Source organism: Pipistrellus kuhlii, unplaced genomic scaffold, assembly GCF_014108245.1.
Source record: "Pipistrellus kuhlii isolate mPipKuh1 unplaced genomic scaffold, mPipKuh1.p scaffold_m20_p_10, whole genome shotgun sequence".
Lineage (NCBI taxonomy): Eukaryota > Metazoa > Chordata > Mammalia > Chiroptera > Vespertilionidae > Pipistrellus > Pipistrellus kuhlii.
The window spans coordinates 35,405,435-35,477,523 of record NW_023425405.1 but is presented as its reverse complement, the minus strand read 5'-3'; the positions used below and the strand labels follow the sequence as shown (position 1 = coordinate 35,477,523).

The window sequence follows — 72,089 nt, the reverse complement described above, 5'->3', positions numbered from 1 at the left end:
AACAGTCCTTCAGGCAACACAGCAGATGGAGCGGAATGAAGCAGAACAGCAACAAGCCACAACTGAAAGAAACAGAGAGTTTCAGCGAATAAATACTAGCATACACCCCCATATCAATTCTACATGTAAGAAGGGGTATTAACAAAGGATAATGGCTTCTAGGAAGATGAAATGTGTGCCTTTTCACCCTCCTCCTTCATTATTCAGACCTGAAATTGAGAGCATGCCTCTTCTGTATCCCCATCCCTATTAAGTGATCCATCTAGGCATGATTCCTTAGAGTAATTCGATCTCAGCCATGACATTTTGGCCTCTTGAATCAGATTTCTCTTTTCCCTGTTGCCGTCAAGAGCTGGAGCCTCCCTAATATTCAGTCTGCTACATGACTGCTCGGTAAGCACCAGGAAGCAAAGGAGGCAATTCCAGTTACTATGGTGGTTGCTGCCATGGCTGTGTGAGCAATTGCAGCCGCTGCACAGACCAATTTTAAATGGATTATTGGCAGGATCTATAAAGATTATCCTGTCAAAAATCAACAGAAGTTACATCTATATTATTTGCTCAACAAGAAAGGTCATCTTTTTGTATCTCCTTAAGCTCATGTGCTTTCAACTTTATCGTAACCTCGGGGGGGGGGGGGGGGACCTAATGTGGTTCTTAATCAAGATGCATAGCAGGATATATTTATCCCTGAAATCTACTATTCTTTTAGGTGCACTCAGTGGCATTGCTATCACTCTTCTATTTCTACAGAGCAGCAGACATAAGCAGAATTATAAATTCTGACTTTCGTAACAGATTATCTTTCTAAAAAACAAAAATGAAACATCACTTCTTTTACTTTCTTGCAAAAAGGGGGATGGTATGGGGGCGTTTCTTCCCAGTTTATATGGTAATGATAGCTTAAACCAGGTTCTCACTTGGGCAGACCCTGAGCCAGAGATTTGAATACAGGTGACTTATTAAGGGCTGTGTGATCCAAAGGGAGCAGTGAGGATTAGAAGGAGCAGGACTGGGAAGGGGGCCAAAGCAGGCAAGGGTGCATTTCTGGGAGGAAGTTCTAAGCCCATCCTGAGCTTGAGAAAAGCTGGAGAGCAGGAATTACACCTCATAGTTTCCGAGCTGCAGTTCTCCCACTCATCACTCAATTGCTGGATGTAAGATGCCCCCGAGGAAGGACTCATTCATGTTCCTCCTTCTTTTAACTTTGGCTCCATGGACAATCCTCTGAGGGTCACAGGAATGCATTATGGGTAGTGACAAACCTGGAAGCTGGTGGATGGAGCCAAAGGCACCTGGGCCTCACTGTATCTGCTGTAAAGGATATTCATGTTGTCATTTTCACCTGGAAGGTTACCTTCTTCCCACATCACTGCCTGTGGCCCATATCCTACTTATAATCTCCTTTTGAGGACCCCCTGCTTTTGAGGTCTGCTACTTGACCGTCTCCAAGCTCCAAGTCTTTCTCCCACAGTGAACTATCTCTGATCCTGCAGCACATATAGCATAAAGCATTTTCTGTGATCAGCCTGTGTCAAAAGACACCAGCCCAAACATTCCCCAATCCAAGGGTGAAGTGCTAGTTGTGAAACCTGAAGATGAAAGCTCTTTGGTCATTTTATTGGAGGGAAGAAGATTGAGTTCTTGGGGCCTTGGACCAGATGTACCACACCTAAGGACTTCTGCATTTGGAGAGCATCCAGACAGCTTCATGACGCTCTCACAGGGAAGTCTCTGCATTGTTGCCCGAGCCTCAACTTACTGCCTGCATGGTTCAGGCTCAGAATAGTAGATGGGACAAAAGGTGGAGTGAGTCTTCTTTCCTCACTATCAAGAACCACAGTTCTATCAGGAATGGGAAAGTTCAAGGGCTGTTGGCTTCTGGGTCACAGTTTGACATTTCATGTCCATATCACATTCGTTGTTTTGTTAAATAGTGAGTCAACTTTTAAAAGCCAAATTCTACACATTTTACTTATACCAAGCAGGAAGATCATGCCAACCTCATCTGAAAAGGCTGAAAGGAAGGTAATGATTAATGTGCCATGATGTGTTTTCAAAACCCAGGAAAAACTCAAAGATGAAGATAACACTTAGGAATAATGAATTATTTATTAGATTTTTGCTTGAACTCTGAAATCCGATGAAAGAGAAACTCCTGATACTTATTCTATTAATTATGAATGGCAAACCTTCATGCTTTCTGCTTAGAGTATTAGAAAAATTAGTCCAATTCCCTTGATCCTTCCCTCTGCATAGTAGTGGGCAGGGAAGCTCTCCTCCTCGGAGCCTGGCTCACGGAGCAGACAAGACTACCTGCCCCAAAATTTCCCACCCTACGGGTTTTTCCCATTAAAATTAATATTTTTCTCCAACAAGTCTTCAGCATCTCCGTGATCTCACTTTTGTACTCCAATCTGCATAGTTGTTTTCCTAACTCTCAAAATAGATTTTAAATTCGTATTTATTGTGCATTGCACCTAGAGAATGGCTTTACACAGAGATCTCAGTAGGTGGTGTAGACTTGAATTTCTTATTTAGAACATGTTTTGAGTCCCTGCAGTGTGCTTGCATTGTAACAGATAATGCGAGAATGTACACAAAATGATGACTTCAAGTCAAAGTTTAAAGAAAACCACACTTAGAAAATTGAGATCTGCTACTTGACCGTCTCCAAGATCCAAGTCTTTCTCCCACAGTGAACCATCTCTGATCCTGCAGCACATACAGCATAAATCATTTTCTGTTATCAGCTCGAGAGAAAAGAGAAAGCCATCCCACACCACTAAATACTATACAAGAGAGGAACACAAAGTGCCAAGGGCATATATGCCACAACTGCCTGTCAGAAGGTCAGGGGTATCATCTCCATTAAAAAGATGAGGAAGCTGGGGTTGGTGGATGCCATTTGGTAGACAGGGTGAGTCAGGACATGAATGGTATTAGTCAGGCTCCCAGATCAGTGTTCCTTCTACTCTTTTTTTCTCCACCTTAAGCAAGGGTCAGAGGGTTTGCCCCTGGAAAAGAGGACACAACATATTATTTTCATGCAGTTTGTCCATTAGTGTTTAAGAAAATGAACCGAGTCTCTGGATATAGCCAAGTTTAACTCTGAATGTGGGCAGAACATTGAGTCTTGAAAAAGTATAGGAAATAAATTCAGAGGATAAAATACATAAAATGCTATGAATATTGATTGCCGTGAATTACTTTTAATATGGTTACTTTTAAAAAAGCAAATGCTCTTAATATTTTAACACATGATCCTTGCTCATGTTTTAAGGTGCTTTTCTTCCTATGGAGGAGCCATGGTCTCGGTGAAAGCACTCACAGAAGTTTTAGTGTTTCAGGACCTGTGTGAGCAATTAAAGGAGTGAAAAAATAATGAGCCCCACCGAGAATAACAAACACAGACCCTAAAGATATTAAGAAAAGCAAAAGCTGGAGTTTTCTGGAAAACAGACAGACATTTGATAACTTTCGGGACTCCACATCGAATAAAAGCAAATAAAATTCTATTGGAAAATGAAAAAAATAACACAAAAACTAAGATCCCTCCCTCCCCCACCTCTTATATGAGTATGGCGAGAAGAGAATAGTGAAAGAAAAACAAAAATAACTGGAAAGGACAGATTTTTTTCACTACCACTGAGTAGTTTTCTGTTATTGTATTTCACCTTCAGTAAATGAAGTCCTGTTCTTTCTCTTTGGAATTGCTACAAAGCTCACAGCGCCAAAGCACCTGTGTTTTTCTCTCAAAATCCCTTCCATGACATTTCATTCTACAAATCCTAAGATGGCTTTTCCTCGTGTTTAAATGGCGGGTTGTGATTCTGAACCCCTCCAGGGGCAGCTCGAGAGAAAAGAGAAAGCCATCCCACTCCACAGCCTCACACCAGCAGACATATTTCAAGCTCCTGGTGAGCCTGAAGAATTAGTCACTGTGGACTCTTCATTACAACACAGCTAATGAGTAAATAAAATCAAGAGGGGAAAAGATAACTCAGTTAAATATGCACTAGGGATGGAAAAACAGACAGGGACATTAATTCTACTTAACAGCAGAGTTGGGTTTCAAATCAAGTCACAGCATGACTAGGTACAAGCAGCTGTTAAACATAACCAGCAAAGGTTTCACAATAAAATTCTCTGCCTGAGAAGGTGCTGAGAGAATCAATCCTCAAGGGCATTTATTTAACATCGGCACCAATTTTTCATAAAATTTTCATTATAGGGAAATCCTTCATAGTTTCTCTATAGGTCTCTACATGGGATACAATAATTATAGTCAGCAAAGATAGGTTGACTCACACTGCCCATTTCAAAGCCTTCAATGGGCCTTCTGCAGGCATGCCCTCCTCCTTGGTCTAAGCTCAAAGGCCCCTTTCTCAGGGCAAGAACATTCAGGGAGCAAAGAGCTGTATTACCCACACAGAATGGACTTCTCAGCAGCATAAAATCCAGTGCGTTAGGACCCTGAAGTGTCATTGAAGGCATTCTAGTCAGTGAAGGAACAGCATATTTGGAATTTCTTTAAAAAATATGAGACTTATAAACATTTGAGAATACTAGACCAAATCAACATGTACCTTTCAAATCCATCTCTAACAGGGTTGCTATAGACACAGCTGTCTTGGTACTGGGCTGGCCTGAGGAGGAGCAGACAGCCACCTGGGAAAAGGCAAAATGGGAGTGCTGGCACGTGTCCACAAAAGGCACTGCATCTCAGTCCTCTCTCCTCTCCTCAAACCTCTTATTTCATTTCCATATTCCTTAATCTCAGCAGACCATCTTGCCTCTGACTTCATAGAGGAAACAACAGACATTAAATAGCCCTAACTTCCTAAGCAAAAAGAAGAAGCCCTCTAAAATCCACCTGCATCTGCACTAACTTTCCCTCCTTTCCTCTTTCATATTGGCAAAATGGCCTTCTCTCAAAGGCCAGCCCCTCTCCATGTTCTCTAGATCCCCATTCTCAGCAAAGGTTCCCCATCTCTGCTTACTTCTAAGGTGAGTCCATCTAATCCCACAACTTCAGCAAATCTGTGTCTCCATGCATGACTCTTCTGGAGTCCTTGATTACTTAGCTCCCCGTGGATGATCCCTTCTCAACAGGAGCTAAAAGTATGAGCTCCCTACCTGAACACTACCTTTCCTTAGTAAAATACATAGCTCTTCATTCAGTTGCTCGAGCCAGTCATCCAGAGAATGTCACATTTCCCTGGCTCTTGCCTCCATGTCCAATAAATTACCAAGTTCCAAATTATGTCTTAGATACACTCTCTTTGATTCCATTATCATCCCATAGAGCCATTCACAATCGTTGCTCATCTGGACTATTGCAATGGCTTCCTAACATCTCCTGCATTCATTTTTTTTAAAATCTTCTCCTACCAATCTATTATCCATATAGCAGCTTATCTGTTTATTGGTCCTTCTTGAAAGAAAACATTTTCCATTATTCTTCACCTTGACCTGCACAGTGGTGTTTCACTGGGCACAAGTGTTGGCATAATGCATGTGGTTCTGGGGCTGAAACCATATACCACTCCTGCACCAATTCCTTCAGTGGCCTTCACTCTGGTCTTTGAACAGGCCTGATTTCTTCTCACATCAAGCACCCAAGGGAATATTTCATCCTCATTGTTAGCTTAATTCCCTATTCATCTTCAGGATCAAAGCTTAAGTGTCTTTACATCAGAGTATCCTTAAAAAAAAAAAAAAAAAAAAAAAAAATTTCTCCCCAGTGTTCATTTTTTCACTCTACCTCCACCTTCTAAGTTAGATCCTACTCTTGGAATAATTTCTATTTTTTTATCCCTTGTAGCTTTTAAAATTACTTTGTCATTTTTGTTCATGGTGTTTTTCTAGCACATTGTTTGGCTCAATAAATATTTGAATGATGAATGAATAGCATTATGTTCCCAAGTATCATTTTTGTAATCAAGTTGCAATACATCAAAAAACAACAACAAACAAAAAATACCACCAACCAAAAACTCAAATAGTAATTTGATATTAGGGCAAAAGTTAAAAAATATGTATCAATTTTCTTAAGAATCTTTCCTTTTATTAAGCAGCAAGCCAGGTTCCATAGGAATTGGTGATGTGAACAACAAAGTAAAATCTTTGTTTCTTACTAAGGACAATAAGATTGGGGCATCCTACCAGGAGACAAACCATTGGGAGTTTCCCTTAGTCAGGAACCAAATATCTCACACCAGTCCATGTGAGATACCAAACAATGCCTAGGAAGCTGGTTTTTTCTTCCCTTGATCTGTTTTTTGATCAATCAATAATGGAGACAAGTCTCAATCACATAGTATTCTGCCTTAAACACTAGAAAGAGCAATGGTGGATTTCTCTAACTCGTCATAGTAATTTATTTCAATATGTGACCCCCAGAACACCTGCATTAAAATATCAAGGAAACCTAGCACAGGCGCACCTCACAGATACTGCAGGTTCAATTCCAGGCCATCACAATATAGCAAGTCCCCCCAGTAAAGCAAGTGGTAATCTTTTTTCTAGTGGAGGACCATGATGTCAACTTGTAAATACCTGACATCTGTGAAGCTCCGTAAAGCAAAGCACAATAAAAGGAGGTATGCCTTTATAAAAGGAAGACCCACCCATATCCTACCCACACCTTGAAGCCAGATAACAAACTCTCAGGTGATCCTTGTGTCCTCAAAAATCTGAGAGCAAGTAAACAAAGATTATCAGTCTCTGAGGAAGGAGAAATAAAAGTTGTTGCATTATTTGGGCAGCTTCTCAATTCAATTTCTTTTGTCCCATCAAAAGAAAATCAATCCAGAGGCACAGAGCTACAAAAATAAACTAAATTTAGTTTTTATTTTGGGTTTTATTGAAAGAGAAATATACCAATTTTCTCCTGTCACGAGCAGACCTAATCCCATTGATTATAGTATTGAGATGAAAGACTGGGAGAGGCTGGGACATGGGGTTGGACACATACCTGGAGGAGGAAATATAATGACAGGGCATCAAGGAAGAGGATATAGAACCTATAAGGAAGGGTAATTAATAGGACACTAAGCAATAGGAAGTGATACAGAAGAGCTTTAGGTCTCAATAGATAGTAAAGCCCAGTGACAGGAAATGGCAAGTAAGAACTATCTGGAGAAGGAGATCCAAAAATGGGCAGGGGATCACGTGGAAGGTCATGGTATCACATATTTATTAGAGAATCTACCACAGCCTTTGATCTCCAGCAGTCCTCAAGAAGGCCTAACAAAAGTAATTAAAAGCTCTCTCTAACAAGCTAATCTACATGATCTTTATAGAGTAGCAGCTAGAGTACTTACATAAAATAGGTGGGTTCTTCAATGGAGTTTTGGACTCATTACTACAAGGTGGCATATTTATGACTTACGTAAAAAATATATTTCTCTATAATACAACCTATGGATTGTTCAAGGGTACATAATTAATTATAACAAAAATGTCTATAAGACTAGTATTTATGGCAACCATATGGTTATAGGTTACATTCCTGTGGGATTAAACATCAATGAGTCAACATGAAAGAGAAGAAATAATTAATAATAACAGGAAACAGGCCATGAACAGACTTAAACCTGAAGATCCTGCCCACCCCTCTGCTAAGATGCTCTTTGTTGATTTGCTTTCTTGGCCACTGCTTTAGTGTCTCACCTGCCTGGTCCTTACTTCACTAAGAATGGCTTTCCTAAGGACATCACTACCACAAGGAGAGGAAAATCACCAAGGAAGCAGAAGTGGTGTCTGAACCATTCAGTCTAAGCCAACTCCCTGCTCCATTGGATTGAATGCCAGCTATTGTCTGAGGTCATTTCTGTAGTTGCCAAAACATGTATATGCTGTAGTCTCCTCTTCCTCGTTTTAACAATTCCCCCGCCATTTTTTCCAGTGTGTCCCTTGAAGTAAATGAATATAGCCTATATCCCCCCCTTCCTGATATGATAGATAACTGTCTAGTCTCTACTTCTCAATAGGTAGCACGTGTGAAAGGCCCAAGGTAAAACGGCGTTGGTAAGGTCAGCATGTCCAGTGGGTGATGAGACTAAAGAGACTGGCAGGTGCACATACCGACCTGGCTTAAAGACCACGACCTGGCTTAGAGACCACATGCAGAATTCTGCATATTGCTCTGGCCAGGTGCCTCAATTGGTTGGAGAGTCATCCCGTACACCAAAAGGTTGCAGGTTTGATCCCTGGTCAGGGTGCTTACTGGAGGCAACTGATCAATGTTTCTCTCACATTAAGTTTTCTCTTTCTCTCCCTCCTCCCTCTTTCTCTTTAAAGTCAATAAAAACCATGTCCCTGGGTGAGGATTAAAAATATATTTTCAATTTAAAAAAAAAATTCTGCATACTATCCAATGCCAATAGGAAGCCATTAAATTAAAGGTTGTCAAACAGGGAATGAGACAAACAAACTTGCCTTTAAAAAGAAATCACTGATACAGCTCTTTTGCTAAATGAAAAACCAACCAGGGTGTGTTTCCTGTGAGCTCCTCTGAGAGATGATACATAGCTTACACAAACCAAAGTGAGGAACACAGGCACAGAAATGGGAAGATGTTCCTTGCCCTTTTAAAAAGTTGAAAAGTGGAGAGTGTACTTTATTTTTCAAGGGGAAAAAACCCAAACAGTTCTGATTGGGTCTTTTGTGGCAATGGTCCTCACAAAGCAATCAAAGTTCCTCTGCAGTTTTACAAGCAGTTCAGGCACCAATCTTTCCATTCCTGGTCCTTGTCATGTGACAAGTAACAGTAAGTAGAGAATAAGATCGAGTGGACAAATCAGAACTTGCCGCACACATCTCAAAGCAAAGGTCAGGCATATGTCACTTTCCATGGGTAGGGTAGTCCTAGACTTTAGGAAGTTCAATTTAATCCAAGCATTATTTTTCTGAATGTCACTTTTCATTGTCTAGTCCATTTTATTGCTGCAAGCACAAATCATTTTTAATAATGAGTAATATGCAGGGTAAAGGACAATTAGAGTCCAGAGGTCTTACAAATCAAAGGAATTACACAGATAAAATCCCCGAAGCAAGCCTACAAATCCATAAGATATGAAATTCAATTTGCTTAAAATGTCACCAATTCATCATCTCCATTGTCTGAGCTAAGTCGGAGCAGCCCCAGAGAGCGTGATTCTGACCCAGGCATGTGATGCTGAGACCTTTTCCCTCCAAGTTAGAATTCACTGTCCTACAAAGTTCAAAGTCCCAGCTAAATAAGTTAGTAACAAGCCAATAATTCCCCCTAAACAAAGCCTTGTTTGAAGTGCAACAGACTTGTTACTTCAAAGTCTTAAACCAATTTTACTTAATTTCTGGGCCATAACATAGAAGGTAGCAAACTCTGATTGAGGCACTTTTCTACTGACTTAGCAGCCCTATTCAGGGAGCCCAATGTTTCCAACCACAGCCCTTTAGATTCATGTAGATCTATTACTGTACTTCAGAATAACAGAGACCATCCACAGAATCATCATTAAAACGCCTCCTTTTGAAGAAGATTACTGAAATCCATTACCATAATATGTTTTCTACTACTACTTTCCTGGTAGGGCTTGCTGTTCCGTGGGCCAGAATTAAAGATTATTGCATGAAAAATTCTGACTTAATGAGTTAATCTCCTTTTTTAAAGGAAAATTAATGCCATGGTTTTTAAAAAAATGAATTTTATGCCTTACAAGAATATAATCAGTTATATACCATAGGTTTTAGGGATAAATGTTTTCCTATTTCCTAAAACAAGGACATCCACAAATCCATCGAGGACTAGAGTCAACTGTTGCTGATATTTTCCACTGGTCTGTAGCCATATAGGATGTCAATATGCCAGATGTGCAAACAAGAGGCACATCTGTTAAGGAAAAACACATCTCTATTTTGTGTGCGGGTAGTTATTTCCCCATTCTGGAGACAGGGACCTCATTACTTTACTTGATGTCAATCTACAGAACACAGGAGTACACTGGAGATAATGTGTGTTTGGTTACAACCACATGAATATAGCGAGCATCCTAACAAAGTGAGCTGTAATCTTGCTGCTGCTGGAGGGAGGGTCTTGCCTTCAGTTTGTACAATACATAACATCTGTGAAGCTCAATAAAGTGAGGTGTGCCTGTGCTTCTTACACATGTTACTAATGTTTCTTTTATCCCAAGCACATTCTGCCTCGTGCATAAGATAAGAGATTTCTTCTGGAGACACCAAGGTCTCTTCCAGTCACCAGGTTTTGAGATGAATCCTAAAACATCCTATAATATTAGGATTTCTACCTGTTTCTCTCAAAATACCCAATAATCATAAACTTAATCATACATTGTAATCATAAATTACTTTGACTACTTTCTAAGGTTGGCCAAAATGTTCATAAGTGTCAGAGTATTTGGATTTCATTTTAATTTTAGCTTTTTAATTAAATGGCAATGTGATTCAGGATAGTGTAGAAGAAAGCAGGGGATAGGATGGTGCTGAGACACACAGGGGGTTTCAAACATGCTAAGAAAGCACTGTTTCTTAAACTGGGCATTAGGTACATGGATGTTTATTACATCATTAATCTTTATTTATAAAAATTACTTTGTACCTACTCAATATTTTATAAAATCAGTTTTAAACACAAAGTACATGAAAACAGTCCCTGTTTTCAATGTCCACACTTAAATTATTACTACCTAATTGAAGCAAATCAAAGACATGTGACATTTGACAAGTTCATTGATACATTCAGGAAAGCCCTATAGGAATAAACTTGACTGTGAAAAGACTTTTACCCAAAATTGCAATAAGATACAATTTGAACAGTAGCATAATACCATCAACATTAGAAGGAAAAAAATATTATGCTTCATAGAAAACATAACTTTAAAAGCAACCTGGCACCATCTATCCCACACAGCAAGCATCTGTCTATTGCACACCAAGGGTAGTGGACTTGTATTTATACTACTTCAAAGACAGAGACAAATACAGTCTCTATTTTCAGGGAGTTTACAGTCTAACTGGGAAGGAAGACAGACATATAAGCTATTGATCTCATGCAAGATAAGATTACATAAGTGATAAACAGGAGTGGAAACAGCATGCTGTGGAATTAAAGAAGTGGCCCCAGGCCTCCCTTGACAAACAGCCTCTACTGTAACTAATTCACACTGGTCTAGGTCAGCCCCTCACCTGCACCAGCTCCAGAATTGTATTTTACCAATCCCCAGAGTTGATCAGATTCAGAGATGATGATTCACACCCACCAACTCCCAAAAGCCTAAAGAATATAAACCAAAATGCCAATTTATAAATTTACAATGAGAATTATAACTGCTGGGAAGAGCAGATGTCCATGTTGCCGAACCAGCACACATCTCTCCCCATAGACAAGCTGTGTGTTCACAGGTGAGCCCCTATAGTGAGAGAGGTGATTGGGATGGATATAAGAAGCCAGGAAAAGAGCAGTGAGTGATATGGTTAGAATGTTTTTAGAAAGTGTTCCTTTTGCTAACTTGAAGTGTCCAGCATGAGCTTTTTGTGGCATCAGAATTGTATGACACCTATTCTGGCCTATAAGGATTTTTGCTTTGTTTTTTTATTTTTTCCAGGTAGCGAAAATGACTACATAGCAGATCTCCAATAAATAAGATATTCCCATTATTACTCAGCAAAACAATCTTTATCATTTTTTATTACCCTATTTTAAGATGCTAAGTCTGTTACTCATTGTAAACTGCCAGAAATACCCTGGGAATGTACGTAGGGTATGTATATTAATGAGAGTTAGTCATTCACATTTCATAGTGATATATCCTAATAAGCGAAAAAGGAAGTTGTTAAACACGATTCCCAAGAAGTGATTTGTTCTAGTTAATTTACTTTACATAATACGCTCGGCATTTTCTTGCCATAATAAACAGAGCAGGCTGGGGAGAACAGCTCTGATGCTCAAAGATGTTTTATTGGGAACATCTGCTTCATGACTCAGGTCAGTTGCCATAGATAAAAGAGGATTAGGAGGTGGGGCTAGGGGTGTATCAGCATCATATCTCCTGGAGCCCATAAAGAATGTTAAAATAAGTCCCTTCTAACAGATGGTTTATTAATAATCTTTTTCATAAGAGGAATTTGCTCTTTTCTGGTTTTTGTTTCAGTTATTTTAGTTCAGGCAAATCAAGGTTTTACTGTAACAGAAAACAAGCCAGTATATTCTCTAGGTCCCATGAAAGGCAGAGTGAATCCTGTTGCTAGACAAACTAAAGTTAGACAAAGTCTGCATTTATGCACTAATTTTAGAGAGAATAGAAATTTATGGAGGAAGGGAAGTTATTCACACAACCAATAAGTTCTCTGTTATCTACAGTGAGTTGACAGAATATATCAGCGTCCCCATATTTTTTTCAGCCAGAGAATCAAAGTTAATAATTTTCTGCTTTAACTGTTAACATGAGAAACTGTATGTACATATATTTTAATACTAGAGGCCCGGTGCATGAATTTGTGCATGCGTGGGGTCCATCGGGCGGGCTGGCAGGGGGAGAGGGGCCATGGGCCCCTGCTCCCGATCAGGGTAGGGGGGTGATCAGGGGAGGGGCAGGCCAGGGGTAGGTGCTGCAGGCAGTTGGGTGGGGTTGATGGGGGTCCCCCCCCCCCAAAGGGCTGGTTGGCTGCCGCAGTGTGCATCAAAGTGACTGGTCATTCTGGTCACTTGGCTATCATATAAATAGATTAATCACCTTTGATTTCCTTGGTCATAATGCATCCTATAAAATAAAAAGGTAATATGCTAATAGACTAAATGGGAGAACAATTGAACAACCAATCAAAGCGTAATATGCTCATTATCCTACGGCTGCTCAACCAATTGCTATTATGCACACTGACCACCAGGGGAAAGATTCTCCAACCAGTAGGTTAGCTTGCTGCTAGGGTCTGGCCGATTGATCAGGACTGAGTGAGATGGGCCAGATACCCCCACAGAATTCCCACAGTCCCTCCCTGGCCCCGATCATGCACTGGTGGGGTCCCTCAGCCTAGCCTGCACCCTCTCTCAATCCGGGATCTCTCAGGGGATGTTGGAGAGCCAGTTTCAGTCCAATCCTGCAGGCCACTCCCCTTAGGAGGGAACCAAATACAGGGCTTATGGATGGTGAGCACTGCTACAGCAGCGCAAGCCTATCCTCATTGGGACTGATTGGGACTGATTGGGCGCAAGCCCACAGCAGGCACAGTGGGGCCAGGATGAGTGAGAGTGGCAGGTAGGAGCTACAGGTGGAATTGGACTGAGGGTTTCAGCCTGATCCCTGCAGACCACCCACAGGGACCCCACCTGTGCACGAATTCGTGCACCGAGCCTCTAGTTTTTTAATATTTGGCTAGTTTCTATGTGCTATAATGTAATTAAGACTTTTGGAATTATGTTCATAAGTGATATTGACCTGCAATATTATTTTCTTGTACTTTTTTTTGTTTCAACATATAAGATTCTAGTCTTATAAAATTAATTGGAGAATCACCCCATTTTTGTTATTCTTTGTAATAGTTGCAGAAGATAGAAATTCTCTGTTCCTTGAATATTTATATAAATCACCTATAAAACTATTTAGATTGGTGATATATTTTTAACTCATAATTTAATTTCTTTAATGGCTATAGGTCTAATATATTTTCTTTCTTGGTTTAGTTTTTGTGAATTTTGCTCAGAAAAAGTCCATTTTGTCTAAATTTTCAAATTTATGTGCATAAAACTTTTCATAACATTCTTTTATTGTTTTTAAGTCTTGGTTGTATTTGTGATTATCTTTTTTCATTCCTAATAATGTTCACTTAAATCCTCTTTATTTTGTTTTAGTAATTTTGCCTGTTTTAATTATTCTTTATTCTTTCAATTAACCAACTATTGGCTATATTATCTCATGACCTTTATGTTGTTCTCAGTTTCCTTTTGACTGTCATTATCTTAATTAAATCTTTATTTTTGCTCTTTTTCCCCCAGACATTAATATAACTACATCGACCTTTTCTGGTTATTGTGTGCCTGGTTTATCCTTTCTCGTTTAAAATAAATAAATAAATAAAATTTTGTCCTTCTATTTTGGGATTTTTCTACAGTTTTTTGTTTGATTTCTGTTTATATTTATTTTCTTTTACTTTTTTTTTTTTTTACCTTTTCAAAATTCTTCTAGCTTAATTAAGTCTTTATCTCTCTCAATCCTCTCTACTGGTTAATACAAATCATATTTTTATTTTTTAGTGATTACTTTTAAACTTCTTATGTATAATTACAATCTATGTTTTACCAATATCTTTACTCTCATTAAAAACCATATTTAAAAAACATATAAGGACCTAAGACTTTAACTTAGATTATCTCTTTGTGTATTATGTATAATTGTTTCATTTTTAGTTCTTCCCTGTTTGATATTCCTATAATTATCGATTATTACTACTGCTATTTTATTCAACTAGAGCTTGTTTACTCACAGACACAATAATTTATTTTCTTAACATTCCTTCTTGCATTTTAATCCTTGTTTTAGTCCTTCTTCTTCTCCAGTTTTGCCTTTAGTAAAGTATGCAGTTGCCAAACTCTGTTTTCATCTAAAAATATATTTGTTATGCCTATTTCCTATAATAATATTTTAACTGTGTATAGAATTTTACCATGACACTTATTTTTCTGACTGCTATTTTTGTGATCAAACTACATACAGTGGTAAAAATAAATAAATAAATAAATAAATAAATAAATAAAAGGAATACAGGGATAGGCAAAAGTAGCTTCATAGTTGTAATAAAAATAAATAGTACAATAATTAATAAGTAATAATACATGAATAAACTTTGTGTTTCATGTACTTACAACTGTAAGTCAGCTTTCGCCCACCTGTATATTTCCCTTAAAATCAGGCAGAGGATGAATACTTGCTGCACAACTTTTATTCAACATTTTTTCTGATTTAGTATCATAAAAAAAATAAAAAGAAAGATTTCAGAATTGAAAAAAAGAGCCCAAACTTTATTTCTTAGAAATGATATGATTATTTATATAGACTATATAAGATAACTTATAAGGGGAAATGCCTTTTTTAAGTTAAAAGTTCTGAGTAAATCATGGGCCTAAATCTAAAAATTAAACTTTAATACTTTTAAAAGATATCACTGGGTGCATTAATAACCTCAGGACAGAGATAGTTTTCTAGAACAAAACATAACAAGCATAAATCATAAAAGAAAAGTATTTAGACTGTAGTACAATTTTACACTTTTAACAAGAAAAATATCATAAACAACGAAAAGATAAGACATAGTGAAAAAATATTTTTTAATCTTATATTAGATTAAAAATAAGAATTTGCATTATATAAAGACTATCTACAGTTCTGGCCTGGTAGCTCAGTTGGTCCTGATATGCCAAGATTGTGTGTTTGTTTCCTCAGTCAGGGCACATACAAGAATGAATCAACATAATGCATAAATGTGTAAAGCAGTGAATAGTGCGCGCTCGCTCTCGCGCTCGCTCTCTTTCTCTCTCTCTCTCTCTTTCTCTTCATCCGTCTCTAAAATCAATCAGTAATAAAAAGAAGAATATCTACAACGCAATGGGCAAAAGGAAAGCAATCCAAGACAAAATGAGCAAAAACTATGAAATAGCAATTCACAGAAGATGAAACCAAACCACCAATCAATATGTTATGGTTGATTAAATAAGTGGTGATAATTCTTCCCTCCTCTGTAGCAGTTCTATGCTTTCATGTCTATAACATAGTCTCAGAGGGGTGGAGTCTTTTCCTACTTTATGGATGTCCTACTCAGTGAAGTGCCTTGGGACGTAAGCAGAAGCAGGGAGTTGAAATGCCCTATACTACTGGGCTTGTACACTGCCCTGCCTTTGCTGCAAGAGGAGAATCACTAGCTGGCCCACTGACCCAAGGAAGGCAAGAGACACAAGGAACAGACATAGATGCACAGACTTGAATCCTGAAGCAGAACAATACCAGTCGGCTTGCAAAGCCATAAAAATAAATGATTGCCTTTAAGTGTTCCGGTGGTTGATTACCCAATATTATTGTAGCAATAACTAATGTATACATATGGAAAGATAATCAACTTTATTATTAATAAAGAAATACTGATGAAGCCACAGTGATGAACCACCCTTTATCTTTCAGATTGGCATTACATAACTGCTGTACAACACCTTGGGGAGTAATTTGACAATAATGTGTGATGTTCCAACTTCTAAGTATGTAGCCAAGAAGTTCTTGCACAAGGAGACACATATAAAGAATGTTTATTACAGCACTGTTTGTAATAAAAAATTTTTAATCTAAATATTTATAGGAAATTTAAATGTTCATATGAAATTTAATAAATACATTGTAAAATGTTCGCCGTATGGAAAGCAGTAAAAATGAATAAATCATAACTATGCACTTCATCATTAAGAAAATCTCAAAAACTGCCGAGGCCGGTTTGGCTCAGCGGTAGAGCATGGGTCTGTGGACTGAAGGGTCCCAGGTTCGATTTCAGTCAAGGGCATGTACATTGGTTGCGGGCACATCCCCGGTAGGGGGTGTGCAAGAGGCAGCTGGTCGATGTTTCTCTCTCATCGATGTTCTAGCTCTCTATCTCTCTCCCTTCCTCTCTGTAAAAAATCAATAAAATACAATATATTAATTAAAAAAAGAAAGAAAATCTCAAAAATTTTAGTGAGCAATAAAAAGCAAATTTCCAAAGGATTCATAAGATATGACTCTACTGATATACTGCTCTGAGCCATGTAAAACAATGCCATCTATTGTACAGGTAGAGACTATTTATGCATCTTCACTTAATAGTAACAAATATGGAAGGCAGCATAAGAAGTATTATCAGAAACTTTATACAAGAAGCTTTATTGAATCTATTTTGTTTCTTTAAAAAAATAAAGAACACATACATAAGAAAATGATAAGCTAGGTGATGGATACAATAGCTGTTGGTCATTTTATTTTCTGGACTTCTCACTATGATTTAACATTTCAATGTTTAAAAAATAAAGAGACTTGAAATATGAAATGAGAGACCTTTTTCTGATACCAGCTCTGCCATTAACTGTCTATGTGACCCTTGGCTAAACCTAAGGGCTTTCTGAACCTTTGTTTTCTCATCTGCAAAATAAAAATGTTGAACTAAGGGACCTTTAAATTTCCTTGCACCATTAAAATTGCAGATTACATAAATTTTTTAAACCTTGAATTAATTGCCTATCTTGATCCATTACGCTGGATAGAATTCAGAATACCCACTGAGCCCTGTGACCTCAGACAATCAGCTCAGCTCCAGAAATACAAAATATATCAGTACTTCATTCCAGGATCATGAATGCTCGTAAAGTAAGAACATTCTGAAATATTTTTGCGACCAGCAAACTGTTTATAATGTTCTAAAAGTTAAAGATCCACAAATTTTAAGAGTATATATAATCATCATCCTATAGAAAAGAATGGGAGCAATATCCTTATGAAAGTTTTATAGAAATCTGCCTATATCCTTAACAGAATCCAACCAACAGTTCAATTTTCCATTCTACCTTTACACAATGATGGACAACTGTGATAATTAGAAAAATGTGACAAGCCAGGCCTGGCAAACTAGAGAACTATATTGTTGTCATTTTTCTAGGGTACACACAAAGAAAAGTCTCACTTGGTTAAAAAAAAAAAAAAAAAAAAAAAACAAAAGGATATTAAATCTAAAGATTAAATGAGTTTTCCCAACAGACTCGTAAATTCAGTAGCAATAAAGTATCCCTTTTCTCTCAGGTGAATTTTGTGTTCTTAATTCTTTTTATGGGGAGAAAACAGAGTTTCTTGTCTACAGAATGTATTATGTCTAAATGTTCCCAAAGACAGCATATAAATCACAAATCTAATTTTACTAATCTCTTGGCTTTTCAGACCTTCTGACATGCAGGACTCCTGCTCTACAATGTGTTTTATGCTCCTAATTTCCTGCAAATTAGTCTCTAAAGCGAAGGTGTTGGGGTTCTTTGGAATTAACTTTTAGTGATTTCCTGCAGACAACTATCTACAAATATCTACACATGGGCACTTTATAAAATAGCATAGTTGTGTGGTAAAATATTTTCATGGTTAATAAATATGTTTTTAAGAGGTGAGAGATTTAAAACAATCTTTAACGAAGGCATAATTTAGTCTTATCTTGGTCACAGGATCTTAAAATCTTGAAAGTTAGTTATTTCATGAGTGGCCCTCCCCCTATACATTTAGTTTAAGACCCTTCTGCTCTAAGAGTAGATCTTATCCGTGCATCTCAGCTTGGGACTTCACTTATGAGAGGAATACCCTATGGTGAGGACTACTATGCTTTGCCCTCCTGGCCAGGGCCATCCTATTCCATTAAACATTGACTCAGTGGGAAATGCAAATATCCAGTATCACACAGCACCTGACAAGAATGTTAGGGGAAAAGAAGAATGAACAGCTGACATACCCAATTTCCTCCAGTTGGGAGGTCATTTGCAATTGTCTGCCCAACATCCTGTGTGTTCAAAGTGAAGCAGTTCTAGTGCAACAGCTAAATTAAGCACGATTGCATAGTTAGCTACCTGGATTTATAGCCTACCTTCACTACTTACTAACTCTGTAGTTGATCTTAGGTAACTCACCTAACATTTTTAAGCCTCGGTTTTCTCAACTGTTACCTCAACAGTTCTCAACCTTAACGTCTCACTGCACAATATTATTATCAACTGTTTCTATAGCTGATGACATACTTAAAATATATTCATAGCTATTCTTTTCATTTCTAAAATTATACTCTAACATTGAACATACCCATTGTTTCCATCAGTATGCTATAGTTAACCTATACCCACTCCATCCTCAAGATTCTGACTCCTGTCACAGGCCAAACTTCTCACTCTTCTTCTCTGGGAAGTTTCCACCACCCAACACGTCACTACTGTGAGTTTTAGGGAAGAGAAATGCCTAAGGTGAATTCATTTTTTCTCTGAAGGTGTGATATAAACACTCTGCTTTGTTTTTTCTATAGAATCGGGCAAATACTTTTTTAATTAATGAATGTCCATCGTGGTAAAAAACACATATATTAAATTTGCTAGAGTGACCATATGTAAGGGTGCAGTTCAGTAGTGTTAAGCATATCTACATTGTTATGAAACAGAGCTCCAGACGTTTTCATCTTGTAGAACTGAAAATATATACCCATTAAACAGCAGATTCCCCAATCCTAGGAACCACTTTTCTACTTTTCATTTCTGTGAACTTGACTACTTTAGATACGGCATAAAGTGGGATCATTCAACATTTGTCATTTTGTGACTAAATTTTCTGCTTTTTTAAACTGTCAAGAGAGTTAATAGTTACATTTCTTTTTTGTATCCTCACCCAAGGATATTTTTTAATCTATTTTTAATTTTTAAAGAGAGAGAAGGAGGGCAGAGAGAGAGAGAGAACAAAGAAACATGGATCAATTGCCTCCCATACACAGCTTAACCAGGGATCAAACCTACAACCTTGGTATGTGCCCTGACTGGGAATCAACCCACAATCTTTTCAGTGTTTGGGAGAATGTTTCAAACAACTTAGCCATCCAGCCAGAGTACCAGTTTCTTTCTTTCTTTCTTTTTTTTTTTAAGTGGTATATGAGGTTATTCAGAGTTAAAATAAAGCAAATTGAAATATCAATAGTATCATTAATGCATGATCATCATTAATGTAAGATCAATTAAAATACATAATTTGAAGTTTATCCACACTGAAAAACATATCCATACAATTTAATCTCTGTTTGGGGTTGGATGGCACAGAAATAACTCCTAGGACACATCTAATATTAAACTGTTTCTCTGTACCTTCACTTGTTTTTCTCTCAGAAGCAGCAGTTCCACACATAACTCCTCACCACTCTCAGTCACAGGCTGGTGTAGAAATGATGACCTCGGCAAACCAGGTTGCCTCAACACTTCTTTCCACAACCTGCTTCTCACCACTCCCTTCCGTCTCATACCTTCCTTCTCCTTCCTAACTTCATCCCACAGAGTACCCCATATTCTTCCCCCACAGTGCCCCTGAGTGAACTCTCTTCAGCTGTTGTCTCTGGTATGTCTTTTGCATATGACATTTTCTATAATTGACTAGCATGTTAAGCTCCACTCTTAGATTGTAAGGTACAAGAGGACAGACACAATAGATCAGATATCCCCAAAACATCCAGCATTGACTCTGTTGAACTGAATCAACCCTATGAATAAAGCCTCCTTAAGAAAGAAGGTTTTTCCAAGCACCTCAGGTCAAACCACACAGCATGCCTCCCATTCTAGCTTTGCATAAACCCACTGTGGATTTAGGCAGTTTGTGGAGCTGACAGTCGGCCTCCCTAGCCTTTCTCTTTCTTCCACCAGCCGTGTTCACATCTATTGGTGATCTTCATCCAGTAGGCATGCTATTCAGTGCTGGGTAACATGAAGCAAAACAGCGAGGGAGGGAAGATGTGCAGGAGGTAGTATGGTCAAGAGAAGATTTCAGGAAAATGCCATAAAGTCAAGTGGAAAAACGAGAGCTATCAAAAGTACCAAATCAGCCCTATCCAGTTTGGCTCAGTGGATAGAGCATCAGCGTGCAGACTGAAGGGTCCCAGGTTCAATTCCAGTCAAGGGCACATACATGCCTGAGTTTCAGGCTTGATCCCCAGAGGGGGGTGTGCAGGAAGCAGCTGATCAATGATTCTCTCTTATCATTGATGTTTCTATATCTCCCTCTTCCTTTCTCTATGAAATCAATATATATATATTGTGTGTGTGTGTATATATATATATATATATATATATATATTTTTTTTTTTTTAAAGTACCAAATCACTCCTCAACATTCCTATATTGTTTAGCAAGATCATGTCCAAGAGGCTACTGAGTCATGGTTTTCCTAGTTGTGAAAAATAACATGGTCAGAAATTACTCCCACAGAGCTGGTCAGTCACGTTACTTGGGAAAATAAAGGATTCTAATAGCATGGCAAATTGTATCATGCTAATTGTATATGCAGAAGGAACTGCAGAAACAAGATGGTATGCTGATTAAATTTCAGAAAATCCCATTATTGAGAGATATGTTTCTTTCCATTTAGACAAGTATCTTCGGAGGACATATTCCCATTCTAAATTTAAAGTTATCAGATCCAGTGGTAAGATACAAGTAGTTAATTGGACAAAGAAAAAAGAAGAGTGGAAGGAAAGAGAAGAAAAGAGGAGAGAATGGAGGAAAGACACTAGAGAATCTTCAAGCATTTACAAATATTTCTAGGAGCAAGAATTCTTATGTTTTAGACTCCTGTCTCACAATAATTATTTTGAATAGACAATTCTTTCTAGAAAATGCTATGAACTTTTAAAATATAATCTGCACCTGCAATGAAGGCAGTCCTTTTGCTGTGAACATGCTGAAAAGGTGGTCAGCTTTCCTACTTGGCTCCTAAGTGCATTAAGGAAACACTGAAAAGGTACTGCTCACCCCACAGAATGTTAGCATTCCAGAAAACTTGCAAGTAGTACATGTAAAGAGAGATGTCAACATAGCTCTATGGTCCAAAGGTAATTAAGTACAACTTGACATTCTAAATAAACAATCGATCTAGAGATTGGGGGAGAACCAACTATCAGGGAATTTACTCATTCACCCATTCATCCATGTCAACAAGTATTTGTTAAAAGCCCTCTAGAAATACTGCATAAAGTAAACAGTCTCATAGGACACATTTTTCAATGGATACTAGAGTTTTGCTTTAGCTCAAAGAAATATTATGCACAAATACTATATTTTGGTCTTGTCATTAAATGAAAAAGTATAGCAGACATTTGATGAACCCCTCAGGGATGCTAATTGGATTTGGTGTCACTAGGAGTAAATAAATTGGTGTTGTAATAGAGTGTACTGCCATAAATTATAACTGGCCTCCCTCATAAATATTTCAGAAAACATTCTTTAACTGAAAAGAGAAAATAAGAAACATAATTTTAAAAACAAAATGTCTTCAACTGATATATAAAGGAAATTTGTCTCCTAGCCATTCTCAAGCAGATCATTCACTCGAATGTCAGTGAGTGCAAAGAATTACCAAACATTGTTCTCTGTCTCTACGCATTTGACATTTTAAATGTTGAGTTTCAAAATAAGTGGAAACCTGAGAAACTTTTAAAAATCTTAAGTAAGCAAAAACAAGAATATGTTCTACAAACATTTAGGTTATCATGACCCTCTTACATAGTGCATTCTAGCTTCACTGCCTTTTAAACTGATTTTTTTAATTTTATTTTTTATTGTTTAAGGTATTATAAATAGTAGTATATATGTCTCCTTTTTCCCCCCCATTGACCTCCCCCAGGCCTCCCCTCCCCCCCCCCGGCACTTGCCCTCCCCCCAGTATCTTGTGGCCATTGGTTGTGCTTATATACATGCATACAAGTCCTTCGGTTGACCTCCTTACTCCCCCCTTTCCCCCCTCCCCCCACAACCCTCACCTGCCTTCCCACTGTAGTTTGACAGTGTGTTCGATGCTTTGCCACTTTCTATTTTTGCTCAACAGTTTATAATGATCTTTATATTCCACAAGTGAGTGAGATCATGTGGTATTTATCTTTCATTGACTGGCTTATTTCACTTAGCATAATGCTCTCCAGTTCCATCCATGCTGTTGCAAATGGTAATAATTCCTTCTTATTTTTACAGCAGCATAGTATTCCATTGTGTAGCTGTACCACGGGTTTCTAATCCACTCATTTACTGAAGGGCATTTAGGCTGTTTCCAAATTGGGCTGCTATGAACATAGGGGTGCATATATCCTTTCTGATTGGTGTTTCTGTTTTTGTTTTTCTTGAGATATATTACTAGAAGTGGTATTATTGGGTCAAATGGCAGTTCCATTTTTAGTTTTTTTGAGAAAATGCCATACTCTTTTCCACAGTGGCTGCACCAGTCTGCATTCCCACCAGCAGTGAAAGAGGGTTCCTTTTTCTCTGCATCCTCACCAGCACTTGTCATTTAAACTGATTTTAAACCTCACTTCACTTATAATTTCATTGAGAATTTATTGTCATAAAATTCATTGTACTTAACCCTCACTCAGATCAATTCTGTCTACTATGTGAAGCTTAAAAATCAAAGACCAAAAAGTGCATCTTTGATGCATCTTTAATCAGAAATTCGATCAGTGAAAACAAACATAATGTCTCTGCAAACACCCTTCCTCCTAGCTTTAGTTGGTTTCCAGTCACCTATACTGCCACTCTTCTCATAGTCCTAACATGGTGTCTTGCCATCCTTGCATATGCTTCCCTTTTTCCTTCCTACCTCTCCATCTTGTCCTGCATTTCTCCCCCATTTGGAAGGACCTTTTCCTCCCTCTCCACACATCCAATTTCGACCTTCAAGGTCTAATTCAACTAGTAGTGCCCATGGGCTCACAGTCTGGGGCCTGACCATGTTAACAATGATTCCTCTATTATCTTTGAATTCCTTCAACATTTGTATTTGTACTCTACACTTGGGTACTTGGCCAACTACCAACAGCCTCTGTACTTGTTTATTTTGTTTTTTATAATCCTCACCTGAGGATATTTTTTCCCATTGATTTTTGGAAAGTGGAAAAGAGGAAAGAGGGGATGGGAGGAGGGAAAAAGAGAGAGAGAAACATCAATGTGAGAGAAACACATTGATCGATTCCTCTGGCATGGACCCCAACGGGGCAGGAACTGAACCTGCAGCCCCTGTAAATGCCCTTGACATTCCCAAATCAGTCCATGACCTTTGGTTCGAGGGCAAATACTCTGATCACTGAGCACACCAGCCAGGGCACAGCCTCTGTTCTTTGAAGAGGAAAAACTGTTTCAATCAATTAACAAAATATTATATCAAGCAGAGAAATACTTGACCCAATACTTATGCTTAGGTTTTAAGAAGGAAAATAAGAAAGTCCTCATATTTACAATACCCTGTTTCCCCAAAAATAAGACTTTGTCTTATATTATTGTAATTTTTTCTCCCAAAATTGAGCTAGGTCTTATTTTCAGGGGATGTCTTATCTTTCCATGCGCTAGGTCTTATTTTCAGAGGATGTCTTATTTTCGGGGAAACACAGTAAATGTCTGGCTTTTCTCTGCCATTCACCTTTTCAAAAATCCGACTCTAGAACACAACAGGAAATACTGAACCTGAAGGGGAAAAGGCTCTTTGTCCTTCCTTGTTCCAAGTAATTTGTCCTTGTTCCAAGTATGATCTAACTTAGTTATTGAATCATTCAAACTAAACTTGCCCTAGGAAATTATGAAATAAGTAAAGTTTGCCCACAGTGCATCTCACCTTTCCTTTTTAGCCTAGTCTCCAAGTCACTTTCTTCCCAGCAATCTCAAAGTGGAACCAATATCTGCCATCAAGATCAGGTAAACTAATCCACTTTACCAAATGTAGTCTTGAGCCAAGGACCAGGGAGAATCCCTTCTCTTTGCCAGACCTAAGTTAATTAGTAAACAATGAGTAAATATTTAGATCTCTACTAGAGTGATATGAGGCAGAAAGAGTTTTCAATAAAGTCACTACTGGCTATTAAAAATAGCATTACCAAACAATAGTAAATAAGACTATTTGAAAACTTGCATATTTTAGCTCATTTAATCCTCTCAACTCTTTAATGTAGGTCCTATTTTTAATGCATATCCTACAAACTTTTAAGATATAATCTGCACCTGTATTAAAGGCAATCCTCCTGCTTTGAACATGCTGAAAAGGTGGTCATAACCCCAACCTATTCACAATGCTCCAGTCAGTGACTTTTTAATACTCTAAGTTGAATTATGACACTGCTCTGTTAAAAAACTCTCCGTGGTACCTAGTCTCTGAGTAAAAGACAAAGATCTTTCAGGATCTTCATTCTCTCTCTGACTTGATTTTCCATTACTCTTTCCTCCCCTGCTCCCTTCTAGCCATCCTGGTCTTCTTTCTGTCCTTCAATCACAGCAGGTACCCCTGCTTCACCCCCAGGTCCTTACACTAGCTATTTTATATGTTTGAAAGACATCTTCTCAAAGAAATCATCATCATTTGAAAATTGTCAACACCCATCTCTGCCCCCACAATATTCCCTGTTCCCTTTATTCTGCTCTGTCTTCTCTAACAGTTGTCATTCTCTTAGATACTATAGTATTTTTGTTGTTTGTGGGCTTGTTTCTTTATAAGGTTTTATTTATTGTTTTTCCCCCACTGCAGACTGTAAGCCCCACCAGGATCTGGATTTTTGTGTTTTGTTCACTTGAATTTCTAGTATTAGAACAACGCCTGGCTCATAGCAGGCATTCAGTAAATATTCACTGAATGATGATTGTATGGAAGAAACTGAGTCACAGAGAGGTTAAGAAATTTGTCCAAGAACACATAGCTGATAAGAGGCTGAAGTGGGATTTAAACCCTCCCTGTACAACGCAACTCTTAAGTAACAACTGTGATTAAGGCTGAATATCTCAGATGCAGAGCTTGATGTACAGGTGGTTTATTACGATAATATTTACAGGAGGAACTTATAAGAGATTAGGGGAAATAAGCAGAGAAGGGGAAGGAGTCAACAATAGTGAGATCTGAGGTGAAGTCATAAAGACTGTAGCTTCTGCCTGATCCTACAGGCAGGGTGTCTCTGGAGTATAAATCACACTTCAACTCAGAGGCATTCTAGACTGACCTAAAGTAAGGGAGCTGGGGTTCCCTCACTTGGTAGTCACTGGCCAAGTGCTGGAGATGGACAAGGCTAGTCCTCCCAGTTCTCAGTGCTTATGGACAACGTTTTTTCATTAGCCTGACAGCAGTTAAGGGTTAGAAGCTGGGTGTAGGAAGACAAAGTAACCACAGGGAAGAGATGGAAACTGCGGGGTGAGGGTAGTAGCCATGAAGGGGACACGGCACTAACATGTCTGCTACAGTGGTCCTTCCATATCTTTCAGAAGGTCTAAAATCATGTCCTGGACAAAACCCCACATGATCCAATGAGTCTCAATCATTCAAGCCATATCTTATGCCACTTTTCTGTGGCATACTGACCACAGAATCTGTGCACCTTCTGAACTCTCCTTCTAGAAAATTTCTCATGTCACTTTAGCACATGACAGTCTGCTTTTGATTTTGCATAGGCCAGCCACAATATATATATATAAAAAGAAGCAACCTTTCTTAAGCACTGAACCACCACACTTTTTATTTCCTAAGAAGTATTTATCTCAATCTGTAATCATTTTTTTGTGAGTGTACCTATTGATTTTTATTTTTTGGTCTTCTGTTTCTCCTCTAAAATATTAATCCAATCAAGGTAAGGGCAATGTCTGTTTGTCCAGTTCCAATATCCCTAGTGCCTAGCACATTACAGGGGATCAAAATATCTCTTGAATGAAAGGAAATCACTAACCATGCAAAATCACAGCTGCATCTGTTTGTGAGCCTCAGAAAGTTAAATTTATCCAAATAGAGAATGAGGTTGGAAAGATGAAGGACATGCTCACTTGGTTAGTTGCTACTTTTTACCTGGTAATTTCAGTATCAGATAAACGCAGTCTCTCTTCACCCTCAGAGAAAACAACACTCTTAGATACACGAATCCAGGCTACAGGCCAAGACGGACACTAACAACAGAAAGGCTTCACTGGCCTGTAATTTTGCTAGATTGGTCAAAATTGCCCAGGGACTTCAAGCAGAGGCAGCCCCGAAGGAAGCATGGAGAACCTTGTACTCTCTAGCAACCATTAACTTCCCTATTTCTCGCTTTTGTACATCGGAAGATAGTACAGCAAATGGAATGAGGAGTAGTACGCTTATCTTTGTTTCAACAGTAGAATAAAAGCAACTCTTCTTCCCAAAGCTAAGGGTAATTTCTCCTCTCTTTAGAAAACACACTGCTTCAACAAACACGAATTTTACAACAGACACAAACTAAAACATGGATTTCATTTTAAGAATTCTTTGAAGTCAGAAGAAACTTCCAGTTTGTTGTTTTGACTGTAGAAGCTTTAAAGATGTATTACTGTGTCATCTGATCTGCCACCAATGACAAAGGCTCCCAATGTATGTAAAAATTTTTCACTTTTCCAGTTTTAAGTATTTCTGGTAAGGCACACCTCATTTGATTGCAGTTCACTTTCTTGTGATTCACAGGTGCTGCATATTTTTACAAACTGAAGGCAAGATCCTCCGCCAGCAAACAGATTACTACTCATTTTACTAGTATTGCCATACTCACTTTATTTTGGTGGGCTGGAGCCGCTGCTCCCAATATTCCTGAGGTAGGCCTGTAATTTCTTGGGAAGAAACGTATCATCTAATAACTAAGAATTCTTACTTGTACTTCAATCTAAAGTTCACTCTATCCCAATAATGGGATACATAAGCACACACCAATGGGACTTCCGTCCTTGTATTACATATAAAATAAACCTAGGGTGGGTTTAAATCCTACCTTTTCTTCAGGGCCAAGCTCAATTAGTATCTCTTCTAAACAAATCTGCCCAGCCCCACGGTTCTAAGTAATCCACAATACCTCCTTAAAATTCCCAAAGTACTTCTCCATCTGTTTTCTCGTAGTTACCTCTGTCTGCCATCCATGTTATAGCGAGTCCGCCTCTGCCCTCCAGGGCAGTGGAGTGCTGTTTGGTGATGAGCAGTGCTGGAAACACACTGCCTAGCTCCAGCTCCTGCCTCTGCCACTGACCTGCCTCAAGTGAATGTATAAGAAATGCAGTTGTCTAACTCACCCACCTCTCTATTTCAATTCCTCATTCCACGTGCCACAAAAGCAGATAGTTAATTGATTCCAGGTTTTCTCAATCAACTCAGGGTTCTCTGTTACCCCACATCAGGAAAGAACTGCTTCCTGGTGTTGCATGTAGGCAAAAGGTGCCTGCAGTGCCACCAGCGGCACTGGCGCTGCCTGAGGAAGGACTCCCTCACTGGCATGCTGTTCCTGGCACCATTGGCCTGGCCTTGCTGAGCTCTCAGCTGCTGCTATTTATCGTCACCACATCTCTCGTTACACTGGCCCTCAGGGTTGTTGTTTGTCCCTTCTGCATATCTATAGTCAGAGTGGTATTTTCCTGGTTATTTTAGTATTATAATTTAAAAAATGACAAGCTTCTCTTCTCTACTTATTCTCACTTAAACATACTCCTTCTTTCTGAGCCCATATAAACATGTAAAAAGCTGAATAACCCAATGCACCCTTACTTACACACACACACACACACACACACACACACACACACACAGTGCCAGAGGGATTTAAAGGAATATAATGAGACAGTATTTTCTGTAACAGTTTTTTCAATACTAACTTTCATAAATGTCGTCATGCTAGTTGCAGCTAGCAGTCTCGGCCCCATTTCTTCTGCCAGCACACTCAGCCCTGGGCTCCTGGTGTCTCTATAAACCAGGGATTTATACTTGGCCATAAAAGAAAGGAAAGCTTACCAGCATTGATGGACCTGGAGAGTATTATGCTAAGTGAAATAAGCCAGTCAGAGAAAGACAAGTACGGTAACACATGATCTCACTTATATGTGGAATCTAATGAACAAAATAAGCTGATGAACCAAATAGAAACAGAAGCATGGATATGTAGAACAGACTGACAGCTCTCAGAGGGCAGGGGGTTGAGAAACTGGATAAAGGAAGGTGAAGGGATTAAGCAAAACAAAACACCACATAGACACAAACAACAAGTGTGGTGATAGCCAGAGGGAAAAGCGGGCAAGGGGAGACGGAAGAGAGCGAAGTGGGTTGGGGGTGGAGTACGTGAGGCTGGGAAAGACTTTGCTTTGGGCGATGGGGGCATGATGCAGTGTGCAGATGATGTTTGGTGGCATTGTACACTTGAAACCTCTGATTTTGTGAACCAATGTCACTCCCAAGAAATTCAATAAGAATAAAAATATTTAAATTAAAAAAAATTTGTATGAGATTTTTGAATGACATGGAGAATTTTTTTTTTCTTTCATAGGAAAGACTATTCACAGGCTAATTGGGTTATAAAAGTTACTAACTTTGTAAAGCTTTGGCAAAGAGTGTTGTGCTTTTTTGGCTATCTTTTCTTTCGGCTGCATTGAGATACAGTGGGTATATAGCACTGTATAAGTCTAAGATGTATAGCATAATGACTTTCATTTTATGATATTGCTTTTTAGAGTGTATATTTTTAATCATCACCAAGTCCCAAGGTTAGAATTCAATACCATTACTGTAACCTTTCCTCTGTTTCTTGGGTCTGTCCAACTAGGAACACATCAAATGGACGGCTGGGGTTTGGCCATGAGAAAGACCTGTTGACTGTGTTTCCATTAGTCATACTCCATAATGAGAACAAGAAAACATGCTCTTGACTTTGAAGCTGAAATGTGTCAGTTGGGCTAAAATCCCAACTAGAAATTTGAAGATGGAGAGATGTGAATTTGTTTTTTAAAAAATGAGGTAAGTGTATAACTATACATCCATGGTTTACCCTGTACAGAGTTACTATTGGGTCTAGTAATAATTAACGTCGTTTTTTAACATTCGTTTAAAATCTTGCTTGGCGTTGACTTGTGTTGACATAGCCTTCAAACACGTGGTATCTACAGAACGTGTGAAGTGCAATTAACAAGTTTTGCTTGAAAAAGTTTGTGTTTGGTTTGGTTTTTGTTGCAAAACTAGGGCTAAGAAGATGGTGGATGAAGAGCATATTTGGCACTGCATGCTTTACGAGTTCCAATTAGGAAGAAAAGCAAGTGAGGCTGCAAAAAACATCTGTAGTGCTCTTGGTCAAGATGCAGTTAGTGCCAGAAAATGACAGCGTTGGTTTGAGAAATTTCACGAGGGAAATTTTTCACTAGATGACAAGAGTGGTCGAGGCCGTGTGTCCAATTTTGATCAAGAAGCTCTTCAAGCTCTTTTGGTGCAAAATCCTCAAATTACCCAACAAGAGCTTGCGACAACTTTAAATTGTTCACAACAAACAATTTCCAATCAATTGCGTGCACTTGGCAAAGTCCAAAAGTTTGGAAAATGGGTTCCTCATGAGTTGACCGACAACAACCGTAATCAAAGAGTCACAATTTGCAGTTCGCTCCTCTCTCGTCAAAACCATTTGCCGTTTTTAGAGCAAATTGTTACTGGAGATGAAGAATGGGTGCTGTATGTTAATTTGAAAAGGCGGCCTCAATGGTTGGACAAAAATGAGGCTCCGCAGCCCATGCCAAAACGTGACTTGCATGCGAAAAAAGTGATGTTGTGTGTTTGGTGGAATTTTAAAGGAATTCTTCATTATGAACTTTTACCATCTAACCAAACCATTACAAGTGCAGTGTATAGTGCCCAATTGGAAAGGTTAGCCCAAGCTTTAAGAGAAAAAGAACCCGCGCTGATTAATCAGAAGGGCGTAATTCTTCACCACGATAACGCACAACCGCATACTGCAAGAATCACTGCTGAAAAACTGCGCCAGTTGGAATGGGAAGTTCTCCCTAAACCTGCATATTCTCCTGATATTGCCCCTTCCGATTACCATTTGTTTCGTTCTTTGCAAAACTTCCTTCTTGGAAAAAAATTTAATAATGAAGAATGCCTCAAAAATGCATTGACCGAATTTTTTGCATCAAAATCACAAGAATTTTACAACAGAGGGATTAAAATGCTTCCTGAGCGTTGGGCACAAGTAGTAGAAAACAACGGCAACTATATTGTTGATTAAATTTTGTTGTATTGTTTAAATAAATTCGATTTTAAAAAGTATTAGAAAACGACATTAATTATTACTAGACCTAAGATTATACTTACTAGTAAGGAACAGCAATAAACACAGCACAGGGTAATGGGGGAGAAGGACATATATGTAATACCTTAATCAAAAAGAAATTTAAAAAATATATGGTAATAAAGTTGTACTTAATGTTGACTACTGTGATTCCTACATGGAGCAGTTATATGAATAGTTATAACCAAGAATTAACATTTCAGTTAAGCAATAAAGGTGTGTTGTTGTTTTTTTTATATTCTGTATTTTCTCATGGTGATAGTCAGCCCTCTGTTTTATTAAAATGTGTAAATAAAAAATAAAAATTAAAAATAATAAACACAGCACAATGATTGGTTTAAACTGCCAGCAATTGTTTATTTCTATTCTCTCCATTTTCCAGCTCTCTGGCAAGTGTGTAAAAATTAAAGGAGACTTGCAACCTGGATTATGCTTGCTCATCTTTCTTGCTCTGCTTTCTCTGCAACCTAGTTTGATGAACCTGATCAGACAGGTTTTAATCTGGCTGAGATGGAGAAATCCGATAAACTGAAATTGAACAAGGCTGAAATGAAAGAGGAAAATTCACAGCCTCCCAAAGAAACAATTAAAATGGAGAAGCCAACAGGTGAATCCTAATGAGATGTGGGGCCAATATGCACTGTGTATATTCCACAAGCATTGCTTTCTTATTTCAACTTTTGGCTGTTTAACTTTGTTAAGATGCAAAGAGGTTGGGTCAGATTTAAATGACTGTTGCTCTGTTTCACATCAAAGAATCACGAACTACTGACAAGAAAGACCCAGGCATGGCTGAATAGCAGGGAAGGAAAGGTACCTGGATGATTGGGTGTTGGGAACAAAGTGAATTTCAAGTAGAAACCAAGCTGGTCCGAGGTGTTCTGCAGGCTGTAACATGCAGTCTAACCAGAGTCCCATTTTTTGTTGTTGTTCAAACGGTTTTAATATGAGAATGCACACTTTTAAAAAGTATGCAAATAAAAAGTTTTAACATGTTGAAAAAAATGCCAAAGGACGCAGCTTCACACCCATGCATCACTTCTTCGTGCTTTCACATTCTTTGGAGATAAGAACTGATGTGGATTCAAAGATAAATCATGACTGACAATATAACAGTACAGTTTTGCTGTAGTTCCAGAGACTTGGGATGTGGTGAGTTATAGAGCATCAAATGTCCCTAACCAGATCCTGTCTCCTTCATCTAGTCTCTTTGTGAGCTCAGATCAAATTAATTTCTCAAAGTTTCAGTAGCCTTGGCAATAGAAATAGATAATAATATTCACACCCTTGGGTACTGCAATAATTACTTAGGTGTACCGGTTAATTATGGAGGATTTTGTAATCAAAGAAAACACAATAATTTCTAGAGAAACATCAAAAGTGCTTTATTCAAAGTAATGTCCATCGCTAGCCACACATTTCCCCCATCTTTCAGGTAATTTGTGGATACCACCTCAATAGAACTTTTCTTTTTCTTGAGGCAAACCATTCAGAGACCCAATTCTCCAATTATTTGTGCATTTCAAAGTGCTGCTCAGAAATTGTGTGCGCCATTGATCAGAACAAGTAGGAATCTTAAGGAGTAAGGTCTGGTGAATACGGCGGGTGAGTTAATACCTTCCAGATAAGATCTTTTAACGTGCCTTTAACTGGTTTTGAAGTGTGTGATGGTGTGTCATCATGAAGCAAAATTACTTTGCCATGTCTTCTGACACATTCTGTGTGAACAAAGTGTGGTTCAATTGATTATTTGTTGTCTGTAGTGATCAGTATTAACTGTTTTACCTGGTTTTAGAAGCTCATAATCCACCCCATCTTCCTGATACCACCAAACACAAAGTATTGTCTTCTTTCCAAAGCAATTTGGCCCTGCAGTCCATGTTGGTTGTTGACCTGGATCAACCTATGATTTTGTGCATTTGGGACTCTCAAAATAAATCCACTTTTCATCGCCAGTCACAATTCAATGCATAAAAGAGTTTCTTTCATGCCATTGAACAACATTTTACTGGTGACTTTTCAGTTTTCCATTTGTCTTTCATTCAGTTGATGTGGCACCCATTTCCTTCCTTTAAAAATCTTTCCCATTGCTTGTAAGTGATCAAAAATTGTTTGCTGAGCAATATTTAATCTTTCTGTAAGTTATTTTTTAGTTTGACACATATCTTCATCCAATAATGCTTGTAATTGTTGGTCTTCAAACTTTTTCAGTTGACCTGATTTCTTTCACATTGAAATTATCATTTTTAAAGCATTTAAACCAGCGTTCACAAGTATCTTGAGATGGAGCATGTTCACCATAAGCTTCCCAAAGTATACAATAACTTTTTCTTCAAAATAAAGTAATGAATTAAAACTTCCTGCAAATGCTCCTTTTTTTGGCATGAAATTCAACATTTTTAAGTGTAAAAATATCTATGATGTTAACACCTTCAGCAAATTTGACACATGAAGTTTTGAAGCTTGCTGTCAATATAACAAAATATCAAATCACATATATATCAACTTATGTGTAACTCCATCTATTGAAAAAAATCTGCATTATTAACTGGTATATCTAGTAAATTAAATAAGACAGCATAAACCTGGTGATTGGTAAGCACTCAATGAAAATAACTATTATTATTGTCACTATTCTTGATTTTATATGGCCCAGCCTCTTTGGGCAGTTGATACTGTTTCTTTCTGCATCCCAGTTTGTTTAAAGTGAGCTATGCCTTAATTATGTTATCTAAACTTAGCCTATATTCACAAAATATAGGCCAGTATTGCAATCTTATATATCTAATAAGAAAAGTAAAGGTACATTGAATATGCTGTACATAAATTTAGTTTTGAGTAAGTGAATTTCATTTACATGTAAAGAGCTAACTGCTCCCTAGAAATATCCTCCTTACCAATGTCTGTCTCTCAGTGAAGTATTACATTTCCCTTGAAACACTTGAATACTGCATTTAGAGTGAATAACAATGTTATAATCCTGATTGCAATTTACTGTCTATCATTTTCCAGGCTATTTACTATGCGTTTTATATGATTTTACATTATCATCATAAAAACCTTACAATGTAGGTATATTAAGTACACACACACACACACACACACACACACACACAGAATCTGATGTTAAGTTATACTCCCAAGATCAAACAGTATATGACTTTAAAAGTCTATAAACCAAGTCCCTATTACTTAAACATCTGTGTTTCATTCCACTATCTATATTCTTACAACCTCTAATTGATGGTAAGTATATATGCATTAGTCACCTATGAATCTCAAAGTTTTAAAACGCCTATGCAATGTATGGCTAAAAATAGCAATAGCCCATTAAACTAGAATTGATAGAGTAATTGAAGTGATTTTTCTTCTGTATGCTTAGTACATACTTAAGAGATGTTTGAGGAACAAAATTGAATGGGACAAATTTTAAAGACTAGACATAACTGGACTTTCTGCTCCCAGAAATCTTCTTCTAATTGATACCCTAGAACAGTGGTGGCAAACTGCGGCTCAAGAACCACAGCTGTTTGCCACTCTGTTGACCAATGAGTTTGCAGACCACCGGGATAGAGGCTTAATCCCAAGGAACAATAACAGCCTGCAATTATTGGAACTGAGAGTCTAGGTCAGTGGTCAGCAAACTCATTTGTCAACAGAGCGGCTCGCGAGCCACAGTTTGCCTACCACTTCATTTGGAAGAATCCAAATTGAAGTAAATGGAAGAGACTGGCAATAAACTTGTAAATGTTTCTCTGAATTCCTAGTTACTGGTAATGCCATTTGCCTATTTTGGAAGAAGCAATGCCAGGTCTCTTGAATTCAGTTGAATCTTTATTTAAATTACTTCCTTATGATTAAAAATCCTTTTACCCATAATTCTATTGGTTTTTCTTATTCCTAACAGAGATGTAGAATAATAAGTTATTATTTTATATAAATTATTACTCCAACTAATTGCATCCAGGATAAGGCTATGATTGGGGTAGCTTTATGACTAATTTTTATACATTACTAACAGCAATTCATGACCTATATACATCAAGCAGAGTGGAAGGCTGCATGCTTTGCTACTTCCTGTTTATAGAATAAGCATCAAGACTGAAATACCAGACTTCTCCATGGTTTATGCATTAGTGGCTTCAGCTTTCCTTTAAACTTTGAAGATGATCACAAACATGTAGTACTATATATTCTCCAAGACATGAACTTACAATTTCTTTAAAATTCTGTTACAGTCTATGAAAATCATTATCAAAGTTTAGGGACGTCTCCCAGGCTTTCTCCCATCTTATAAATCAGATCTCCTCATATCCAAGTGGACAAAACTTCCCACTAACAACTTTTAAGCTCTCTCTTCATTCCCATTTTTACTGAAATTTAAACCAGTTATTTTACCAGAGTATCTTGACATACTTTCCTTCATGTATTTATTGTTCCTTTCAGAGATTGATGGGCTCTTAAGATTTCATAACTCATAAATCAATTAATTCACTTTATACATGGCTTTCAACACATTAAAATTGTCAGTATAAAAATAGACATCTGATTATAAAGCAAACATTTCTGAAACCTTCCCATGAAATTGTTCTGATCAGCTCTGCAATCCTTAATGGTAAAGTTTTATCTAAATGGGAAGATCAGGGTAAAAGCTCAGAAGCATTGATAATGGCATATCATTACTAAAAACATATTGTATTAGGGAATTTATATGTATGCCAAACATTTATCTATACATGTATTTCTTATTGTTTTTAAATTTGAATGTTTCCCTACTTTTTAATAAAAAATTATCTCTAAGAAATATGGTTTGATTTTATTGTGTGGCTTTGACTAACGAGTCTTCATAGCTTTCCTTTTTCTATCAGTTATTTTATAAAGGAACCATTCCTCTGGACTCCCACTTTATTCTCCTTGGGTAAATGCATTGTCACAGCAACTCAAGACAAAAAAGGAGATGCAAGGACTACTGTGTGACTCCAACTCATGAAACTAGATTAAATGACAAAGACGGTTCCACAGGGCAGGATATTGGAAGGGTATTATCATCTCAGCATGATGAGAAAAGACATCACTTCAGCTCATGTTTCTGGCCAGAGCATCTAGTTTAACCATAGGTCAAGTTAGACTAAGTTACACTTTTCAAAGACGAAGATCAGAGGGAGGAAAGTTTAAAAAGGTAGGTTGGGTCCATACTAGGGAATTAATAGAATTAGTCTGGCTTATTGTTTTAAGACTGCAGAGTGATGTTGAATGAAGAGATTACCTTCAGTCTTTTGGCAAAGATATACAATGTGAATTCCTTAGTGGCATGCAGAAGCAATGCAAGGAAGTTACATTTAATAAGTAATGAGCTAAGAAGATTATATTTGTTTTAGTGAAAAATAGAAATTCACTGAAGTTTTGAAGAGCAGAATATTGTAAATCAGAGTTGTGCTTTAAACTGCATTGCATTAGGTAACTTAGAGAGAGATATGTTAGGAGTCAGGAAAAATTGTTAATAAATTATTAAAATAATATAGAAACAGATAATAAAGACTTGGTCCAGGGTTATTAGTATTAGAAATGGTAAGAAATGTAAACACAATAAGCCTTTCCATTGAAGAGAGATATACACACATATAATTTGAGACTGTTTACAATAAATAAACAATATAAATGATACAAAATAATTTTAAATATTTCAACATTAGAAAAGTCCAAATCGAGTAGCTCAGTTGGTTGGAATGTTGTCCCATACATCAAAAGGTTGCAGGTTTGATTCCTGGTTAGGGTGCATACCTAGGTTGAGTGTTCAATCCCCAGTCAGGGTGCACATATGGGAGGCAACCTATCAATGTTTCCCTCTCACATTGATATTTCCCTCCCCCATTCTTTCTTTCTCTCTAAAATCAATTCAAAAAACATATCCTCTGATGAGGATTTTTAAAAAATTAAAAAGCAGGAGAAAAGCCAATATTAGAGGAAAATGTTGAATAATTGGACTAGACTAGAAAGTTAGCACAACTGAATCTAAAAATTAGCTGTGAGTTCTATGACAGTCCAGATAAATAAAATAAAAATTAGGGAAAGAGGTGAAAATGTTGGATTATATAGCTCCCAGCTAATATAAGGAGATATATCAGTGTTCCAGAAGAGATACACTGAATTATAAAAGAAATCAATCTCATAGTATTATATTTTACTTTTAATATATTTTTATTTCAGAGAGGAAGGGAGAGGGAGAAAGAGATAGAATATCAATGATTAGAGAGAATCATTAATTGGCTGCCTCCTGCATGCCCCACAATGGAGATTGAGCTGGAAATGTGGGCATTTGCCCTGACCAGGAATCGAACCATGATCTCCTGGTTCATAGGTTGACCCTCAACCACTGAGCCATGCCAGCCAGCCAGGCAAATCTCATAGTATTTTATATAAGAAACACTAAGATCACAATAAACTACATACCATACTAGCTATTTGCTAAAAATATATATAATCTTCATAAGCAATGTCTTATATTAAGAATCTATTTCATATCCAAACTCCTAATTAAAGTTGAAGACATTGTACCATATACCTGTGATGATATTTTTACAGAAAATGGGAGCAATAAAACCCAAATAATGAATTTTATAATAACTTAATTTGATTCTGAAATAAGGCTTAGAAAATAGGAATAGGTGGTTAGTTCCCTAGATACCTCCTACCCAAACACTCAGCACATTCATGCTATCAACTCTACAGCCATACAGATAACATGGTGGGTAAGAGCTAGGGGCATGGACTCTGGAATCAGATAGTCTAAGTTCAAAACCCATTTATTAGAGATATTAATGAAAGCATTGTCAGCCGAGGGGCTGTTGATGCCAAATGCAAAGTGTTCACAGGCCTGAGGTAATCAGGAAGGAAAGGGTCCAGGATAGACTACACTTTGAGCTGGCAAGAAGTTCAAAGTCAATTGCCTGATACATTAACTATTTAAACTACTGCCTGGAGGGAGATATGAATAAGGTATGGCTCCACAACTGGCTTTCTCAGTTTGACTTTGAAATATATACTTCCCTATTTTTAAGGTACCAGATGAATCTAACTGTGAACATTCCCATCATTAATCTAGTCTAAATGATTTATTACCTGATTTTTTAACTAGTGTTCTTATGACGTGTTACAAACTTGGCATTTTGTTAAGACAATTGGACTGACTGTACCTAATTTTAATTGGATTTTTGACCTTTCAGGATCCAGTTTAGCAGAACTGATATCTGATTATGAGTATTTTCAGTAGACTTATTAGTCTGACTTATTGTTTTAGGACTGCAGAGTCATGTGGAATAAGGAGATTAACTTCAGTCTTTTGGCAAATGTATACAATGTGAATTCCTTAATTGCTACTCAGAAGCAATGGAAGGAAAACATTTAATGAAATATTTTTTAAAGGCTGTTATCTTGACTATACGTATGTAGTTCAAAAAACCACTAAACTAATTCTTTGATTCAAGAACACTAGGGACTAAATGAAAAACAATAGCTGTGAGCTTTGCTTTTCTTCCAGATCAAGTTATTTTTGCTTGCTAATACGATTTCCTGATGTTGAGTATATGTGCTGCCTAAACAAGCATAGAATTTGCTGATGTTTAGACTGAAAAAACAGTTGATGTCAGTTGACTTCATCTTATTTTACACCTCCAAGTCCCTGTCCCCTCCAACATTTACCACCTTGGTTCCAGCTTCTCCAATGGAGAGCCAGTGCATATCTATACCTCTCTGGCTTTGCTTAAGCGGTTCCATCTCCCTGGAATGCATTCTATGCCACCACTTCCCATATAGGGACATTTCATTCCATGCTCCCATAATACAATGCTCATTCCTCTGTGATAGCATGTATTATATGTCATTCACCTCTGTATTTCCAGCCATATATTTGCTCGGCAAATAGCAAACATTAGATTAGAAACAGCAAGATACAAAATAGACAAAAATGAATTACCGACACAAAGAAGAAAGAGTTAAAAGGGCAAAGAATTAAAGCAACTTGGAAGAATATTATGGACATAAGATATACATATTACAATATTTATGTACATATGGGAAAATATGTTATAATTCAAAGAAAAAGATCATAATATTCTTGAAGTGGGATTTCTACTCCAAAGAAATGTTTAAAGACATAATACAATAAAACTTCCCTAATGAAGAAACAAATGAAGAAACAAAACAAAAACAGTTCATGGCACACCAAGAAAATTAGTTAAAGAATGGTCAGCAAGACATATCCTAATTAAACTACTGAATGTCAAGAATAAAGGAAGAATTTCCCAGCAAATACAGAAAAAAAATTGTCCCACCTCAGAATTCTCCATAACACTCAATTCCACAGACAATGGAGCAACGTCCACAATGGAGCAATGTCCTGAGAAAAATGAAATTTAATTTTAAAATATAACTAACCTAGATGTCACTTGAGCTTAAAAGTCATTGACATATATTCACAAGCATGAAAGAACTCAGGAAACACAATATGTATAATTTCTTCTAAAAGGAAAAATTATGTGCTTGACAATGCCATCTAACCAAATAAAAGATAACTAAAAATAAACTCAAGAATGGAAAAGCTAAGTTAAAGAACTGGTAGTGAGCAATACATCTGTTTAAATAAATAGTAAACAACTAATGAAAGCATGGGAGCAAAACTAAATGTGAACCCTAGCTGATTTGGCTCAATGGATAGGGCGTCAGCCTGTGGCCTAAAGGGTCTGGGGTTCAATTCCGGTTAAGGGCATATGCTCAGGTTGTGGGCTTGACCCCCAGTCGGTGGCATGCAGGGGGCAGCTGATCAATGATTCTCTTTCATCATTGATGTTTCTATCTCTCTATCTTGCTTCCTATCTGAAATCAATAAAAATATATTATAACCCAAATAATGTTAAAACAATCACATAACTACAAGGAAGTGGTGGGGGAAGGAGAGCTGTAAGAAAGTTTGAGTGCTCATTTTCCTAAACTTTGAGTGCATTAAGTTTTGAGTATTTGAGCTTGGAAGCAGTATTTTACATAATTCTAAACTTAAATTAAAATTAAAAAGCATTCCCTAAAACTTGAGACCAAAATAAGCAAATAAACCTGTGCAACTAAGACTTGGTAGCATAACCATGAAGAAAAGAACTTATAAAGAGACTTTAAAACATAGTAAATTGACTAAACATACCAAGTATGACATATCTTAAAAATAAATAAAAAAAACTTGCAAATAAAAGTTCTTACTCTGTTTCTAATAATAATATTGTTGGTCAAATTGGCATTGTGTATTGTGATAAAACAAATGAATAATCACGTTAATGTCACCAGGAACCAGAATTTTTTGACATGTTAGAAAATGATACAAAACAGAAGATGTCAAAGAAAGCCCCTACATTGTCCAGATTTGAATATAAAGTGTCAGTATTCTATATAACAAAGAAGTATTATGCAAATTGACCATCACACCCTCATAAGATGGCTGCCTATGACCAGGCTGGCAGGAGGGTTAGTGAGGGAGGACCAAACGACTGAACAAGCAGGCTGTGTGGGGCAACCAGGCCAGCAGGGGGTTAGTGAGGGACAATCAAATGACTGAATAAGCAGGCTGCGTGAAGCGACCAGACCAGCAAGGGGTGAGGGGCAGTTAGAGGTGACCAGGTTGGCAGGGAGGGAGCAGTTTGGGGTGATCAGTCTGGCACGCAGAGAGAGTGAAGGGCAATCAAGCCAACATGCAGAGGCAGTGAAGGGTCATCAGGTTGGCAGGGGGGGAAGTTAGAGGCAATCAGGTCAGCATGCAAAGGCAGTGAGGGGTGATCATTCCAGTGGGGGGGAGGAGGAAGAGTTAGGGATGACCGGGCAGGCAGGCAGGTGAGTGATTAGGAGCCAGCAGTCCTGGATTATGAGAGGGATGTCTGGGATCGGGCCTAACCCAGCAGTCAGACGTCCCCTGAGGGGTCCCAGATTAGAGAGGGTGAAGGCTGAGCTGAGGGGACACCTCCCCCATGCACGAATTTCATGCACTGGGCCTTTAGTACATTCATAATTTTACATACACACACACATTTTCAGCTCTATTTATTGGTCTTGAAATATAAAGAACTCAGTAGCAATGTGCACCCACAAAGCCCAGATTATAATCTCTAATTATCATTTCTAATTCAAAGGGAATGAGAGCTCCTTAAGTACAAACTGCAGGTCTGAGATAGAAAGTACACAGCTTAAACCTGGAATGTCTTGTCTTACAAAAAACAAACAAACAAAAACAACAACAACAACAATAACAATAAAGCCTAGCTAAAGCATGTCAAAGTCTCAGGAGCCAATTGAAATGCCACCCACTGGCCAAGAAATAGGATAATTGGAGCATTGGTTAGAAAACCTGCTTCTGTCTTCCTTTGAAGTACTGAAATACTTCAAATGTTTTTAAATCCATGAGTTCATAATAATCCAAAAATTGGGGGGTGGGGGGGGAGGAAGGACCATATTTTAATGTGTTAATTTACCAACCTATTTTTAAAATCAGTAAAGGGAAGTATCCAAGCGTATATTCCATCTTTCTTATATGTGTCATGTCTTGAAATAATTAAATAGTTGTTGGGGGAAAAAAGTTTATCTTTATATGCAAGAAATAGTCTACCTACCAAATAAAATCAGGATAACATTATTTGAAAGTACTAATGAGTTAATTAATGAATCTAGAAAATGATCATCAATGGCTGCTAACATCTCAAAGGGAGAAACAATCAGATATCATGTGCTTCCTACTGACACATGTAAACTAGCCTTGTCAGAAAAGTTGAATTTACATGGGATGAAGTTCCCATGTTCCGTATACCAATTATCAGGAAATAGGACAGAGGAACAAGTTAAAAGAAACCATTAGGAGGCAATCAGCCAACTCCAGAATGTAGTACATTTTACTGATTAGTTTTAGCCATCAACTGCAAAGGGTGGTAGGAAGGGAAGGTGGGACAGAGAAGAAATATAGATTAGGAGAGATTTTAGAGATATATGAACTAAGTGTAGGGTATGGACTTCATTACAATTCTGATTTCCTCTAGTAAACTGTGTGGGGTAGGGGTTTGTGAAACAAGGAATATTTGAACATCGACTGGATATTTTACATAAGGAATTATTTAATGTTGCTTTAGATGGAATAATGACATGGTTGAGTGTGTGTGTGTGTGTGTGTGTGTGTGTATGTGTTTAAAGAAATCCTTATTATTTATATAGACATGCTGAAATATTTATAGCATGAAATGATGTGTGGGATTTTCTTCAAAATAACCTGGGTCGAGGGGAAATATGAAGAGTTTGCAAGTGAAATTCACAAACTGTTTTGAGTGAATGATTCTCTCAACTTTTGTATGTTTATAATCTATATATATAAAAGGCTAAGTGACCAACTGTACGTCCATCTGACCGTCCAACCAACCAACTGACAGTAACATGAGGCACACTGGCAATTTAAAAATAGATGTTGATTCCCACATGTGAGATACATATAAAGCTCTAGCTGGCACCAATGGCTCAAGTGTGTTTCGATCTGTCATTGTTGATTGTGAATTTGGTTGACACTTCTATTATAAAGAAAGGGAGAGTAACAATATTAAAATATTTCTACTAATAAATTTCCTTTCAATGTGCACAAATCCATGCACTGGGGCACTAGTTTTCCATATAAAAAGTTATAAAAACTTGGTTGTGAAGCTAGACCTCAAAAAAGAAGTAGATACATGGAAATTTCCAAATGCAGAGTTACTTAAGAAAGAACAACAGTATTAGAGAAAAAACTACTGGTTTATGTAAGTTGCAAATTTTTTTTCTTTCATGCATTATACTAAAAACATCAGAATTAATTGAAAAATATAATACTAAGTAAAGAGGAGAAAACGACTCCACCCAAGAAACAAATGTCACTTAATTCATTTACAGATGAAAGACATGGGTCTGCAAGAAAAGCTGTGATTTCTGTAGATATGTTATTCGGCTAATAGTTTCATACTGTTAATGACCACCTGATTAACATCTTCACATCCTTTGTTTTCATAGACAAAGAAGTCTATGAATGATCTATTGAGTCCTTAAGTGAGTGATCTGTAGAACCCTTTAGTGGTACCCAGTAAACATCCTACACCATCTTGCTGATTTCTGAGTCTTAGCAAGAAAGGGTAGGAGAGAAGCACAAACATACACTGAGTGGCCAGATTATTATGACCACCTGACATTTGTAGGCAAATTGGCCATGCATCATATGGGATATGGTAGCTAAAGGCCTGTTCAAACACTTTTGCTGTCTGCATTTACCAAGATAAAATGTCTCCAATTTGCATAGGTACACAAGGATTGTCCAGCATTGGAAAAAAAAAAAAAAAAAAAAGTCATGTGGTTCGATGAATCATGTTTTCAGTTGCATCATGCAGATGGCAGACTAAGAATTTCACAGAAACAGCATGAAAGCATGCACCCTACAAACATAAGTACAACCCTTCAAGCTGGTGAGGGCAGTGTTATGGTTTGGGGCATGTTTTCCTGGCATGATTTGGGCCCTTTAATTCGTGTGGAACAATGTCTGAGTAGCACAACATACCTAAGTATCATTGCTGATCAAGTTCATCCTATCATGTTGATGGCGTATCCCAATGGAGATGGCTTCTTCCAACAAGACAATGTGCCATACCACGGTGCTTGTGTTGTGCAGGAGTGGTTTCAAGAACATGAGGAGACTTTACCTTTCTTAGGTGCCTCCCACCATCACTAGATCTCAATCCAATGGAGCATTTGTGGGACGAAGTTAAAAGAGCCATCAGGCCGCTGGTTCCACAACCATCAATCTCTCAGAACTGGACAGGGCTATTCATCAGGCATGGTGTCAGATTCCTCGCATCACCTTTCAACATCTCCTGGAGTCAATGCCAAGAAGAATTGCCTCAGTATTAAAGGCAAAAGATGGCCCAAGGAAGTACTGATGGGTGGTCATAATAACCTGGCCACTCAGTGTATCCTCTTCTAGCCCCTGCTCCTGGAAGTGTCCAGAAAGAGGTCTTGGCTACCTTGGAACAAAAGATATCCTAAAATGGCACCAACACAAAAATTCTATGTGCAATGGCACGCTTAAATTCACCTTTCTCCAAAATGGAAAATAAATCTGCTTCCACCATTTGAATACTACGGGACTAAAAATCCTTTTGTGATGCTGAAGAACTGTAGGTGTGCTAGCTGATGTGGGAGGAGGATGTATCTCAGAAACACTTAACAAGACACTCTGCAGGTGGAAACAGAAAACAACGATCCCCGCCCCCCCACTCCAACCTGAAGTGCTTCTTTCTCAGTATGATTTCCGAGGACAATATCTTCATGCCGGAAGTTACTTGGCCATCCTGAAAAGTACAACTTATCCTGACATCTCAAGAGAGACGGAAAAGTTGCCTCGGAAGTCCAAGAAATGAGTCACAGTGCTCTCTGTTGATGAGTAATTTCAGGTGTCATGAAACCCTGTGCGGAAGGAGGGGAGAGAAGCGGGCGGCGGGCACATCTGCAGGAGGAAGGAGACTGGCAGCTGGGGATTGGATGGCGAGATCCCCGTTTTCCTAAAAGTGCGTCATGTCGTACCCAATTGGATCCAGATAGTACGGGCACCCACGACGACGGGTGACCGTCTCGGAAACTCTCCATCAGACGCAAGCGAGGGGAGAGGAGGCGGCTAATTAAATATTGAGCAGAAAAGTCGCGTGGGGAGCGCATCACGTGGGCCTGGAGGCGCGCGGAGCGGCGGATAAATACCGCGGGCACCAGGCAGGCGGAGAGCGCACTCCATCTCCATCTCCTCCTCCTCCTCCTCCTGCACCGTCGCGGCTCCGAGAGTGTGGACGGAGCGCGGAGCGAGCGCTTAGACCGGCCACAGGGTCCCTGCGGGTCAGCGGGTCTGCCCGCCGCCGCGGTAAGTGCCTGCGCCCCGCCGGGGGCTCTCCGCGCCGGGCTGTGCGCCCAAGGGAGCCCGCTGGCTGGGCTGGCTGGCTGGGGCGAGGGGCAGTGGGGGGACAGCGGAGGATGGCGGGGAGACATGCACCCCGATTGCCGGTGTCCCTCTTTGTCTTCCACCTGCGGAGCCTCCTGGCTGGGAAGTGTGGATCGGTGGGAGGGTTTGGGGCTGGAAGGGACTAGGGTCCGGGGAAGAAGCGCATTTGAGAAGCTTTGGGGCTGCTTCTCTTTCCTACACGGTACAGGCTTTTTTCCATCTTGATTCCGTTGTGGGGCAAGACAGGGTTGCTGACCCAAGTCTTAGGTAGCCAGACACCCCCATGTATGTCATTTTCCCCCCTCCGCGGTCTCTTCTCCCTGCCCATCCCAGAAATCCAGCATGAAAATCCTCCTGGCCGTGGCCGTCTTCTTTCTCATCTCCACTCAACTGCTGGCGGAGGAAATCCGAGCCGGCGATGGTCTCAACTACTGGTCCGACTGGACCGACAGCGACCTGATCAAGGTGAGTCCCGGGCCCTCGGCTGGTCCTCGTGGTTCCTCCCGAGCTCGAGGAGCTGTCCCTGTCCCTCAAGAGAGCGCCCCAGGCGGGCGGCAACCGCGGCCAGTGAGGCCAGTGCGCGCGGACGCATGGACGCCACCCCGGAGGTCCCGGGCGGGCGAGGGGCTGTGCCCATCGCCAACTTCGCTCCCGAACGTGGCACGCCGGTCTCGGGAGCTTCCCGGAGCAGCAATGCCCTCCGTGATGAGCCCGGGGTCCTCACCAGGCTGCGCACCTCGCAAGGTTTCACCCCCGGGGAATGGGGATTTCGGGGACCCTAGTCCAGCCGAGAGGACGTGGCATTTGGAGACGCTGGGCAGGGGCAGGGGCAGAGGAGGGCACGCAAGACCCTGGCAGAAGCCGGGGCAAGGAACAAGCTGCTGGGGACAGAGAGGCAGATGGAAAGCTAACTTCCTGCCGCGACAATGGTTTTGGGGACCCGAGAAGGTGGCCGCAGGTCGCCCCGTACCTGGCGGCTCGCAGGCTGTTGGCGCAAGGGAGCGCGCCTCCCGGGAACCAACAGGGAAAGTCGCGCTGCCGGGCGGGTTGCTGGCAAAGCGAAGTCACCCTGCCCCGCCCATACCTGTGTGCCTTTAGGGCGAGGAGGCGCCTGCAAACCCGCCGGAGGAGATGGGACTCAGTCAGGGGGCTCAGAGGCAGGTGAGGGAGGGTCCCCAGGCTGCGAGCAAAGAGCCGAAAGCGCGGGGCTTTGGAGACTTCACCTGCTGGTCACACGCAGGGACTTGGGGGAGGCGGTGGCGCTGGACACGAGTTCCGCGAGGTGGGGTGGAGGGAGGGAGCGACCTGCCACGGACCCCACGCAGCCCCCCTCGGGGGCAAGCCCGGCCTGCTCTGGTCTCCCTGCCGAGCTGGCCCCCCAGCCCTGGCCTGCGGCGGTCCCAACGCCAGGTTCTCCCTGGCAGGAGTGCGACCTGAAGAATTGGGTTTTGGGGAGCCTGCTACACCCGGGTTTGTCCGTATGTCTGTCCCCCAGGAGGAGCTGGATGAGCCCGTTGAGCATCTTCTGCAGAGAATCGCCCGGCGACCCAAGCCTCAGCAGTTCTTCGGCTTGATGGGCAAACGGGATGCTGGTGAGATGGGTAGCCATCCCTCTCTGGGTCTCCGAGGGCCACCCAGCCGGTCTGCTGGCTTATTCTCAGAGCACCCAGAGTTTCTCTTGTTCTTTGAGTAGAGATGTCCAGCCTAAAAGGAGTGGTTAAATCTCCCTCACCCCACCAATACACGCACAGCACGTGGCTGCAGGGGGAGGGAAGGAGGCACTCCTCAGTGTTAGACCCAAACCACCAAGGACAGGACCCAACCTTAGCCTCCTGGACTAAAGATCCGAACTGACAAAGCAGGAGAGGGCTGGGGCCTCCCAGAGGTAGCACTGGGAATGCTCTAAGAGCACATGGAAGCTGATGATAAACTGCTCCTTGTCGCCCGGTAGAAATATTGTTTACTTGAATGCATCGTATCATCAGTGGACTCTGTAAAAAAGTCAGTTGTTTCTAGTTAAATTCCTCAATTGCAAAACAAGTGACCCTGTTAAAGGCTCTTGATGGTAAACGTTTCTACACATCTCTATTTTACTATTGTGAATGCACATTTGGGAAAGTGGAGTCTCTTATGGACTGAGATACAGATCCTTGATTATGCCTGTTTAATTAAGAGATGTATTTGCATCAGTGGGTGGCCCTCCTTGAATATGTACTTTAAAAAAAATTCTTTATTGTTGAAAGTATTTTGTATGTCTCCTTCCTCACCTGCCCCCCCTCCCCCGTCATTCCCACCTCCCCAGCACATGCCCTCACCCCACTACTGTCTGTGTCTGTTGGTTATGTTTATATGCATGCATACAAGTCCTTTGGTTGATCTCTTACCCCCTGCCTCCCTTCTGAGGTTTGAAGGTATGCTTGATGCTTCTGTGTCTCTGGATCTATTTTTGTTCATCAGTTTCTGTTGTTGAGTATGTGCTTCTTATAGGGAAACAGATGTGGCATCGCCTAACAATTACTACCAGGCCTCGGGAGTCTCACAGTCCTCGATTGGAATCTGTAACCCATAAAAAGCACTTAAAAATTGTTTTCTATTAAGATTTTATTTATATTATCAATAATGTGTGTTTCTGCTATAGTCCTCAGGTAGTATATGAATGGGAAATGTTACATATTTTAAACCTCACTTTATATTTTTCCTTATAAGGTAAGAGGATTCCTCTATTTTTCTTTCCTATAGGATATGCCCAGTTCTCTAATAAAAAAAGTAAGTTCAAAATTATTTTGACTTTTATCAAATACAAATGTTGATTGAATTCCACTTTATATAATACCTTAACTTATTTCCTGTTATAAGTTTGGCCTTAATGTGTTTTACTGAAACAATATATGAATGTAAGAGATGCATTATATTTCATCCAGAACATGATTGTTTAAAGTTCTATGGGTTTAGACATATCATGCTTTCAAGATGATACATTAGACATATCATGCTTTCAAAATGATACAGAACTTCTGCTGAATTTCTGACCCACAGACAGTGTGAGATAATAAATATCTGTTGTTGTTTTAAGCTGCCCCCCCCCCCCCCCACTTCCAAACTCCTTTAACTACTACAAATTGTCAGTTTAGCTCAGAATTTCAATTCTGGGGTAAAAATCCAGCACACATTATCCCTCCAGACCACACAAGCACCATTTCCACTGCAAAACAAAATCAAAACTAAATATTGATAGGTATCTTCTAACTCAGTTGGGTCTGCTGGATGCCATAATGATGTCACTTATAATGGTGATCTAGCAGCCAAGGGGCTCCAGTGAAAGTCTGAGTAGATAATCCTTACTAAAGGTAAAGGTGGAAATGCTGTTTTTTTATTTCATAACTGAATGGGAAACCTCAATCTATCAAAGCACAGTGGACATTTCTTAGGGCAATCAAGATGGTAAAATTGTGACACTCTATGGTCATTAGCTCCCAGTTTCCCAGGTAATGGAACCAGAGTTGACAGGCAGTCCCAGGGTTCATCTTAATTGTACTGTGCACTTAGTTGCTAGCTTGGGTTTTAGTGTCCTGGGTAAGCAGAGTAGGCCACATTAAGAGAGCAGCCCTATTTTCAACTAGTAAACCAAGGGACATTCTCTCACTCTAGTGAAAGTCATCTTTTCCAGAGGCTCCATCTTGACACTAAATAAATCATATTTACTTCCTACGGAGTTGGCTTTCAAAGGAATTATATACAGCAGAATTCTATGTAATGAAAATAAATGCACTCTATGAATGTCAAAACTGACATACTTTTCAAAAGGAGTATTATTTAAAATCCAATAAAGTAGAAAGGGTAACCTTTGAGAAGTTTGTAATTATTAGGTGTAGGGATCTGACTTAACTAAGGCTCAGTTCCTGAGGAATACAATCTATTCAGTAATGAGAGGAAATAGGTTTGGATATTTCCCTGTCACACAAATGTGAAATCAACTTCCTAAAAATCAAAGCTAGCTTCAATAGCAACAATATTTAAAAGTTTGTATATGTAAACAGATAAAATATAATATGAATAAAGAGTACTTGCTAATATTTAGATGTAGAATTGAGTATTTCATTTAGTATTTTAGTATCATTTATAAAAATTATTAAGAGTTTTTTTTGACTCATCAAAACTTGATATAGACACATATTTATTATATGAGAATATATTTAGAAGATTGCTTTTTTGATACTAATTATAATAGTTTATTTCATCAAAGATATACATGTTAAAATACCCCTAAATGTATTTTTCCAGGACATAGAGCAGATGCCTTTTATGGACTAATGGGCAAAAGAGCTTTAAATTCTGGTATGTATAAAATCATGACTGAAAATAGACAGTATTTTAAATCTACTTACATTATTTTTTTTCTAAGGCATAGTTTTCAAATTATTTTTAAAAATGAACTTAAAATAAGTATTTATGGTGAAAAATTCTAATTTTCATAAATAAATCTGAGAATGGGTTTATAGCTAAGTTAATATCACCACAATATCAACCTCTCTCAAACCACCAGTCTTACCAGTGTCTGTCCCATTTAATTATTACCTAACCTGAATCTTTGGGCTAGTCTAATACTCTTTCTCTCATATCTGTCATATAAATCACATTTAAGCTTACTGAACTAAGGGTGTGGGGAATGCAGAAAATAAGACCAATTTTCACTTGTTAACAAGTTAATTTACAAGTCTTACAAGACATCACACTTGGCAGTTTTCCAACACAAAACAAAGAAACAAAATAAAATTATTTATACAAATTATTTGCTCTTAATGAAGCTATAAAAACTCAAACTCTAAAACATCCCAATGGATGTTTGAGAGTTTTATAATCCATTCCCATGCCTTCACAAAATAATATAATCAAATCATCCTAGAGATACACACAATCAGTCTTGCCTACAAGGCTCTCAGAAAGAAGGGATGCCATAATTCTCAAAACCCATTTTAATTCTGGACAGCTCTTTCACTTGATGTAAAGGCTGCATGCTTCCTTTCTTCTCTTTTGTTTTTATTTTCTATGTAAATGCCACATGCTTATATCTGAAAACAAACTCATCACCATATTTCCAAGGTCAAATAACCCCTATGGCATTTTCCTAAGACTGACTTGTTGTTATGCACATGCAGGCCTTACAGTCCTTGGTTTGGGTTTCTTAGGAAAACTATTCAAATTCTCTTCACTGTACATGGAATAAAAGTGGAATTAAAATACTAACCATATAATTAATCAGAAAGTAATCAGCAGCTGTCTTATCCATCTAGAATATTTCTAATTTCTAGAAAATCTGTAGCTAAGGTATGCTGCTTTAATTCTTATTTTTCTGGAAAGTCATGCAAAAAATGGTGTCTGCTAGTATTTATATTGGTCCTCTACCTTCCAAATTTAGATGACTATGTTTGTATTTCTTCATCAGTAATGTTGGGATTGCTCAAGGTTAAATTTTAAAGACACTACCAATCCACCTCATAAAAAAATTAAAATTGTTTTGTTAATATACACTGTCTCCTGGCTTTTGGAAATGGAATATAAATTTAAGCCACTAGAATTCGTATCAGTAGTCCTTATATAGCGGTGGTTTTTGTGATAATCATATTAGACTTCAATTCTCCATTTCCAGAAATGATACAAGTTTTAGAACATGCTTAACAGCACAAATGATATAGGTACTATACAATTTAGAACAGATTAGATGCACCAAAAGTAATAGTGTATTATAAGTAATAAATAGAATCACTGTAATGAATCTGAATTAATTTATAAATAAATCTTTGTTCCTTCACTTTAGTTAAGAAATATAAAAGGGAAAAATGAGCAAAAAAGTAATCCACACTCAATCAGAGATCTTTTCATAAACTCAGTTGAGGTAAAGTTTTTTTAGGCTCCTACAGCCTTTTGTAGTCACAAACCCCTTCGACAAGCTAGAAAAATCTAGAAACCCCCTTCCCAGAGAAACCCTCCTCATCTCAGACACACAAAAGTTTGCCTATGGCTTCAGAGGGTGCAAGGACCTGATAAGAAACTCAGCTTGAAGTTAGGAGAACGTTATGTTCCAGCTAACCTACTCACTTGTCTTTGGTTAACTCACGTTAGCATTCTCCTCACTTCTCTGAGGAACGGCGTCATGTCACCTGCAGCTGGCCAGGAAGTGAGCCTGTGTCAGTTACCGTCCTCCTCATATGAGCACGCCAGGGTGAGGCATGAACTGTTTCCTTCCTTCAGAACTGCCCAGTTTGGGGCTCAGCCTATTCTACCCCAGAAATGCATACATGACTGACATAAAACAATCTTTTGCCCCGTGTTGAAGGGGAAGTGATAACTGGACACTGGACTTCCCTTTTCTCTCCACAGATCCTTCTCACTGGGAAAAGCGTTTGTAGTAACACCTAGGGGTTCTACATATCTTTCCCAGTGGTTTCTGCTATTTCCATTTAAATGTAATATTTTAAACAGGGCATGCTGAATTTTTAAAAGCATAGTAGTGCTCTATGATGTAAATCTAAGTGTATAAAGTATTAGTTAAAATGATGGAAAGTATACTTGAGTATTTTGATCATATCAATCTGATCTTTACCCTTTTGTGGTTACCGAACCCTTTGAAATTATACTAGTATACAATATGTCACATTACAACATTTATATATTATGTTATGTTTAATTTTGACCTTTTTAAGTCCAGATAGTCAATGTACTTAAATTACTTGTAGGTATATGGTAAGTCCTTTTAAAAGCAGTGATTAACCTTTCACAGGACATTAGAGTGCTAGGAGGTAAGTTAAACTGTGTTGTGTTTAGATGGCACATAAGCCCTACCTAAGGACTATGAGGCTGTTTCTAGTCTCAAGGAGATTGGGAGGCACCCACGAGACAGGAAGAGACTCTCACAGCATAAGTTATGTCTGTATCGAGAAACAGCAAACTTTTTCTCTGAAGAGCCACACAGTAAATATTTTAGGTTTTGTGAGCCACGCAATCTCTGTAACAACTACTCAAATCTGCCGTTGTAATGCTAAGTGGCCATAGACAATCTATAAACGGATGGCTGGCGCCAGGGTTTAGTAAAATGTTATTTACAAGAAAAGGTGGTGGGCTGCATTCGGCCCAGGGCCTATAGTTTGTTGATTCTGTCCTAGAATAAGTTTCACATTTTGCTTTCATCCGATGACTATTTCTGGTTAATGTAGGCACTGTCCTTTCTATAAATCATCCGGGGTGCCTGCCACTGTTTGAGAACACTGCTGAGAATCAACACTACAATATATTGTGGAAGTTTGCTTTTGGAAAACCAAATATATGACAATCGACTAAAGTTACCATTCATTCTGTGGTTAGGTCACTTTCAGTCAGGATAGAAAGTGAGGCAAGATTGGAAGATGTGCAAATAAACCTCTTGGAAATATTTCAACGGAGGGAAATAGTCATTATGCAGTTTGAAAAAGTCATTATGTGTGCCTGGAACTTGCATTCCCTCCATGCATCCTCTTAAAGAACCCTTTCTCTTCTCTTTGTTCTCAGTGGCTTACGAAAGGGATGCGATGCAGAATTATGAAAGAAGACGTAAATAAACTACCTAATGTGTTTACTGAGCTTCATTTGTGTCAATGGTCAATAAGAGGTAAAAAAAAAAAAAATGAGAAGTGCACTATGCGGAATAATTATTTAATAATAATAACAACAATAATAATAATAATGTTTTGAGTGAAAAACTCAACGAAGTGTTTATTTTTCATATTGTGCCAAAATGTGTTGTAAAAGGGTATTATAATTCTAATATGATGATTCCCTCAGAAATAGAATCAGTAGTAATTTCTCAACAAAGCACAGTGTCCAGTGAAATTGTAAAGACCTGTCAACAATATCGTCTCCAAAGAAAGAAATCGTTTTTGTTCCCTCGAAGTAATCACATCAGCTCCTGCTGAAAGAAAGAAAGTTCACAGATAGGCCTGTGCTGCTCCATTTGTTTTTATGGTGAAAATGTACAAACTATATTTGTATCCCTGAAGCATGTTTTATGTTTTGTGACTATATAGAAATGTTTTAAAAAGTTTTCATGTGATTCTAAGGTCATCATTTCATTGTGTAATGTGTTGTGATAGTTGACATTTTAAATAAAAGAAGAAATATCTTGAAAGAACTGGCTATTCTTTCATTAACATTTAGGTCAATCAAGCAACCATTCTTTTAGTAGATGAAATGTGTGCAAAGCTGCTTGGCTGACAAATAATGAAACACAAGTTTACTTTTTTTTTTTTTTTTTTGTTAACCAGAGGATATTTTTTCCTTTGATTTATAGATAGAGTGGAAGGGAGAGGGAGAGACAGAAAGAGAGAAACACTAATATGAGAGAGACACATCGACTAGTTGCTTCCAGCATGTGCCCTGACCAGATAGGACCCATGACCATTCAGTCCACAGGCCTACACTTTATCTATTGAGGCAGACTGGCTAGGGCTAAATTTCTTTTTCTTAAAGAAAACAACTAAAATATAATCTCAGTTTCCCTCTCTCTCTCAGACACACACACACACACACACACACACACACACGTGTTTCTTTATGGCTCAGTCATTTGGCATATCATTCATAGAGAAAACAATTCCATTTTGGAATCCAAAGAGTAAAGCCTAAGTTCTGTTTATACAGTACATGCCAATGATTCCCTTTTACAAAGAGGATACTGATCTACTTGGAAGATACATTTTCCTGGCTATTTCCTTGTTGGGTAACACAACTGTGCACACTACCTTTTCAGCCCTGATTGGGTCCTAGGTATGAGTTCTCCAGTGTGTGAATCTCACTAGAATGAAGACATCCAATGAAATTCTCACAAAGGTTATCAGAAGATGATAGAAAGATGGAGGGAGGGGCTGGTAACATGATATCACCCCATAACAAAGGCAAAAGCCCCTATCCACCATGTCTAAGGAGAGCCGGGGAATTGCTAACACCCACAGCACTCTCCAGCAAAAACTTGGGCTTTGGGAATACATAGAGAGAGGGGCTCTCATATATTTATTTAAGGGGACGTATTGATAAGTGTCTTTGGAACTGTTTTCTGATTGCACAGGGAGTGTAAAATATTGATGAGGTTAAAAACAACTCAGTCTAAGCATGGTTCAGTGTAATCAAACTCCAAGAGGTTAGCCTGAATCAATATTAAAACCATCTGTGGGACTGAGAAGCTAAAACACATTTTAACCTTTCTGTCCTTAAGTGAATAACTTATTTTAAAAATTCTAACAAGTTCATTTTCCTTATAACACAACTAGAGGCCCAGTGCACAAATTTAGGCACCAATGGGGTCCCTTGGCCTGGCCTGCGGGATTGGGCCAAAACCAGCTCTCTGACATCCCCCCTAAAGGTCCCAGATTGCAAAAGGGTGCAGGCCAGGCCAAGGGACCCCACAGGTGCATGATAGGGACCAGGGAGGGACATGGGAGGTTGGCAAGCCAGGGAGGAACTGCAGGAGGGCTCCAGGGTTTGTCCAGCCCATCTCACTCAGTCCTGATCAGCCAGATCCCAGTTAGAGTGTCTGTCCCCTGATGATCAGTGCACGTCATAGCAGTTGAGTGGTCTTAGTGTATCATTAGCATATTATGCTTTGATTTTGTTTGAAAGGCCAACAGGTCAACCAGACACTTAGTATATTAGGCTTTTATTATGTAAGATACATTTAAATATGACAAAGTACAGCACCCTGGAAGCCACAGTGGTCAAGCATGGACTTGGCAGGAAACTGCGGGAGGCTGCAGAAAAAGGTGGGAACCTGGGGAGGGAAATGACCTCTGAAGAACAGACAGACTTAGCAGCAACACTGGGTGCCATGAGTTAAGGAAACAAAATCTAAAAATTCTTGGGGAAAATAATATTTAGCCAAGCTATCATTTAGTAACAAGGATGAATTTGTGAAAGAAAAACCAGCTAAAAGCCGTTAGCTTAAGCCTTTACTAAGACCATCACAAAAATACAGCACAAGATAGCTGTTCCACTACAGAGCAGACAGCCTACAGAATTCATATGTTAAGCTGATGAAGGTCAAAGTTCCATTATATTCTGAAAAATTTTCACTGTTCCAGTTCTCGGAATGGATGGGAAACTTAAGCTGTATTTGTCATAAGGCAAATTTTGGGGACTGGAGCTATGGTGTCAGCATCTAATCAGGCGTCTTCAAACTACGGCCCGCGGGCCACATGCGGCCCGCAGAGGAGTCTGATCCGGCGCCAGGTTTTTTGGGCAGTGAGCGCAGCTGAGGTGTTACAGTAGGAATTAGTAGTTCATATAGTCCGGCCCTCCAGCTCTCTGAGGGACTGTGATCTGGCCCCCACTTTAAAAAGTTTGAAGACGCCTGTTGGATTCAGTAGGATTGGTAAGGAGGCCTAAATCTTGCCATCAGTGTAATAAATTCAACCACTCAGCTGCTTTCACAAATTAAGGATGTAAGACCTCCGAAAGTTTACCATCCATCTACTTGGAAAGAATTAATAGATTATGTATTTCAGCAAGAAGAAAAATAAATATGGGAGGAAGTAATGAACAAGAAACATGGTACGAGAGTAATAAAAAAAGATCACTAAATTCAAATCAGTTGGCATGTGTATATGTGTTAAAGAAACAAACTGAAAATAAAATTCCATAAGATGTCAACATGGGAGTTAGAGAAGGAAGAAGTGTAAAGGGAATCCATGCATGCTAAACTTCTTGTCCTTTTGAAAGGGTAGACTATAAAAGTATTTCACTCTTTCCTCAAAGCTAGTTTACATACATGTAAGAAAACTATTTTCTAAAGTAAACAAAGTATACAGATAATTTCTAATCTATGCTGCATTGAGTCATTATTTGGCATAAAGAAGTATTTAGGGAAGTTGAAAAACTTCCTCTGCCACTATTATATAAAATGATAGTCTTTCCTAATATCCATTAATGGTCTCTTCTTAATAGGTATTAAGTCTATTCGGTAAATATATCATCCTGCATTTGTAGTCATTTTTCCAATCCTGATTCAATTATGTGAGGTTATAAAAATATATTCTATTATTCCACATAAGTACTTTTGAATGTTTTGTTTTGTAAATTCCATTGTAATGGCTTTCTCAGTGCCCAAGTATTTTATGTGACTCCAACCCATAATGATGGAGGTTGGGTTGCAATTTCAGAAAGGTAAAAAAAAATTGTTATAATACTCAGAAAAGATTGGTTCATTCACTCACTTATTCACTCACGTGTCCATTCATTTATTCATCATATATCAGTTGTCCTTTATTTGTAAAACATTGTGATATGATACTGACATCAAACATTCACTGTCTTGTAGGAAAATGTGATATGTCCAAATAACCAAATTGCCTTAAGAGAAATATAGAGTCCAATTAGCCATCTGATGGCAGAGACCATTTCCCTCTGGCTTTCTGGTAATTCCTTGTGCCAGGAACAGTGCTGGCTCATAGCAAATGCTCAGAGTTACTGAATGGGAGGAGGAGGGGTAAAATAAATGAATGAATGAGTAAATAAATAGAAGAAGAGGTGACATGTCATCTAGGCTTTGATGATGAAAGGATCTGGTTATGGGAAGATAAAGAAGCAGGTTTCCAGAAGCAAGGTCATGGTTCTGACTCTTCTATTGATCACTCTAATTCAGTTCTTTTCCAGCAGAGCAAATAGATGCCTCAGCATGGTCCCAAACCTCCCTCTCTAGTGTTTTGCTACAACCACTTGAGAAATCAGCCATGAACGTAAAGGCAAATGCAATCCCAAAAACTAGGGGAAATGTGTCCATCCATCAAATGAGTACTGTCCTTTTCAAATGAGTCACCTTGAGGTTTATACACTTAGTTCCATGGTGTTGACATTATTCATTACATGCTTAGAACTCTGAAAATTGCCTCCAGAATCTGCATCAACTCTTTTTAAACATCCACAATGGTTACATTTTTATTCCTTAAGAGCAGCTTTGATCTTTGGGAGTCCTAATATTTCCTCTATTTAAATGTACAAATAGTATCAACTTAGCAATGCTATTATTGAATATTTTAAAAAGGCACCACAATTACATCCCCAGAATATTTGCTCTATGGGATTTGGATGTAAAGTGAAAAGAAGACTGGATTAGATGGTTACATCACCATTTTATTTCAATAAATTCTCAACTATCTACTATATTTCAGCATTAAAGCATTCATTTTCCTTTAATAATTTCATTTTTAAAATTTTATTTTATTATCAAAAAAACACTTTACAAGAAATCTACTCTGTTACTAAATTCTTAAGTGTACAATGCATTGTTGTTGATTATAGGTATGATGTACTGCAGATCTCTATAGCTTATTCATCTCCTCTGAAACTTTATGCCCATTATTAGTAGCTCCCCTAACCCCTAACAACCACCTTTCCACTATTTGATCCCATGAATTTGTCTTTCTGTGATTGGCTTATTTCACTTAGCTTATTTCACTGATTTTACTTGTCCTCGAGGTTTACCCATGTCGTTGCATATTGCAAAATTTCCTCTTTTGTAAGGCTTAATAGTATTTCAGTGTGTATCTATACCACACTTGCTTTTCTTTATATAATAGATTTCAAAGAGGAAGGAAAAGAGAAAGAAAAAAGAAACGTCATTGATGAGAGAAAATAATTGATTGGCTGCCTCCTGCACACCCCATACTGGGGATTGAGCCCACAACCTGGGCATATGCCATGACCAGGAATCAAACCATGACCTCCTGGTTCATAGGTGGATGCTCAACCATTGAGCCACACATGCCAAGCTATCCACTCATCTTTCAATTGACATTCAAACTTCTTTTCACATATTAGCTACTGTAAATACTTCTGTGATGATCATATGCATGCTAACATCTCTTTGAGATCCTGATTTCAATTATTTTGCATAAATATCCAGAAGTGGGATTGCTGGATCACATGAAAACTCTAGTTTAAATTTTTTTAAGGAATCTCATGCTTTTTTTCTATAGTGGTTGTACCACTTTGCATTTTTACCAACAGTGGACAACATTTCATAACGGCATATTTTCAAAAAGCTCAATGGAATTGAAGTACAAACTAACATGTATTAGAACATCAGAGTTGCTGACAATTCAGTAAGATCTTGAAGTAAGATCAAACTAATAACTTAAAAGTTTAGAATATCATTTTAAAGAATTATTTCATAGCAAATAAATATATCAAGAGAACTAGAATTTTTTATTAGTGAAAATCTTGCCAGTGATTCTGAGCCAGAAAAACAGCCTTACAAAAACTGCAAAAACTTCAAAGAGTGAGCATCTTTTTTATGTAATACCCAGCAGTATATGTTACCATGAAACAGACAAAGAAACACCCTATTTTAAAAATGGTTTAATTTCTCAGAATAGGGTCTTATCTATGCTCCTAGATAGTGAATATACTTTTCCTTGTATCATCATATGACACATTATAAATGCTATGTCTTCAATGCCCAACACTAGTGAAGATATGCCAATGTCTTTCCCATCATGTCCAGGATTGTCTATACTTTGTGTATGCCATCTTTCTATGTTAATGATAGATTTCTTTCATTATTCAGTAATAGTCAATGACACCCTGTCCTCTTTACAGTTCTTTCTCAAGTTCAAACTGTCTCATGCTTCAAATTTCTCAGACTTTAAATCCCTCTCTAATGAAGGGCATCCTTCATTTTAAGAGATCACCTGATTGGGTCAGGTCACCCAGAATAACCTCCCCTTTATAAAAATCACTGCCATATAACATAACCTAGTCAGGAGAGTGATAACCCACCCTATTTACAGATCCCTCCAACACTCAAGGTTTGGAGGTCATCTTAGAATTCTACCTTCCATAAACTCCATCCAGTTCAGCAGTCTCCCAAACCACTGGCTCTGCTGTGAGCTCCATCAAGCTGGACAGCAGATGTATCATGATTCTAGTATATTTCTGAGGGCAGTGCTACTGATTGTGGGCACAGAGACTAATGAGCTACAAAAGTTCTGCTCACTCACCAGATTTCAAACAAAAATTTTAGGGGCTTACAACTTTTTGTAAAGAGAGGTACCCACCTAAATAACCTACGATTATTAAAGAAAACAAGAACACTTTAAATGTTGGTTTTAGATTATCAATACCAACTATGCAAAATTATGTTCTTCCTGCAAAAGAGTTGTGTTCTGATTCTCCCCTTCACCATGAAAATGAAAGTGATGATGAATGATGGCTTTACAAAACTATGCTCTACCTATGATAATCTTGAGCCTCTTTGTTGAGCTAACTCAGTAAAAGATGGATTCTGCCTGAAATATATGGCAGGCTGTTAGCAGCTGTTCCATCAGTCCATTTCAATGCCTACAGTTCTATTTCAGATTTTCCCTGTCTTTCTCCTGGACCCTGCATTAGCCCCTCACTAGTGCCTAGGATTCATTAGTATGCCTTTTTTTCTTGATAACCAGACATGATGCATTGGGTAACAGGAACTACTAGAAGTAGGCCTGGATTCCCTGCAATCACCCATCTGTCTCTTCAATCTTGAGGCTATGGTTTGCTCTGTTTCCTCCCTTCTCATACAGATCAAGAAACATCATTTAAAAAATGTATGTACCCCTATGTTCATTGCAGCATTATTCATGTGGCTAAGTCATGAAAACACTGAATATGTCTTTCCATAGATGATAGATAAAGATGTGGTTTATATATATACAATGGAATACTACTCTGCCATAAGAAAAGGTGAAATATGCCATTTGTGACAACATGGATGGGTCTTGAAAATATCATGCTAACCAAATTAAGTCAGACACAAAAAGTAAAGAACCATATGTTTCACTCATATATGGAATATAAAACTGAAAACAACAAATGAAAAAATAAGACAAACAAAAACTCATAGATCTAGACAACAGTATTTATAAATTGCACTGTTCAGCATGATTCTTGGAACTGGAGTATGATAAGGAATTCACTAGCAAACATGAAGTAAGGACATAGCCAATGTTAAAAACAAAATTATCTTTCCTAAGTAGTTTAGGCATGATACAATTTCACATACACACTAAAATCTTTACTATGACATTGACATTTGAGAGGAGAAGTAGCTTCCATTTGAATTTTATTAAGAAATCACAATATACAGATACATTTTCAGTTTGGGGTCCTCATGCCTGATATCATCCCTTCTAGATTCTCCTCCCTTGTCCATCCACCAAAATTGTTCTACTTAAGGATCTGGTATCAGAAATGGAGGCCTTAGTTTAAATTTAAATCATTTTGCTATTTTTCTCCCAGAGCAACTTGACTTTAAACCTCAACTCCAAAAGTAGAACAAGTGGATTATCCACTGTCATAGACATTCACGGTATCAACCAACAGATGGGGAGAGATTTAGTAATCCATGATAATGATAAAACATATACAACCTATGAGACTAGCCCTTGGCCTTCAGAACTCAGACTTCTTAAAACACAGAAAAAAAACAACATGTTTTTCTTTGGTTAAAATTTTCAGTGGCCCAAGTTCCCAAACATGTTATTTTATTTACAGTTCTACTGTCATTTCCTCTTTGATTAAAAAAATGGATGACTTTCCCAACACCTTCATTTTCCATAAAAAATCAGAAAAACAGGAATAAGGAACAACATAAACTGATGAACAAAAATAGATCCAGAGACAGAGAAGCATCAAACAGACCATCAAACCTCAGAAGGAAGGCAGGGGTGATAGGAGGGAGAGAGTAAGAGATCAACCAAAGGACTTGTATGCATGCATACTACAATAGTATAAGCATAACCAATGGACACAGACACTGGGGGGGGGGGGGGAATGAGAGCATTTGGGGGGGGGGGGGACGTGGCCAGGGAGAGGTTAAGAGGGGGAAAGGAGACATATGTAATACTATAGGTAATACTTTAAACAATAAAGAATTTTTAAAAATCAGAAAAACATTACATAACATCATTAAACTATACTATGCTCAAATGTTTTCTCTAAGACTGGTTCCTCTTATCACCTGTTTACATATTTCTGTTCAAAGGAACATTTTATTGAAACAGGAGAGAGATGGTATTGTTGTGTTTGTTCTATAGTACTCTAACAACTCCTATCAGCAATATAAAGCCTATATATCTAAGATGACAGCCTGCATTTGAAATATGCTATAAAGCATTTCTCTTAAATTATACTGTGTGGAATGCTATAAAAATGTTTTTCTTTTTGTACAATGTATGTTGTGCAATGTACAATGTTACAGTATTTTTAAAACTTAAAAAGGCTTTTTTGAGAAGGAAACAACCAAGATACGAAGCATTTGTCATTTTTCCTACCTGCTATCATTAGTTTACAAGTTAGGATCTCAGGTTCTGAGGCTTTGAGAAATATAAGCCATCCCTCATAGAAAAAGAAGCTAGCAAGACAAAGTCGGTTCACTGTGAGCAGATACATATATTATTGTTAATTCTCCTCAGCTGGGGATATTTTCTATTGATTTTTAGGGAGAAACACATCAATTGGTTGCCTCCTGTGTGAGCCCCAACCTAAATGGAGCCCAGGACCCTTTGGTCCGCTAGCCAAAGTTCTATCCACTGAGCAAAACGGGCTAGGGATAAGCAGTTATATTTAAATAGTTGGTTCAGCCCAGACCAGTTTGGCTCAGTGGATAGAGCGTCGGCCTCTGGACTGAAAGGTCCCAGGTTCGATTCTGGTCAAGGGCATGTACCTTGGTTGTGGGTGCATCCTCAGTGCGGGGGGTGCAGGAGGCAGCTGGTCGATGTTTCTCTCTCATCAATGTTTCTAGCTCTCTATCCTTCTCCCTTCCTCTCTATAAAAAATCAATAAAATATATTTTAAAAAATAAAATAAATAGTTGGTTCAATCCTGGTGCTGAAACCATGTTAGCCAAATTAATCACTAATTATTTATACTTATAAAAATGAAAGATTGTGAATTTCCAGGTGTAAATGCCAGTCCTCTGTCCCTTGACTAAATGAATTTTGGATTGAATAGACAAAGCTAAGACATACTTTAAATATGCAAAACAATGCTATGCCTTGTGCATAAATACCTGCGTGTCATAGAAAAAGGACCATGATGAAAAACATGGAAATTCAGGATAGTGCTTACCCCTGGTGACGGGCTTCCAGAGTCTGGGTACAGTTGACCCTTGAACAACAGGAGTTTGAGTTGCAGGATCCACTTACCTGTGGGTATTTTTTTCAGTAAATACTGTGAGCCCTTCCTGTCCACAGGTTTCACAACTGCAGGTGGAAAACATTACTTTTGCATTGCCAACCGCAGATTCCCAACCACAATCAAAAACAGTGTTTTCCTATTGCAAACTGTGGTTTCCCAACTGCAGATTCTCAGCCATGGACATTTCAGGGGGATTCAGAGATCCCAAGAGCTGCCTGTAGAATCAGCAGTTAGACCAGGACGTGGAGGAGGGTTGTTATGCTCAGGTTTTAGACTACTCAAGAGTCTGACCTCAACCCCCACCTTGCTCAAGGGACACTCTTGTGTTATTTCTTAAGCTGAGCGATGCATACCTAAGTGGTCATTAGCTTCTTAATCCCTTGTAGTATGTTGGCAATATTTCACAAGTAGTTTAATTAGAGGTTAAAGAATTTTTTTTTTTTTTAAGGAGCGCCTAAAAATAGAGTGCTGCATTCATGTCGGGCCTTCTTATGAAAAGACTTTTCTTAAAGACCTAGGTAAGGTCCCTCCCTGCTGGGCAGGCATGGCCAAGGGTGACACTGAGTGGGGCGGCTGAAAGGCTTAGAAAAGACAGACAAGAGAATAAAAGCTGGGCCTCAGTGGGACGCTGCTTCTGAAAGACAGAGACTGCACCTACAGCTGTGTCTTTATTTTATAGCCAGATTTCCAGGCGGCAAAGTAAAGGCATGGTCAAGATATTCACAACATTCTCTCGGGTTTTGATCCTACTCAACTACATGCACTTGAACTCTATCAAGCCCACATCACTCAGGCACGTATTCGGACCATAGGTTCAAGCTTACAGCGACAGCTGTTGGCTATAATTGTGCTGGGAGGGCCCTACCCTCAAAGCTGGGACTTGCACGTGGCAATGAGAGGAGTGTGTCCTCTCATCAGTCCAAAGCTTGAACCTGTTCAAACACTGCTGCTCTCCACACCTACCCTCCTCCCAGCGCACACTGGTATGGGACCCTTCCAACATGATGGCGTGACAGTGCCCCTGCCTCCCAGTGAAGCCGTGGCCCCTGGATCTAGAGCCTTGCTCTGTCCTCACAATTGCCCACAGAAACAGCCCCTCCCAGGGTTCCCTGCCCTCAGCCGCTCCCTGCTCATGGCATCTTCTCGCTGGGCCCGGCCTCTGCCGTGAGAGGCCCCACACAACCCACTCTAGCCAGTTCCACTTTTCCCTGGCACATCTCAATTGCATAGAATGCTTCAAGGAGCCATTTTTTAAAGTCCTTTTTGAAATGACTGATAACATGGCATTAATATAAAACATTCCTCCCAGCACAGGCTTCTACTGACTGTTCTCATTACTAAATCTCAGATGGTCCGCAGAGCGGCTGGTTTTCTTAAATAGCCCACGTTCATATGTACACAGCTGGCTTCCTCATTTGATATTCTGCTTTTATGTTTACAACTCGGCTTAATAGTACAAGTGCAAAACGCTCCACGTTTTAGTGCCTCCATTGGAACCATGTTCCCATGCTCCCTGCTCATGATGCCCAAAGCTGAATTAGCATTTGGTGAAATGACGCCACAATATATCGTCTTCAATAAGTTTTTTGCTGCAAACACTCCTCCATTATTGCCAACAGACACTTAGGCTTTTGGGAAAGTATGGATTTCCTAGAAATTGGCAAGGATATTTTACAGGAAAATGTTTGGTCCCAGTGACTCAAACTGTGTGATGTTGTCACACCCAGTACACACAGAGAAAATCAGGGTATCCCAGAACTACCAAAAATATATATATATTATTTAAAATACTGTTTAAAAAGTTAGTGGAGAAAAACAATTCAAAATGAAGCTCAACAACTGAAAAAACAAACAAACAAACAAACAAACAAAAACACAAAAAACACCTTAGTCAAAGGGTTAGGGCCCTGAAAGATTTAAGGTAGTGTGCAAGACAGGTTTTAGTACGTCACCAACCATCCCACTCTGATCTCACACTTACCTCCCTTTCTGTGCCTCTTCCCATAGCCAGGACTTCCCTGTGTCCCTGTGTCCTCACTCTGCCTCGTGCTGAAATGAATTACCACCTGGCCTAGCTCTTCCTGAGCAGTTGGTCACGCCCAGAACCTACCCTTCCCTGCCACACCACCATCAAAACCCAGCTGTTCTGTGGCTCATCCACAAGAGCTTGTTCCATTTTCACAATGGAAATCCGTGCTCTCTTAAAGTACTATTGGAAGATTATGGCAGTGGTCAGCAAACACATTAGTCAACACAGCCACAGTTTGCCAACCACTGGGTTATGGCTACCATTATACCTTACAGACATTTACATGAGCTCTAATCCAAATAAATGCATCTTTGACATGCCCTATAAGGTAGCTCAGAGGAGACATTTGGGAAGGGAGGGGTGTGGGGGGTGGTTGTTGCTTATGATGTTCTTTTAGTTTCCCTAAATTACAACCCCTGAATAACTGATAACTCCATCTGCCCTGAAGCTATGTATTGGGTTGGCCTTGCTGGAGTAGGAGTGGGTCCTGCTTCTTTGTGTGTGCGGTTGTTATCCCCCAAGAAATCCCATGCCACCTTGACTGTGTCATGCTCCTACACAGGATGGGACAAGCAGATGGAGTTGGTCTCAACACTCTGCTTTTAACTCAGTCAGGCCTAGGCAGACAGCTGCGAGCTCTCCAGGGTCCTGGACTCTGAGTCCTCACTAGTGGCCAGACTGCGACTCACTTCCAGGCCCGCCCTTGGGGTCTACCAGCTCCGCACTTGTTGCTTGGCTTTCTGTTTGAGATTTAGTGCTCTGGGTCTTGTGTCCTGCTCTCCATCTCCAATCCAGTCCAGCCTCACCCACTTACAAGATATCAAGTTTGTCCCACCTGATTCAAACCTGATCCTAAGACTACCCCAATGACAGCCTGCCTGGGTAGTGCTTTCCTCTGGCCTTTCAGCTTCCACTTCAGCTCTTCTGTCTCTTTTTAGTGGTCAGGACGAGCAAAGCCAGCCTTAGATGTGGGTGCAGGAAACGGTTAGCTGCACAGTGATTATGTGTTTATATAATTGGAGGTTAGGAGCCTAAACCCTGGAGTTGGACCACATGGGTTTAAATCCCATGTCCATTACCCATTGGCTATTTAACATTGGGAAACTTCCTTAACCTCTCCAAGCCTTGCTTTGTGGGAACGATCAAGAGACTTATGGCATAAGCTGATAGTTGAAAATAAATGAGACATACAAATACTATGCCTAGCCTGGTTACTAGCAGGAAATGAATGGTCAACACATTAGCTAATGCTAGAATCTTTACTGTGACCAGGTGTTATAGGGACTCTTTTGTTCCACTATTAGAGATTCAATCCTTTATCAGCCCTAATGCACAGTGGTAACAGCCAGAGAACTTGGTTCTTGACAGGAGGGCAGTGAACTCCAGGAAACCTGAGGGCAGAAGTGGGTGGGAAAATTTGTCAAAAGCAAAAGGTTTAAGCAGAGAAGCAGCACTAAAGATGAACTTCACCTAATTCACAGGTGATTGGGGCTGACTCTCATGACTGGAGGGGGCATGGATGTGTGACTGCAGATGGAAAGGAAAAATGTATATTGCATAAATAACTACCATGGTACTTCCATATTAAACAACTCAAACAGTACCGTGCACAGGGGAGATGTGCTAGGAGTGCCATTAAATGAAACACAATGTGAAGAGTGCTCTCTGGAGCTGTGTGACAGGGTGGCTCTGGAGTGCCACACTCCTCAGCATGCATTTCACACCACTTCACCCCAGGTCCCCCACTGTGCAAAATCTCTGCACGAAGGTAAAAAAGGATTGATCTAAGCCAGTGGTTTTCAACTGGGAGCAGCTGTGACACCCAGGGGACATTTAGTTATCACAGCTGGGCAAAAGAGGGGGTTGCTACTCACATCTCTCAGGTAGAGGTCAATGATGTTGCTAAACATTTTTCAATGCAAAAGGCACTCATATATCATAGACCGACTCCACTCTTTGATGCTTGCTGACAACTTTTAAGCATCTCCCCCTTGTGTCCAACATCTGGGCAAGCTGATAAGAAACCCTAGTGCTACGACCTGTGGCTGGGCTGAAAAATTAAAGTACACAAGCTCCTGAATGCATGGGGAAAAACTTGCCCACCCCATAAGCATTTCAGAGACCCCAAGCTCGTCTCCATTTTTTGCTTTTGCAAGCCCTGCTCTCTCCAGAAAGCCTCATGATGAATTTCATAAACCTTTCATGCCCTATATGTGGGGGGCATCATCCATCTTAACATCAAAACTAAATTTTATGTGGGTGTCTATTCTGCTTCTGCAGAGTAATAACATAGAGTAGTCGGGAATAAAAGAGGCGTTTGTCAAGGTGCAGGCAGGCCCCTCCTGCAGCAATAAGGCAAAGGGAAGTCACAGAAATTCCTCCCAAGTGTTCTGGTGTGACTAGAGAAGATGTAATTGCTCAAAGTGTCTCTGTGCTCTCTGTCATGCACGGGTCTATGACATTAACACATTTGCTTTGATGCTGAAGACCAGCCCCCGAGCGTGGTCAGTTTACTTGAAGGAAAATCTAAGAAGAGCAAAATGTACCTCCATTCCTCATTGTTGAGAAACATGCTATAGGCAGGGACCATTTCCTCCAAGCAGAAAATTTTCGTGATAGTCTAAGGTTATTTTTGCCCAAAACTCACACAAAATTATTCATCTCTAAGGAAGGTAGGATATTGCTTGCCTGCAATATTCCCATCTTATCAACTGGTTTATAAGAACACTGCAGGCCTTGACGTCAAGCTGAGATTAAAATTCAATTTGCCAACAGAGAGAGAATTTTTCATCAATTTGGTGAATATGGGAAATAGAAAAATCAGCTTGTCACCCCCAAAATATATGGGCCACTACATTTGATATATAGGAAACAAATGTTGTCAACATCCTTCTCGGGGCGGTGGGGGGGGGGGGGGGGAGGAAGCTTAAAAAAAAATTTTCCACTCTGAAATGCTTTAGCAGCAATGTAGTCTTCAGAGCAGTGAAGAAATATTTCTCTTCCTTCTTTACCAGGATTTAGTATCTTTAGTGCCTCTGCATCCTAGAAACTGAATAGGAGAGTTCTGAAAGATGAAACTTCAGGGAATTATGTCTGTCTGTGCTTTGTAATTTCACAAGCTGCTCAGTATCTGTTATTCATTCCCTGCCAGTGCCTAAATGGCTACCTTTAAGATCTCTTTCTAGATGAGAGCCCAGGAGACAGGTAAGCAAAGCTTTGGTCACTGATCACCCTTACTCAGTGATGACTGAGCAACATCTATAGTCGTGACGAGATAGACAACAAAAAGCAGGCTGGATTCATTCAAAAAAAGGTAACCATCTCTGCAAGGCTGTAACTTGCCTCCTGGGTCAGGTATGTATATAAGAGCAGAGATAGGAGTTTTTGAGTAATTTTTTAAAACTTACATTAATTACCACTAACTACTATGTCTTAATAACCCCAGCACTAATATAGTAGGCACATAGTAGGCACATAATAAATGTCACAGAAAATGAATGGGTCCATTAGAACCAATTGGGATTTTTACTGGCCACTGAAGTTTATTTTATATTCACATACATTGATGATTAAATGTGGAGATAGCTAAGTCATTCTAATTTAAAAATTAGTATGATCTGCAATGTCTAAATTATACTAACAAAACACTACCTGTTGTAAAGGACTGTAAAGAATATTTGTATACATTCTCAGCATTAGAGAAGCTTGGTTGCGGGTGGGGGTTGTCTTATTTTAAACTTTACCCATCTGCTCTTCAGAATGGCCACTAAACCAATTCATACTTCCGCAAGCTGGATAAAAAGGGTGGTCATCAATCCACATCTTTGCTAGCACTTAAGCTCATCCCTTTTTATTAATTTTTACAGCGTGATGTGTGCAGTTACTGTAGTTTTCACTTGCATTTTTCTTGATTTGTAGTGAGATGGAGCATGTTTCTGGGTTACTTGGGTTTAGTCTTCAGCTGTTCTTTAAATTTTGTCTCATAACTTTTTCCTGTTTTTCAATGGAGCTTATTATCTTCTTCCTATTGATTTGTAAGAATCGTTATGCATCCTGAGTACCAACCTCCTGTTGGCTATATGAACTGAAAATATATTCAATGCATTGTCTTTAATGCTTCCTTAAAATGTTTTTGATGTAGTGCTTATTTTAATATAATTAAATCCATCGATCCTTCCTCTTGTAACCACAGCAGCATTATTTGCAATAATGGGGGGGAGGGCCTGGCAAAGGGGGGATAGAAACAATCAATAAAACATCAGCAGGAAAATGAAAAAAAAAAAATCCAGGTATATTCAGACCATGAAATGCTATGCAACAGTGAAGGTATATTCAGACCATGAAATGCTATGCAGCTTCATATATCAGCATAGGTAGAACTCACAGATAAAACACTGAAGAGGAAACACAAGCTGAAGAAGACAATAAGTAATACAAATATACACCAACTTTAAAAACCTTTAAAATGATTTGACATAACGCATCAAGAAATATATGAAAATACAAATTTCCAAGTCAGGTTTATAATCTAGCTCTTTGTGTTTTCATACTTTTATACTTTGAAATAAGTACATTGACTACAGTAGCAGCTCTTGGGTCTAAGTCATTCTCTAATGTGCCACATAAATCTTCCCCAAAAGCCACATTGAAGAAACACTGATTCTACATCATAAATTCTTAAGACAGTGTCTTCCAGGATGAGAATACAGGATCATCGCCAGTGCACGGGGAAAGAGGATCATCCAAGCTATGTTACCTTCATAGACCTAAAATGATTGATCATAGATACTACAGGCAATCAACTCACAACATGATTTTTTATGCCAAATATACAATGGAACATAGATTTGATCACTCAAGTCTCCAGAAAGACAAACAAGCCCAATATCTAGGTGAAATACAAGAAGACTAAAAACTTCTATGTAAAGTTTGGTTAGAAGGTGAACAAAATCATAAGGGCTTACTTTAGAAAGCTGTCATGTCACTACATCAGAATTGCAATGACTCCCAGTGCCAGGGCACAAACACTTCTAGAAACATTACTGGTCTCAGGACTGTCAGAGAGCCAATTGCCACTGCTTATGGCTTGGACAGGATAGTGCTTTCAGATGAAATGTGTTGATCTTTGACAGAGGAAGCAGTGTTTTTGATGTATTAATCCTCCCTCTTGAAGATGGGGTCTTTGAGGTCTAGTCTTCAACTAGTAACCAGGGACATCTGGTTGGGTGGAGAAAACTTCTTAATCCAAAGCCAACCATTTCAATGTCAAGGTCAAGGGAAATATATTAAGGAGATTCCTAAGAAAAGGAGGCTATCTGATGCTTCTCTAATACTTGTGAACATTTTAAACACATACTCTTTCACGATTTAAGTTGATTTCATCTACATCTACTTTACCCATGTCTGTCTTGATAACTGAATGCTGGCATGTTTTGAACCATGCTGGACCATGTGGTGAAAGTCCTTCACAGAGTGAGTGAAGACATATAATGTGTCCATAGCTCTTTGGTCAGCGGTTCTGCTTATATCCCCAAGATTCAGAAGCTCCCGCAAGATTTCCTCAGGGATGAGAATTTAAATTGGACTATAAACTCTAATAAGGCTGTTGCTTATGGTATAGATGTCCAGGCAACCATCTTGGTTGGAGAAAAATTTGACTATATCTAGAATTTGCTACTCATTGTGACTCCCCTGGTTCCTTGGAGCTATACCTACTGAGTGCCATTATTCTGCTAAGTAGGAACAAACTGTCATTCCATACTATAATGATTAGCTGGTGCATTCATTCAGGTCTATGAAGTTGAGTGGGCAGTAACCAATAATGACCACATACTAGCCATATGTGAGCTCACAGATGTTTCTCAGATTGAAGAAATGTTTATATAGATGTCTCCAGCATCCTCAATATGTTTTATATACACAAGAATACACAAAAAAAGAGGATAAAATCATGACAAATACCAGTTGGGCAAGGAAGATAATAAGCATATAGTCCAGGAAGTAGTAAAATACAAAGATGAAGAAAAAAAGCAAAGACTCTCACTGTGGTCTTCTGAGGTTTCTCTAAGGATCTCAGCCTTCCTTAGTACTTACACTGCCTTTTCAGCTCTCTACTGACAGACTGCCTTTGTTATTCTCCATTTCCACTTACTACATCTAACAAAGGTACCTCTGGCTCATCACCCTCACTCTTAGAAATCTATCTCAAAGGCAAACTGGCAAAATTACAAAATACTATCTACACAAGGCTATTCGTCATAGCATCATTTTATGAACACAAAGCTGAAAACAACCCAATTCCCAAAGTCCTTCAAAAAGGGACTGATCACAAAGGCTAACATAATCCATGCAATGGAGTCTGTAGCCATAAAGAGCAATAAGAACAAGTTCTGAATACTGATATCCAGGTTATATCATAAAGTGAAATAAGCAATGACTAATAGTCTAATTATGGTATATTATGTTTGAGGATAATATATATAAATATACATATTTATTTCTGCTTTTGTAAAAACAATGGAAGCATAAACCCAAAATTAATAAAAATGCTTCTCTACAGTGGAAGGAAGAAAAGAAGAGCCAGAACCAGAAGCAAACTTCCCTAAATGTAACTTATTTTACAGTTTTGGCAGGTTTCCCAGGGTGTAGGCTTGTAACTGGCCGAGTGACATTCCATTGGCCAAGCAGGGCACAGGAGTCAACCCAGATTCAAGAGAGGGGAATTCCACCACTCCAGGGGAGGTATTTCTAAAAGTGATGCAATAAAACCACCCAACATCATCTGTTTCACAATGTAAGGCAATAAAGAGGATACAACTGCAGCAATAAAGTAATCTTGCCTAAAAAAAAATTAAATTTGAACATCTAACCAGGCCTCTAACTCTCAGTTTCTGCTTATATAATGGATGGAAGAAAAAGTCAAACAGCGCCTTAAAGAAGCAATCAGCCAAATCTAGACTGTGTGACATTCTATAGAACAAAACACCAGAATAACTAACTGCATTTGAAGGGTCTGTTTGGATTATGACTCAAACAAACTAACTGTAAACTGACATCTTTGAGACAACAGGAGAAATTTGAAATTAGACTAAACAGGGAAGGAAAAGTAATTTTCCCTCTACCCTTCTATGTTTTTGGCTGAACTACCCTCTCCCGCCCCCATAATAAAGACAGATTAACATGGGGGTCGGGAGGGGGGAATCAATTTTAATGACATATGTATGTGCTTACATAGGGAGCCCTACAAAGATATGAGGCTCAAAAGGTGGCCAGACAGTTGAGGCTTATATACCATCCTGAGCTAAGGGAAGGGAGAGGGGTCTGGACTCCCGGTGGGAGAGGAGGCAATTCACAGGAAAGTGAGAAGAGGAAAATGCTTGGTAAACAAAGACTGCCCTGCCATGCAAATAAGTAAGTCTCTCAGATGACCGAGTTATTTGTGGTAATAGCTTCTTTCTGGTACAGGCTCCCTGTAGTTTCACTTACAACTTCTAATATAAATTTCCCTTCTGGAATGGTAACTTCTACTCTGTTTTCAGAGCTTATCCTGTGCTTAAGTTACAAAAAAAAAAAAAAAAAAAAAAAAAAAAAAAGCTCAATACTCTGGCCAGTTGTGGCTCAGTTGACTGAGCATCATTCATGTACCAAAAAGCCACTGGTTCAATTCCTGTTCAGGGCACATGCCCAGGTTGTAGGGTTTGATCCCCAATCTGGAGTGCTTCATACAGGAAGCAACTGATCAGAAGCAACCAATAGATGATTCTCTCTCTCTCTCTTTTCCTCACCCTTCCTTTTTCTTTAAAACCAATAAAAACATTTTTCTAATTTGCTCAAATAATTCTTTTGCTAAAAAGGCATACTTTTGGGTGGTACGTTCCACTATCCTCCAACTGAGCATTAGGTGATATTGAAGGATAGCATATTATGATACCCCAAAATATACCACTTTGGTTAATTTGAACTAAGGCACTTAAAAAATAGCCAATGCAGAGAGAGACTTTCTCTTAA

The 72,089-nt window shown here is 38.9% G+C and overlaps 1 protein-coding gene across 3 annotated transcripts; it reads left to right on the top strand.

Moving 5' to 3' along the window:
• Window positions 1-44,439: 44,439 nt before the first annotated feature.
• TAC1 (tachykinin precursor 1) lies at window positions 44,440-53,018 on the top strand. 3 transcript variants are annotated; one of them, XM_045578413.1, is made up of 6 exons: window positions 44,463-44,782; window positions 45,194-45,325; window positions 46,356-46,452; window positions 47,600-47,626; window positions 49,142-49,195; window positions 52,403-53,018. In XM_045578413.1, the coding sequence occupies exons 2-6, from the start codon at window positions 45,203-45,205 to the stop codon at window positions 52,450-52,452; spliced, it is 351 nt and encodes a 116-aa protein (XP_045434369.1). In that variant the 5' UTR covers window positions 44,463-44,782; window positions 45,194-45,202; the 3' UTR covers window positions 52,453-53,018. The 3 variants fall into 3 exon arrangements, with proteins under 3 accessions (XP_036285248.1, XP_045434369.1, XP_036285247.1); XM_036429354.2 differs by having other exon boundaries at window positions 44,468-44,779; XM_036429355.2 differs by lacking the exon at window positions 49,142-49,195 and having other exon boundaries at window positions 44,440-44,779.
• Window positions 53,019-72,089: the final 19,071 nt, after the last annotated feature.

What these genes read in the sequence shown, in the direction of transcription:
- TAC1 (XM_045578413.1), top strand. Translation starts at nt 45,203, where the DNA reads ATGAAAATCCTCCTGGCCGTGGCCGTCTTCTTTCTCATCTCCACTCAA. An exon ending in CCGACAGCGACCTGATCAAG is followed by an intron (nt 45,326 to 46,355) that starts GTGAGTCCCGGG and finishes TCTGTCCCCCAG; the next exon opens with GAGGAGCTGGATGAGCCCGT. An exon ending in CAAAAGAGCTTTAAATTCTG is followed by an intron (nt 49,196 to 52,402) that starts GTATGTATAAAA and finishes CTTTGTTCTCAG; the next exon opens with TGGCTTACGAAAGGGATGCG.